The 72,089-nt window shown below is 38.6% G+C and overlaps 2 protein-coding genes across 2 annotated transcripts in view; both read left to right on the top strand.

The window, feature by feature from the left end:
* Positions 1 to 17,099: 17,099 nt before the first annotated feature.
* CNOT2 (CCR4-NOT transcription complex subunit 2) lies at positions 17,100 to 52,323 on the top strand. The gene is made up of 14 exons (XM_057377701.1): positions 17,100 to 17,222; positions 28,236 to 28,302; positions 31,625 to 31,772; positions 32,360 to 32,542; positions 34,961 to 35,040; positions 36,202 to 36,327; positions 38,782 to 38,906; positions 40,392 to 40,512; positions 40,624 to 40,780; positions 42,534 to 42,595; positions 42,694 to 42,743; positions 43,533 to 43,633; positions 44,216 to 44,360; positions 51,182 to 52,323. Exons 1-14 carry the CDS (start codon positions 17,112 to 17,114, stop codon positions 51,266 to 51,268), a joined length of 1,563 nt encoding a protein of 520 aa, XP_057233684.1. The 5' UTR covers positions 17,100 to 17,111; the 3' UTR covers positions 51,269 to 52,323.
* A 6,006-nt stretch (positions 52,324 to 58,329) lies between these two features.
* The window catches only part of KCNMB4 (potassium calcium-activated channel subfamily M regulatory beta subunit 4), a 17,088-nt gene continuing 3,328 nt past the window's right edge, over positions 58,330 to 72,089 (top strand). Inside the window, exons 1-2 of the mRNA XM_057377726.1 lie at positions 58,330 to 58,722; positions 67,884 to 68,011. Of these exons, the coding sequence (XP_057233709.1) occupies positions 58,384 to 58,722; positions 67,884 to 68,011 (467 nt within the window). The 5' untranslated portion in view covers positions 58,330 to 58,383. The remainder of the gene's footprint in view (positions 58,723 to 67,883; positions 68,012 to 72,089) is intronic.

Genomic DNA, 72,089 nt, shown 5'->3' on the forward strand with positions numbered 1-72,089 from the left:
TTTTTCCCTTCTGATGTCATGTATTGTTTGTTATGCTCARTTAGAATTTAGTTTGAGGATTTAAATGTGAATGTGAACTTTCTCCTATGGGCTCCTAGCTCATGTCCCAGAATCCCAAATGGTTGGGAAAAAGTTATGCTTGGCACAGGCTGGTTTCTTGTTCCTCAGGGTAATTTATCAGTGTGCTGCTTTTGCATCCAAGATAGTCTCCAGATTGTTTTGGCTTTCCTAGAGCAAGGCTGGGTGGGTAGTTTGCCGTTAAGACTGTGGCTTTTCACCAGTAGTTTCTGAGAATGRTTTTTGTGGCAACGTGTGTTTCTCTTCAGTCTCCCATGTAGTGCTTGAAAGAAGCTGTGATCTGAGCCTGTAGTGTGGAATTGCAGTTCCCTGTGCAGGTGAGAGCCGGTGTTCAGAGTGCAGCAATGTAACARCTGTAGTTCCAGATATCCTTGGTATCAGGATGACAAAACTTGTCCTGACTTAAYTGCTGTGTTAAGGAAGGCAGATGAGTTCTTGTTCATGGATTTATGTATTCTGAGCCAAGCAATAGGATCCCTTCTTAAAGCCATAAATGCTGAAAACACATGCAGGTACCAGGGTAGGAGGAGTAAAGACTGGTATAACTTCAGAACCCCTAGGGATATGATTCGGGAGTGGCAGTGCATCTGTGCTTATTTAAATTTGGACTAGATCTAATACTTCATGAAGCAGTACCAGACAGACCTGTTTTGAAGTACTGGGTCTGCAGATAAAAGGTCATTCATTTATTGAAAATAATCTTCAGCTTTGTTCTTTTTGAAGTATTAAAATGGGTTTGTCTTGTAAAAGAATCCTTTGGTTTTGCACTTCTGTATCTAAGTCACTTCTGTATCTATGTTGTCTCTCCTTTTCAGTCTCTAGCACTTTTGGTACCAAGGAATTTTGCAGAAGCCTCTCATGGCAAGACTGTACTTTATATGTCTTGCTTCCTTTAGAAGTTGGTGTTTTAGAACAGAACTTAGAACTGAATGATGCTTTTGTGAGAATGTTTTCAGATGTGAATTTTTGTTTGTATTAAATCCTTGCAAACAGAGTTGTTGATTTGATCAAGAATGAAGCAGTTGTATTTCAGAGCCCCCGATTCAGAAAATATGTCTGTCCCTATTAACATATGTGAGAAGAGGGAGCAAACTCTAAAGCTCTACTTTAATATGAAGTACAAGCACTTCATATAGTACAAGTACTATAAAATTTAGTAGTCTTTACAGAAAGGGACTGGAGAATTGCTATATAGAACCTTTGCTCTTGAAAAGAAGGAATTCTGAAACATCAATACAGAGTAGATCATGTAAGTATTGGAAATCACAAAGTTCCCAGAGGGACTCCTGTCCTCCTAACTAGGCTAAGCCACAGCATTTCTTCATGGTTTGTTGGATTACTATAAATAATTCATATTTGAAATAATATGTCCTCTGAAATTTTTCAACATTTTAAGAAAGAAGTCTGTTAAACTGGAAAACAGTAACAAAAGGAAAATATAGAACTAAACAAGGATGCCCTTTCTGTACAGACATTAGAAAACCTAAAGGTTTTCATTTTAATCTTTTATCAATTAATCTAACCAYAGATTCACAGGAAGCCTATAAAAACAAATAAACAAGGAGATTCAGAGAATATTTGTGAAGTGCACAGAGCCATCATATACTCAAAGTCTTTGTGGAATTAATTCTACATAATGTGGAATTATGAAACATGATTATACATTAATTCTATAATGTGAAAGGACTCGTAAGTCCTTTAGAAAAGAAAATGTACAGCTCCTTAATTTTATCTGCTTAACTAGGGTTATGCATGCACCAAGTAGCTTTTAAGCTAAAGTTTAGCAAATTTATCTTTATTAGCAAAAAAAAAAAAAAAATGCTCCAGATCATGAATCTTTTTTCTGTATGTTCTTTGTGGCTTGCTGACAGATTATTCTCCTTTAGTATTGTTTTTGAACCATGGATTAACTGACATTGGTCAATATTTTGTTCTTTTCAATTGAAATTTTAGACTGGGGGTTAATGTTTGACATTAGGTGAGAAGCATGAAGGTAACTATAGTTATGATCTTTTAGTACTCATGGGTACTTAGGGTTTGTTGTCATTCTTGCACAGTGAAAGGACAATTGCGCAAATAAAGAAAACCATACACAGGTGTTTCATGCTGACTGGTACCCTGTGCAGGGGAAGTGAGGTGATGTATGCGGTTAATCCCTCAGCTGTGTTCTTGCTCCTGTCCCACAGGTGTCTGTACGTGCTGTACGGATAGTAAGACAAGGTATGTAGCAAATCCTGTATGAACTTCAGTATAACCTACCAGAAGTAAATTGGTGGTACCTCAGTTGCTACTTGTGTTTGCAGGTTGTCAGCAGCCACTGTGGAACGGGTATGGTGGAAAAATGTGGGATAGCAATTTCATTGGTCTCCCTAGTTCAATTTTGCCACTATACATGTTCAGTTACTTACTGTACGTGTTGAATAGTGTTTTCCATCATACAGGAATTCATTCTTTTGATAAAATGTGCTTGAATAACAGACTGCTTGCTTTGATCTTCAGATACAGTTTCTTGGCTGTTAAGATACTGTAAATTGGGCCTGTGGCTATTACATTGTCCCACCTGCTGCAGCATAGTGTAACCACTGCTGTAACCACCCCGAGTAGCTGGACCAAGAAYCCAGCTGGCTGAAAACTTAAGGAGTGGGACTGTGACAGTAGGCTTCACTGCTGTGAAACATTATGCCTTGTGAAAATTCTGTTCAGTGATGATTCACAATGTAGTGAATCTCTCATTTTAAAACAAAAATTTAGAAAAATGTTCCTATTCAAACCCTTAGTATAAGAATCATATTTTAATGTAAGAATTGTCCACTGAATGTGTAGATTTCTCTCTGTCACTTCAATATCCAAAAAGCTTGCTTACCATTAAAATTTTGTGGTTGCAGCCTGTAGTGGATTATGGTTATGTTTGTATTCCACCCTCCCTGTAACTGATTTACTGTCACTTTTAAACTAATTTTAAAGTGTGCTAAACAACTTTCTTATTCTCAAATAATGTTTGAAACTTAAGTAAACTGTATTCTACCAGCTATCTATAATATATCTGGTTTTCCTTCTTCTGCTTTCAAAGCTTTCRTTAAGTATTTAGTTTATTGAGTAATTTAGACCTTTCTTTGCAGTTGCTGAAAAAAATTCACGTCATTGGATGAGAAGTAGTGGATCCTCCTTTCCAGGAATCTCGTATTGGAGGCTGATGGTTTATGTGCAATAGAATTTGCTTGACAATTGTTTAAATTCAGGTTTTTTAAAAGAGTAACTTGTTTGTGACTGATTTTTTCTGTGTTTCACTTAGATATGGGTGATATATTCTTGTCGAGGTTTTTTTCTGTTCATAAGCAAAAAGCTTTTGATGTATGATACCTATCTAGTCACTATGAAATACGCATTTTTGGCTCTTCTGTAATACTTGTATGCATTAATACATTCATATGTACATTATTGCTGTTTCTGGACTAGTTTGAAGGTAAATTCTGGTCAGAGCTAGGAAGCCATACTTTTTTTGTGCATGACTAGGTTTTGGGAGTTTTAAACTGTATGGTGCTTTTTCTGTAGGCTGTTTATGTGTGGTGCTTCTGAGAGCATTATTCTTCATTGCAATAAACCTTTGGGTAAGTTCCCTTTTAAAAAGGGGGAAAAGGTTAGCAAAAGCTGCAAGGAATATGTTTAACAGTGCAGTAAAAAAGCTTATGGCACCACAGAGATGCATAAACAATTTTTTAAGAAAATGACAGTAGTGAAGGAGATCAAACAAAGTATTTGTAAATGCTTTTGACATCTGCAGTTTTTGAGAGCTAGTTACTATACAGTCACTTAAAGAGAGCTGTAGTATCTGGGCGTTTTTTTGTCTAAATTAAGAATAGCTATAAATTTATGCAGCATGTAGCTGCTTTCAGTTATCCAGTATATAGGTCCTTGATGAAATGTATCACCCTCCATATTCTTAACAGCCTGATGCTAAGAGAAATATTCATGACTTTAGAGTATTCATCTACATTTTGAAAATATGGTAAAGAAATTAGTCTTTATCTTTCCTAGACAAGATTTAATTCTGGAATTACATTTCTTTTTAAAAGTAGAACTTTTAAAGTTCTGTTTCAAAATTGTGCAGGCTGAGGGAGGGTAGGGAAGGGATTGTATCACTCAAGAAGCCAGAACTTGTTTCAGGACTTGGCTGACCCTGAGAATACCAAATAATTTGGCATCAAATTTTGGTGTATTGATTTAAATCTCCTCTGTTTTCCCCATCTGTAATATTGGTAAAATGTGTTGAGACTAAAATTCATATGAGTGTTTTGCTATTGCAGGTTTAGATGAATGCAAAGTACTGCTGCTGGTCTGAGTAACTTCTGAATCTTGTGAAATCAGAAGTAGGAACTATGACTAAAGTGTATACATTAGCTGAAGATTGAGTAGTCCCAATTTCAGTAAAAGTACTCTTTTCTTTTTTCAATGAGACCAGAATAACAGGAAGAAATTCCCAGTTGCTTGTTTTACCAGACGCTTGAGGCAGTAAATATTGCTGTCCTGTTTYCAAACTCTACATACAACTGTTTTCTGTATGAGATGGAGGGGACCATCCCACATCTGGGGCTTGGGCCAGGTCTCAGCAACATTTGCAATCTGAGCTTAGACTGCCAGTTTTAGGTAGCTCTGTTTTAAAGTGTTGTGGCGTAAAGTCTGTCTCTTCCAAGAAGAGTTAGTTTTAATTTAAAACCTGGTGTATTATTTCAGTTTCTGATATTTGAACAAAGTTTACAGTATGTATTAAGGCGAAGTTTTTTACAATATGGGAATCTGACTGAAGACCATGTGCATCAATGAGAGGGTGCATAGCTAGTCTAATTCATTTTTTGACAATCTTAATGGAGAACAGAGTGATTGAAGAGATTTAAATGAGGCATGTGGAAGATCAGTACAGTAGAAAGGCATGATAGGTTAATTTACCACTTAATTTTACTGGTTGATTGCATTTGTAGTAGCATGGTAGGGAGCTCAGTCTGTAGTTTATCTTTACCAGTGTGGAGTATATCACTTCAAACTTAAATGAGGAAAAATAAGGAGGAGTTGCAGTTTAGAATTTTAAAGTCTTAAATAATTCTGGTACTTTCCCATTAGATTTTCCAAAAAAAACTCAGCAATTTATTTTTAAGACTGGTTTTGTCCGTGTACTTTAGGTATGATGTAAAAACATTCAAAGTTGTTTTGTCATACTTTATGTCTGAACCCGGTACAGCTGTAATCACAACATAGCCTGGCTGTATAGTCAGAAGGTTACAAGAAATAGGCCCTGGAATATTTAGGAAGCACCTTAACACTTTAATTAAAAAAAAACCCAAACAGAACAGTAAATAAATAACCAAAGGATAGAAGTCTGTAATTTTGACTTGGATTTTTGCATTTTCCCTGAAGAGTCATAGACTCATACATATGTTTTAGGAGGACACTCGAAAAAGCCATACATGAATTTAACCTGTCTCTGCTCCTGGGGAATGTTTCTGTTTTTGCAGACCATAACATTAGTCTGAAGAAGKTGAGTCACTGAGAGCCAAGTATGCTGCCCAGAAATTGTGGCAGGTCATAAATACTTCTTTTCCTTTAAGGATTCAATATATTAAACATACTTAAAGTTTTGAATTTTCCAGTTATATTTTAAGGTAAGACAAGATATTTGATGTACTGTGTGTGCAGAATAAATTTTTTAGCCAGAATATTCTCAGCTATTTCTGTCTTTAGAATACCTTTGTGAGAAAAAAAAACCAACCAAACCAAAGGGAAATCTATATTTCTTAAAATTCAGCTTAAATTAAAAATCATGGTATTATCTGTTTCTTGTTGGTGCTTCAAACAAATGGTTAGCAGCTTACATTAAATACTATATGTTTGAATGTACTGATAGAAGATAAAAGTAGCTGTTMTCTTATCAAAGATTTATGTATCCTGTGCTCCTTGTACAAAAAGCTTCCCCAAAAACATGAACAACATATCTTTCCCTACCTCCCACCCTGGAGCAGAAATGGGTCTTGTACTTATTTATTTAATATTAAAAAACTCCATCAGAGTAATGAAAAAAAAAAAGTAGTCTGTTGTTACCCTGCTAATCATTCTGTATATCCCACTGTACAGTGCTTAACTTCAGCAAATGTCCAGGAAACCAGGACTTATTTAAAATACAATGTTTTAGATTAACCATACATGAAAGTTTTGACTATGCAGGAAGAAATAGGTGGCAGTGCAGCTGTCTTAAAAAGTTAGTGGAATTGGTGCTGTGCAATTTTTGTGGGGGAAAAAAAAAGATAACTGCAGTATTCCTGGAAAGAGGAGCCTGTTCAAAATCATCATGGAGATGTCCCAGCTGGAGCAATGGTTGCCCTTTCAGCTGAAGTACAGATGCAGAAATCTAGCCTCCTGGCTGAAAGTCTCAGCTGAAAGCAAATTAAAAAGTCAAAGGAGCCCTATTCTTTTATTTTTAATCTTTTATTCTTCTCATACAATAAAAGAGATTTGACATGATGAAAACACCTAAATCCTGTGATCATGAAACAAAATTGAATTAACACTTCAAAATTTGTTTTTTCCATTTAGTTTACCAGCTTTTATCTCCCTCTATGATATATAGTGCAAAAGTTTTTAAATGATAAATGAACCAACAAAAGACTGGCCAGTGAACAGGTGCAGGCTGCCTAACAGACACTGTGACATACATCATCTAGTAATACTTAATATTTTACAGAAATACAGATCTAGAAAGCTTATCAGTGGACATTTTTGGTTTCAAATTCAGGTGTGTAGGAAGTGTTAAATATTCCTTGACCAGTGTGTAAGGTAATGGCTCTACAGAGATAGCTGGAGGGCCTTAGCAGATGAAACTGTGTCAGCTGGGCTTAGATGTGATGTAAGGGACCACAACAAGATTAAGAGAAAGGTATAAAAAACACTCTCCCAACGAYAGAGCATGCATGTGGTCACTGACAAGCCTATCAATGCTGTCCTTGCAGTCATCTCCCCTTGCCTGTGAGGCCCAGCTGACCTTCATGTTTCCGATTCGTCTGCTTCCATCCCCGTGCTACCACCTCCTGCCCTGACAGTGTCCTTGATGCATGCTGTTTTCAGTTTTGCATCCCCTAGAGGGATACAGCCTCCCTAAACTCTGAGAGTATTGTTTCCTCTTTTCCTCACCACCAGCTTTCCTAGTAAAAAATTCTGATTTGGCAGATTATGATTTCAGTGTAAATGTTTACATGTTACTCCACCAGGGGTTTTCTTTGTTTTGATAGCTTGTCAGAGGACTCATCAATATAAAAGGTTTCTGAGGTGGTCCTTATAATGAAACCTTTATATCTTGTGTTTGATATGGGCAGAGGTTCACTGCTTCAGACGTCAGACCATAGTGCTGGCTCGGACTAGATCAGGACCTGGTTTGTTTTCCAGTTTAAGCTGTGTTGGTCCATTTGTGCATTGTCTGAGTTGTCTGTTGTTCATGGGAAAAATTGTTGAGCAGCTGGGAGTGATACCAAACATCAGAGGTGGCAAAGCTGATATCAAAGCTGTAACACTTGATAGAGACAAAAAGCTTTAGCACTGCAGCTCTCTTAATTGTGAAGCTGGAGTCTGAACTACTTAATCTTACTAGGTTAACTTCTGTTCTAATCGCTAAAGAAAATGTCTTTTTTGAATAGGTGACGACTATTGAATACCAGTGATGAATGAAAAGTCTTACAAGTGTTTTTCTTCTCCCAGAACTCTTCTCTGGTTTTTATCAAAAGTCATGCTCTATTTGTTTTTTTAGGCATATTTGACCTGTCTAAGGATTCAGTGAATTAAGATGGTAGAATTCCAAACATGGCTTATGGACTGTCTGATTATCACTTAACCTGCTTGGCTCTCTTCATAGAAGTGCATTTATGTCCCTTAAGAATCTTTTCACTGCTTCATGCCCATACACATGTCGTGAAACATATACTGAACAACTGCCCTGTTTTGGTGTCTTATGGCAGAGGGGGAGTACTACTCGAAGAGAGGACCAGTACTCTAAAGTCAGAGCGGCAGGTCCCTCTTTTCTATTGCGAGTAGAAACTACAAAGTTTTTCAGACTCAAGCTTCTTATGCCATCTATCTGCTTTGCCTCATCTTGGCACCCCTCTTCAAGTTTTCAGCTGAAATACTTGCAACAATAAGTTCTAGGACGTATTCATTGAGGAAAGAGTTTTTTGAGTAGGAAGGGCAAGTTTATCAATTTGCTCTGAGGATTGCAATGTCTAAGAAGATTCCAAATTCTGACTTATTTCTCTGGGGCGTGGAGGGAATGGTAGGATTTTGTTATTTCTGAAGAATTTAATGCAGTAGGGATTTCCTATCTCTTAAAGCTGGGCTTTACAATTGCATATGTTYTCTTAAGGAATTCTTTGGAGGGAATCTGAGAATTTCTAGAATTTCTAGAATTTCTAATTGGGTAAGGTGTCTTTATTTTATGAAAAGAACATTCCACAAGGCAACAAAAAAAGCAAGCCCAAGTATGAACTGTGACATAAAATTCAAATAGATGAACTTGCTGAATAAGAGGTTATCTTATTCCAATTGTTATAAAAGGGTAATTTATGAAAAACAGCAAAACTTGTGTCAACCTGAAACACTCTAAAGCACCTCATATGGGAAGTTCATATGGGAAACTGCAATGTTTTTGAATTACGGAATCAGTTTTTAGTTTAAACTGCAAGCAGTTTTCAGGCAATATGTTTCTGAATTACCTAATGATACTTGCCAGTTTTTTCTTACGACTAAGGTGCAAAACACAGGTTGAGAAAAWCTCACAAAATAAACTTTTGAGGAGCCAGGGAAAGTGCCACTGTAGTAGTAAATTTATTATGAGATTATTTGAAGACATTTCATTTATCTTTCTGGAATGGAATTTTGAGGAGTTTTGCTTACTTATTTACAAACTTTATAGTTGAATTTCTCCTTTCTAAGACTGATCCATTTCTACATTAACCAAGTACCAGTTTTCATAGAGAGAGTTTATTTTTGTTGTAATATCAGACAAGCAGTCATTGTTTCCAATGGAAAAAAATTCCTAAACCATGTCCTTGAGAGAATATACAGCTATGTTTTTTACAGTATGTGCGTGGGTATGTAGTTGTGTGTAGTAGTCAGGACTAGTGACTTCATTACCGTGTCTACAAGGTAGACACTCTCCTCCTCAGGTCATATCCCTGACTAAGGTGAAGTGTATGTGGCATCTTGGTTTCTCCCTGAGCTGCTCTGGATGGAGTGTGAGTTTGTTTGCCCTTACCTCTTTTGCAAATTTCTTGCTGCCTTTCTTGTATTTGAAAAGTCTTGTGTGTGTTTGGATTTTGTTGAATGGTCTGTCAGAAGATTATTTTCTGAATGAGTACAACTCATTGGTCAGACCCATAAAAGTCATCCAGCTTAATGAAAAGTCTTATCCCAACTGCTGGTGGTTTTTAATATATTCCAAGTGTTGTGCTTGTAATTAGTAGGAGAACCTTCAGGACTTTGCTGCAGGATGGGCATGGTGTCAACCACATTATGTGATGAAATGGAGTTTCTTGTAATCATAATTTTCAAGATCGGCTTTAATAATTCCACTGTTGCTTTATTCATATTTTAATGTAGGATAGTTTTTCTTACTCCTTCTGTGCTGTTCTATTTCAGGAGTGTTTGAAAATGTGTATTTCATAAGAGTTAAAGATGGTTAAAAACAGTTAGCTATCTTGTTCAGGAGAATTTCTGTGTYGTTTTTGATGTTAGGGTCTGCAGAGACCCTAAAAATCTCTGTTTGCATGCAGCAGAGAGTCACAGTTTAGTATAGATTTTGGAAGCAATATTATACTTTATTGAATGCTTGTAAAATTTTACCCTGTAGATGATGGTTGTTGAGAATATGAGTGCAGGTTTGTCTAAAATCATAATTATATGTCTGTTATTTCCTTGATGCTCAAAATTTTTGAGTGGAGTTCCTTCATAGAAATTTCTGTGCATCTTGTCTGTCATAGTTTCATTTTGAAAGGAAAGACTATGCAATGTTTTAAGGAGATCAGTTACATCTTCAATTACTTGGAGACTTGACCTGAATAAGTCTGAGATTGCTATTATTTTCTACAGTGCTGCATGAATGTGGAAAATAATCAATTTATGTATCATATAACACAAGTACCTTGAGCTTATTCTAAAGGCTATCCAAATTTAAAGTTTTTTGACAGATTTGTCTCTCATATTGTGGTGGTCTTTCAGTCTTCCGTGTTTCTGAGACTGAAACTGGAAGACTTACATAACTTAAAAGAATATGAAGCCAGTTGTTGAAGATCACAGAATCATTAGGGTTGGAAGGGGCTTCTGGAAATTGTCTAGTGCAACTCYCTGCCGATGAAGGGTCACCTAGAGCAGGTCACACAGAAACAAAAGATGAACAAAACACCTATTACACTATAGTATTCTTACAGTGGGCGTTAAACTGTGGCAATATTAAGCTAATCAAGGAAAATAACCTTTTGACAAAGAGAAATATAGTGAAATATAGTGAAATATCGTGAAATATTCCATTTGCCATGATGATGTTCCTTCGGTACTACAAAGTTGTTTAAAGGACTATCAGCATAATTATATAGTGTACTGGTAAAGGTTATAATTCGCCTTGGAGAAGGGGACTGACTGTGATTGTGAAATGAAATGAAAGAACAAAGGATCTCAACTTCTACTTTCGTTTTGTCTTTGCTGTAGAAAATAAAATGTCTATTTGTACCAGTGTACTTTTGATGATGGGTTTTTTTAGTAGCTGTAACTTATCACTGAAGGGTTGAGGTTTGAAAGATTTTTTGCATTTAGCAACTTGGTAATATATATTCTATCATCTATCAGTTCCACTTTGGGCTAAATAGGAATTATCTTTGACACTGAGAAATAGGACCATAAACAGTAGTAGTTTTTACTATAAATAGAATTTATGCTTTCTGACCAACTGATGGAATTCCACATTCTGTATTTTGACTTAAATTGCAGGCTGATTTGGTAAGTCACTAGATTTTTGGTAGGCATTTTCAGAGATGCTCATTAAGGTTCACTTTTGCAGATACTTCGGATGTGCAAATATGTTATGTGAAAACACTGATTTGTGACAGAAAACAGATAGAGCAGATTATTGCCTTTGCTTATTAAGACCTAGAGAGCAACTCAGAAGCAAGATGAGTAGAAGGTCTGTGACATCAGACTGAGATTACAACTTCTTACTGCTTCCATGTAATGATAGCCTGCATGTTGACAAACTGGAGAGGCAGGAAAGGGAAGATATTGCTAGAATTCCTAATTTTTTTTTTTAACTTGTATTACTGTGTAGAGTTTTCAGCTCTGATGATGATGAATTTAATCACTTGTTTGATGTTGGTTTTCCTACTCTAGGGAAAATTAAAAGTATTGTTCTGCAAGATTTTATAGTATCGTCTTAGCATTGATTTGGCTATGTTATTGGCGTGAGTGAGCTCTCCTTGGGCATTACCTATAGTAATATGGCAAACCAAACATATAACTCGTTTTCATTTTTTAATAGTATAGTTTGCTTCAGGCTATTAAACTAACATATTGATATACAATCATAGTTCCACTCTGTAAGTAAATTTTAAAGAATTTCTTGCAGCTTAAGACCAATTTTTTAATAGTTTTTCCTTTAAAATTCTGCTTCAGTAAGGTATTTTTAGTTATTGGTGACATTATTTTGTGTGCTGAAGTACGCTGATTGCAATTATAGATATTTAAATAATTTTTAAATAAGTATTGATTGTTTTTTGTGATGTTCTCCGCTGAAGGATAAAGGTCAATGACCACAGCAAACTGGTTATTAGATCCTACAAGTTTGTAACGTTTGTATACTGCTTCTAGTTTCTCTGTAGTGGTTGTTGGGAAAAGTTCCACAGAAGAATTTAAATGTCTTACTAGGTTTCTGACTGCATTTGTTTGTTTCTCTTCCAGTTCAGCCTGCTCTATGATTCTATGTTTAAGACTCACARCTTCATAGAACAGGCTGGACTGGAAGGGATCTTAAAGATCATCTGGTTCCAAACCCCTGCCATGGCAGATACCTTCCATGAGATCAGGTTGCTCACAGCCCCACCCAGCCTGAAAACTCTGGGCATTGATGGGGCATCCTCAGCTTCTCCGAGCAGCCTGTGGCAGTACCTCATCACCCTCACGCTAAGGATTTTTTTTTAATGTTCTAAACCTGCTCTCTCACTTTAAAGCCATTCCCTCTTGTCCTGTGACTACATGATCCATATTTCGTGTAGGCTCCCTTCAGGTAGTGGAAAGCCACAACTAWCCCTAAACCTTCCCTTTCCCAGGCTGAACAATCCAATTCTCTCAGCTTTTCCTCATAGAAGAGGTGTTCCATCCCCATAATCATCTTGGTGGCTCTTCTGTGGATTCCTTCCATCAAGTCAATGACCATCCTGGGCTGAGGACCACAGAGGTGGATGCAGCATTCCAGGAGGGGTCTTACCAGAGCAGAGCAGAGGGGCAGAATCCCCTCCCTTGCCCTGCTGGCCATGCTGCTTTGGATACCCAAGATCCAGTTGGCTTTCTGGTCTCTGGGTGAGCATTGCTGGCACATGTCCAGCCTCTCATTCATCACACCCAAGTCCTTCTCGGCAGGGTTAGTCTCAATCTGTTCATCTCCCAGCCTGCATTGATACCAAGGGTCACCCTGACCCAGATGCAGCTTATGCTTTAAAAGRAGCACATGTGTTCACTTGATCAGAAATGGATGTGTTTTGTGGCCATGTGGCTGGTTCTTTTAACTCCATCCTAGTATGTAGTTCCTTCTCTTTCTTTCCTCTGTCACCATGAATATTTTCTAATAATAATTTGCATGGGCCTACCAGTGGAAGTTGTAAGTACTTTTGCAATATTATGCTAAAGGATGAATTGACATTAGTGCACCGTTTTTGCATTTTTAATGAATGGTTACCCTGCCAGTGTGTCTTGTGCAACAGAGAACTGAGTTCCCACAGTAGAACAGGAAGAGTAGTAAAAGGATTGGGAGAGGGATCTGTATTGTATGACATTAGTCTGAGAGAAAAGAATTGTTTGCTTAATAAAATTGCCATGTAGTTGGCATACCACTTCAGTGATGTTGTGTTGGTGTGTGTTGTGTGTGTGTGTATGTATGAGTGAAGAACTTAAATACAAGAGATGATTTCGCCTTTCCTTACCTCGCCAGTCTTAGACGCTGTACCTGAAGGTACAAAACCTCAGATCACTGTTTCTTTCCAAAGGGTTTAAAACTGTATTTGTAAGTGCTACATGAATTGTGCTGTATTTACTTTCGTAACTGATTTGACCATGATCTGTCAATCTGTGCAAAGGGAGCTGTAGTCCATGTATGMGGTTTCCTGGTGGCTTCTTGTCCTAGGAAATAAGCAACTGAGTTCCATCTGCCGATCTGCCTGCATTTGGCRCAGACCCAGTTATTCTCACACCTTCTCTTGAAGAGTACCACAACAGTGTTCTCCAATATCTGTGCATATGCTAGTAGCATGAGTGACTAATGAGTATGTTAGTGAACACTGGAAGTTAACTTGGATCAGAAGGTGCCTGCTGCTAACCTGGCAACGATATGACACTGTTATTGAATAAACCTGCTGTAATRTGCATGGGGTTAAGTGCTCTGATTCAGAAGTCTGCCAGCTGTTTACTGTCACTGGTGAGTGCTGGGAAGTAGATAAACCAGCTGCCAGTTTTAGCTTCAGAATGAGCAAGAGGTAAGTAAAGTGGCTACAGCAGATGTAGTCAAGCTTAGGTCTCAGATGCCAGTTCCTGCTCTTTCTGTTAGTGGTTTTTAGCTACTTGCCTCATGTTATGGTGCTGTTAGTTTTGTGACAGGGCTGGATAGTGGTGTGAGTTGTGTCACCRTGTTTCTGTGTTGTGATCTGTTCTGTGGTTCACCCTAAGAGCAGTTGACTGTTCTTTCTAGTGGAGTGGAATCCTGTTAGGGTTGCAGGCAGTTGTCAGAATGCTCTTCTCTAGTGCTTAGGCCATTTCCCTCACGGGCRTGTGGACAGCTTGAACACGGCGTGCAACAGCTTCACTTGGCAGTGTTGAACAGCACAAAATCACTTACAGACATGCTGCTATGAGGAAGTGTCAGTCTCTGCAAAAAGTTTTTGAAAGTCTTCAGGGTAGTTGGACGCAGTAATGCAGCTGGGTAGCAGACAGGCTTCCTCAGCCTTCCACTACAGCTGCAGCCTTGCAATACACTGTTCTCTGGAGTTWATCAGCACAGTTCTGTTAGGTGTGATGTAGAAATATGGAATTCCAATAAAAATATCAGTGTTTATCTAATTATTAAAAGTTGTCTTCATTTCTTAATAACCATGCTCTTGTCAGACTCTGTATTAATATAATTGCACTTACTCTGTTTTCAGTGCATAGTCTTGGTTAGTTTTTTGGGTCACTATCATATATGCTTATCAGTATTTAAAACAATCTTTTTGAAAAATTGAATTTAGTGGACAATTTTAAATATCTTTCAGCTTTTCAGTAGAACAACTTTATATTTGGACATGTTAACTTTCTTGCAGCAACTATAGACATATTTTGAGATCTCTGACCCACTAACTCAGAAATCTTTACGATGAATGTGTTGCCAACCACATTTAAACATTAGCAGAAATAAGATCAAAATCTGCAGGGTCAAAGACAGAACGGTTCTATCACCTTATACAGCTCCTGTATTGTAGCTCAGGGTTAAGTGTTGCCAACCACATTTAAACATTTGCAGAAATAAGATCAAAATCTGCAGGGTCAAAGACAGAACGGTTCTATCACCTTATACAGCTCCTGTATTGTAGCTCAGGGTTAAGTGTTACCTTAGTACAGTACCATGTATGCTTCAGTGACTTGCTTTCCATCACAATTCACATGATGTATCACAGGAGGTTGTGTGGCAAAAATAAAACAACAAACCCTTTTCTTATCCCAGGTATTGTTGAAGGAGCACCAAAGAATTCTAAGAATTCTTTGGGACCTGTGAGAAGCTGCCTTTCTCCTTCTCAAGAGCAGTAGTTGGATGAGGCTTCAACTTCTTGTCAGTGCTGAAGATAGCTTCACCAAAGCATTTCACTGTCCTTTTTACTGCAGTTAAAGGCAACTGCTCATCTCTCTTTTTTACTCAGGCAGAGTAAAGGACAAGATAATCCCCTTAGCCTGTTAAATGCTCCATCCCATCTGGTAGGTGATAATTGCATTGTAAGGGGATTAACACAGTGGGATATGCTTACACTGTAATGAAAGCTTCACTGTAAGTGTGAAAGTCAGCTGAATGCATTCTAGCACTTTGTGACCTTACATTTTCACATATTTTGTAAAAACATAAAATACAAGTGGAAAAGGTATGCAGTACCTTTACATGCCATCCTTCATATGTTTGTAACAGATTCTATATTTGTTCTGGAATATCAGTAGTCTGAATACCTGCAATCCCCTTGTAGGAGTAGTGGAATAGACTTTTGTTTAGTCAAATGTTTTGGAACCATTCGGTGAATATAGCTGTATTAAATGGATCCCAGGTGTTGAATACTTTTACTGAAGAGTATTATGACTTTGAAATCATGGTGTTTATTTGTTAGCCGTATAGGAACACCCATGTCATTTAAACACTGCCTAGAAATCTTCMTTAGTAAAGATGAAATTTGAATAACCCACACTGTGTGGAATATCACAGTGATTTTGTATCAGCAGGGATTTCTGTCAAGAGGATTTCTGGCCAAAAGTAACTCTTCTTGCAGCCAACCAAAATAARTATTTTGAACTTTAAGTTTCAAGCATGAGCCTAAGGTAGTGCAAAGTGACTCTTCAAAAAATGTTAAAAATTCTATGTTTTTAAAGTTTATCTAATCCTGTAGTGAAAATAGTAAATCATAAGGTTCAGAGCATTTCATTAGCTAACTGTACCTTAGCTTCCTTATCTTTCAAGATGACAAAAATCCTTGTAAAGGTAAGTTATGTAGGGCAGTAGCTCAGGATTGATYATCATCCTGTTGGTTACCCTCTCTCCAGTAACCCCATATGTACAAGACAGCTGCTCTGTGCTGAACCCAGTGTGCCGCTTCTCTGGTTTGAACATTAACCTGTTAGGTTAAAACAGGGCTTGGTTATCCCACACTGTGCTGGGATACAGTTTCATAGTCAGATGATTAAATCAAAGTCAGGTATATAAATATGCACTGTGTGCACTAGATGCTTTAGTGACATTGTATGACCTTGCTGCAGGATTAAATTTTCTAATGAATTAAGGTTCTGTGACCAGCTGTGTGATTTGCTGTTTCTTAAGTTTCCATTTCCTGTCTTAGTGGCTCTGTGTGTGTCCTTCTGGGAGTAAGGTTAAAATAAAATCTAGTGGATTTTATGGGTATCTGCAGTAACTTTGCCAGTCTGTGATAAGATTCTTGAGTGTGGTTAAGCTTAACCTTCTCTTACTTAAACATGGATCTGAGTGGGGCCAAGTAGAAAGCTGGTTTTCCGGGTTCTGGTGATGAGACATGGAAGTGATTTCAGATTTTTTTTTTTCTTCTCTTTTATTTTTGTTACTTCTTTTAATGTGGCTAAGCTCTAAAGGATTTTCCTTAATGATTTCCTTTTAGGTTGAAAATGTCTACCTGAGCGTAGGAAAACCAGGGGGGTTTGCTCTTTTGTTTTCTGATATGTAGTTTTAAATAAGCTTGGGGGTAAGGTTATGGAACTCAAAAAATAATCAACATAAAAACACCCTTCCAGAAAATGAAACGTGTCCCCTCTCCCCACCTCAGTTGTTTCTGGAATATGAGCTTATGTCACATGGAAATCGCTTTTGAAGGAACCATTATATTGGCAATATACAGAAAGTATTTTTGAGAGGAATTTTCAGATATTTAGAAACAAGGTTTTTTAACAATCCTTACATACATGTATTTAAAATAYATACCAAGTTTGTAGCAAACTAAATCATGTATGGTATATAATAAAGTTTTCTTCTTATTTAGGTGACAAACAGCATGTTTGGTGCTTCAAGGAAGAAGTTTGTAGAGGGGGTTGATGGTGACTACCATGATGAGAACATGTACTACAGCCAATCATCGATGTTTCCGCATCGGTCAGAAAAAGACGTAAGTTGAATAAGCTAATTTTTTCTCCTTTCAGTACCAAGATACATTTCACATAGCTGAAACTATGTGAGGAAGGGCTTCATTTAGATTTAAGCTGTACATAACTGTTTCCAGTGGCAAGTGCTTTAATTTTAGTGAATTTATGCATGTAAACTTCAGCCATATACTTGCAAGTTTGGGGKTTTTTTTTATCCTGAAGAATTGTATTTGTAATTTAAATTGAGTTATTGATTATATCTTGTGCTTACATCCCATTCCACATGGTTTTTGTTATAGTTTTGCATTTTGCATCTTCAGTCATTTTTAATTTCTGAAAATGAATTGTGCAGTATGTTTTCTGAAGTACTGCAAGGTGGGTATTCTCCTGTTTGTAACGCCACAAAGTTATGAAACTAGTAAATCCTAAACATTTTTTTTTCCTTGGTAATGATAATTGTGTGTTAAAACTTCATTGGCATTATTGAAGCTCTGCTGCTTCTTACCAAAGCTAAATAAATTAGGCAGTAAAATATTTACTTGTGTATGGAGTGGAAATACATGGAGGACTTGAAAGCGTGACTTGAGGTTCATGTCAGCTGAAGGGCAGTAATATCTTCATGTGGCAGGCTTGCATTTAATATATATGGGCAACATATTGTTTCTAATTGAGAAAGAAACTATACTCCTTCAGACTTTCAAAAAGGTGCAAACATTTCAAGTCTGCCACCAAGACAGTCCAGAAATACAGTTAATAGCAGTCATGAACATAGTCTTGATAGACCTTGACTCTGTATCAACATAGGCATTTCCTACAGTCTCTTTACTGAATTTTAGTTCTGATTTTCAAAGAGAAGAAAATGGGTTTAGAGAGTAGAATTTTCAAACAAAATGAAACAAAAGAAAAAGTGTAAATGCAGCTTTCCAATTCAGTTTCATAAATTAATTTGGAAGGAAGTTTCAGGTGAGCCAGCAAATGATTAAAATGCAGCACTGTTTAAAGAAAACTAAATGGGCTTCTCTTTTCTCTTTATGTTGATTACATGTGTGCATGTACCACAGATGCACATAGGCACAATGGAATATTTATGAAGTTGAATATGCATCCTTTCTGTGGTCACCGAGAGGTGCAGCTAGCACTCTGAAAAACAATAGACACTATTTTCCCAAAGTGGTTTTTGTACATTAAACCCCTGTTTTTAGATTTGATGCACTGAAGGTATAAAATCATTATGGTGTAGTAAGAAAGGTAAAGTGAGATAAATGCTATGCTGCACAGTGTACACAGTGAAAGCCAATGACTTGGCACATTGTTGACACAGTGAATGAGCATTTTAGTTTCCTATTCTTTCTGTAGGCAGAATTGCAGAAGTGAATCTTACAATGGCACTCCAAGAGAAGGAAGGTGGGTGTTCTAGACATGAGGAGTGACAAAAGAGCAATTTTGAAAGCTTGTGGGAGARGTGGCCTAAATGGGTCGTAGAAGCCTGCTGTAGTTGGCAGAAGAGTGATGTCATTCCAAAAGGAAATAGAAGAATGGAAATGCAACACTTGTAAAAAATTTATGTACAAATAATCTTTTAAGGTTCCTCTTGCCCCTGTAGGTTCACTATTGACTGTTACAACTTTCTGAGTTTATGCTTACAAAATTTTCTACTGTTACATGCTATTGCATGTAATTTTTTGTAACTTTATCAAAACAAATTTATGGTGATAATACTGAGTGTTCACCTTTGATCACTCATGTGTAGCTAAATGTGTATTCTGTATTACATGTTCCATTTGCTGTTTCATTTGGCTGACAGTAGATAAGAAAGGTTGGATAGGTTATTACATTCTCTTAGTTTCCAACTTCTTTTGTAGCTTTGAAAACCTTTTACTGTTGAAAATAACCATGTTTTCAAATAGTCTTTCAACTAGAATTCTGCTAAAAATGTTGTATATGAGAGTACAATAAATATGATTTAATATTTTATTACAATATTATTGTAATAAATATTTATTACAATAAATAAATGATTTTTTTGTTTGGATTACAGTATTGACAGGCTAAAATAAACTTGCTCAGAATTTTCTCCAAGTAAGCTAATAAAGACTAATGTTGAAAACCTAGATTCAGTTTTATGAACACCTGGGGGGAAAATTCCAGCATTCTAGATCTTGAAGCACTTTGTCTTTATATCTACTATGGGAATAAAATAAAGGTAGAAGAAATACTGGGGAAAGCAGTAAATTGCTCCTACATTATCTAAAGTAGGTGCAGTTTTACTGTAATTTAAATTATTTCTTTTTTTTTCATTTTCACTTCATATCTACTGAAAGCAGATAAAATTTAATGTTGCAAGGTTTTGCAACTGACCTGTAAGAAATTAGTTAAGTGTTGGTATTTTTTTCTCTCCATGTATATGTACATATAAATGCAGAGTCCTTCATTTATGATTCTTTTATCTAGAGTTCTTCAAACGGAAATAGAATGGTTTTGATGTAAGCCTCCTTAAATACTGTTCTTCAGGAACAGATAAAGCTTGTTTAGGATTTACTCTTATACTGGRTATGACTAGGCCTTTCTGTTTTTCACTTCATTGAAGTTTTACTGATTCTGATCTTGAAATTACTGCTTTCCAAGGAACTGTTGCWGTTGTTATGTATACTACAAGGAGTGAAACATAGGGAATGGTGAAATCCTCTTAAAATTTGGAGTAAAGACTGCTACTGCAGGGATATTTGTAAAAACTTCTAAACTTTTTTTCACTTTATTTTTACAGCAAAGTGAAGCCAAGTCCTGTCTTAAACCTCAAAGACTTTCTACACGGGGAAAGAACTAGCAGCAAATAATACTGGACATAATACTTTTATTTCAGCCTCAGTATAGCTAAGAGCTAAAAGTTTTCTTTTAAATTACCTGGTTTTTCACTAGAGAAAGCARTTCTAGATAAACAGGACTAATACGGTAATTGAAATGGAAAAGTTGCCTGACTACTCACATGCACAACTGCTTCCAAGATCATATGGATACTGATTGGATAAGTTATTTTAGGCCCACAATTATGTTTCCTTAGATGAGATTACATCTTGCTCAAGCCATTTTATGCTTATTTTTTACTAAGCAGGGTGCTTTGCCTTGAATAATCATGCTTCCTGAGCTAACTAGGGAAGTGGAACAATATATGTATGAATGCTCTGTCTGAATTTCTCTGCATTTGGTCAGTGCATGATAACCAGGTCAGTAATCCTTTGGCAAAGAAATTAGGTGTTTTATAGTACTTTCAGAACACAGAACAGATTAAGAAAATGGTTTTAACTTTTAGCTGGAAGCAGGTGGGATCCTTGTAATATAAATTGTCAAGATGATGCACTGTGCACCCAGAAAATAATTGCAGAGGTTATTTGTGGCCATTTTAGCAACTTGAGCTGTCCGTGCACTCAGCAAAATAATTTTCAGGACATTTCATGGATACCTGTATTTCTATTTGGATAGAGTAGACAGTGGTAGAAATTGGTAACTCAAGGCCCTCATGTACTTCTGTARCTACAGTCATCAAATAAACAAAACAAGGATGCAGATGACCTTAGAGAAAAGATTGGGCCCATTCAGTCTGAATTTCTTTGATTTCTCCTGTATGAGAATGTAGGAAGTGCTCCGCAAGGTTTGACCTATCTAGCCCAATTCAGTGAAGATGTGTACATGAGAATAGAAGATGACAGCACCTTCTGCTGTTCTGAACTGTGGTCATAAATCTGACAGTAGACAGACATGCATTTTTATGAAGATCAGCCCAATCAGGAAAGTTATGAGATTTTTTCAGTTAATGTTTTTTTCAAAGCTTGGCCCAGTCCTTTGCTGTTCATTTTCTTTCCCAGTTGCTCAACAGATTCCCAGTTGTTCAACAGGTAGTAAAATGCTTGCCGTAAGGTAGTGGTAATACTTCTGATCTGTACGTTTAATTGTGGCAGGTGAGATCTAGCCTGAAGATTAGATTTGTCTCATTTCATCTGTTTATCTAGCTCCCTAGCACAAGAAAGTCCTCAGATTTGGATACTGAGTACAGCAAAATGAGTTGTTGATTCTGGGAGCCTGCTTTTCAGAGGTTTCTTCGTCCTGAGCTGAAGCATGCCTRTGATGGATCAAATTCAGTGGCTCCTCTGGCATGAGACAGCTGCATGAACACAGATGTCAGTGGTGATGGTACAACAAAGGGTGGCCGAAGGCCTTTTTTACTGTGATTCTATTAAACTGGTTTATAGAACCTTTACTGTGTTTTAYACTTGACCTTACAAAGAGATGGTACTTTTACAAGAGAAAAAACACTGGAAGCTTAGCTTGCCATTGTGATTGAGATCCAGAATATTTCTAAGTTTTTTAAACTAACYATGTAAGAGTTTAGTCAGTCTTCTGGAGATAGCTCTGTCTTTAAGACTGCTGAACCTCATTGTTCCAGATGAATTGTTGATTTTTTAATGCCATTAATTTAGGACTCTGAGGAACCCTATGGTATCTTGTTTCCTAAGGTATCTATCTTGCCTTAGCCATAATTTTACTTCAGATGCTTCATGAGCATATGGAGTTTTATGCATTTAAGAATTCCCACTAAAGCTTCTTGTGTCAGGAGCAGTTGTTGCACTCACACTTAGGCTGGTTGTCTGAGTAAAGATACTGTGCATTAACCTAACTTGTCTGAGTAGTTTTGATTCATTTGTGGAGGGAGAAAAAAGTTTATTTTGAGAAATAAATAGGTTACCGTCTTTAATTATAAATAGCAAATGAATATTTTCATGTGCATTACTTTGCACATAAACCTTCTTATAAGTTTGACTGAATAGTGAGCACGTTTGCCCTGCCTGTTTTGTGAAACACATGGCTTAGGCTTCACTCTTTGAAGTGTGAGTTACAAAGCAACAGAGATGCTTTTCACCTTCCAGAAGAGTGATTAACCATTCCTTGCATGTATTACTGCGTACATGATAGGGTTTTTTTAAAAATAAAACCCAACCAATCTACAAAAGAAGAAAAAAATGACCCAAAGCAAAACAAAAAAACAAAAAAAAACAAAAAACCAAGTGGAAACAAACACGCTTTAAGTATGTGAAAATTGCAATGCCATTGATGAAAATAGTTGGATGGACTTGCTGGGTATGAGATTAGTAACTATTTTAGGAACTTTGTGTTTTAATGCATTTCCCTTTCAGASCCTGTTATCATTCTGCCTATAGTGTGCTTTTTCATGAGGAAGTTATACAGTATGCTCAAAGAACAAAAAGTTTCAAATACAGAATGCACTTCTACTGTGTTTTCTATAAATTTGCACCTGAATGGGTTTACCAAATAATACATCATACACTAATTTTGCTTAGAGACAAATGTGTTTTTATACTATTTCACATAGTATGCAAGTATGTATCTGACAACTATATATCTGAATATAAGGTAGTTCGCATCCCTTTACAATTTGTAATTACGTTACAAGGAAATTAGTTTTGCTGTGGATGACTAGTATAATTTTCATTATGATTGAATTTGTATTTAGACTTTTTATAGAATAATTAAATGGTGGTAGGTGTTCTATACTTCTGTGTGTTTCATCTCCACTTCATCTAGCAGATTTATTTTACTGCATCTCCACTTCACAATGTATAATAATTTTTGTATGTCAGCTTTAGCTTTTGAAGTGATGCGTTGAACTAGATAAATTCCATGCATAAAATCATCTCCCTTTTCTAGAAGGGGAAAATTATGGTTTTGTACCCAATAACTCATTCATTGAACATGCTGTTTTGTAATATTGATGGTTTATGAGCTCAGGGGCGGGCATTTTGTTTGGTTTTTGGTTTTTTGTATGCAGCTAATTATTTAGTTGAAATAAAATATATGCTTTTTTGTCCTACTTCTTAATTGCTTTGGCATTTTTATAGCATMTTTCAGCATGCTTTCAGTAGTCATTTGGTCCATTGATAAACTGTAATATCAAATAATGTCTTTACACAGGGAGAATTTGGTTTTGGAATTTCACTTGGGTAGCCATGTTAACCTCACAGTGATAATGTCATTGTCATTCAAAAGCAACATCTTGCCTCTAACATCTTGCCTCTAGGACCATCAACAGTGTGGTGCTACCTCCTTGTGCTTCCCAGGTGTTGGCAGATCACAATGAACCAGAAATTATGAAATAGGAAAGACTGAATAAAATTTCATTTATTTTTCAGTATTGTATTTGAGTTAATATTTCACAAATTATTTCCATCAGTAATAATTTTTACTGGCAGGTAATAACCTGTATTTATGCATGTATATAAGGTTTTAATTTATTTATCATACTGAGATTTGGAAATACTTTCTTGTTACATGGGAATTTTGTGARTGCTGTATTAAAGAGGAGGACTGGTAACACTACTAAAACCCCATCAATCTAGAAAAATATGTATTTTTATCTGTTATTTTTTTACTTGTTTTATTACCTTTTTGTATGTMAGTGTAACACTTTCTTCTTTTCAGGCTGTGGGTCAGCTGTTGTTACTAAATAGTGCAGCACAGATGGCAGATACTAGAAATAAAGTAGTGTAAATACAAAAYGATGCTGATGTTTGCATTTGTGAGAAACCCATCATTTATCAGGCCAGAACTTGCTTATTCTAACACATTTTGCTTCTAGGAGTTGACTTCATAGTGCAAGATCAATATATTTTAGCTACAGCTTACCTCATGTTTARGGAAGTAGCGTTGGGCTATAACTGCATAATGTAGCAGCTTTCACAGAATTGCTTTACAGAGTTTTCTTGGTGCCACCCTGCCGAGGTGTGCTATCATGGCAGTGATGGTGSCAGGCACTGTCCTCAGGCCGAGCTGGAGCTTTGCTTGGAAGAGGCAGGATGCTGCAGTGCATGGGGAGGCAGGAACCTGTTCAGCCAGCTGTGCCCCTGGACCTGCCTCCCACCACCTCCCTCTGCCTTCAGGAAGGCTGCAGCCTATGTTCTCCTCTCTCCCTAAGAGGCTTGTAAAGTGCAGCGGTTTTTTTGCACAGTTCTGGCAACTTTAAGCATTTCCTGATGCTGTTTTCTTCAAGATTTTTTCAAGACTCTGAAATAAACTTGCTGCAGTAAACTGATCGAGAGAAATGTAATCAGTTACAGTAAAGTCTCATTCAGCACTAGGGATAGGAAATTGTCTGATAGCCCCTAACAACTTATTGATTCTTTGTGTGGATCAGTCCAGAAAAGCTGGGCCATCTACTTGGATCATCCACTGGTTTGAGTTTAGATGCAGAATTTTCTATGATCAAAATTGCACTATCACTGTTTGAGACTCTTGAGTAAAATGGTGTCCATGTTTTTCAGCCTGCCAATACTGAATGTTGGTCTTTCCTCTATGCTGGTAGAGTAACGTGCACTTTCCACGTTACACAAAGTCTTTTTTACTCACTTGTCTCATTGGAGAGGCAAGTCTTAGGCCTCTGCTGTCTCCTAATAACAACATGGGGAAAGGTAATTGAAAAAAAAGTCTGCCTAGTTTGGTGATACAGCATTGTAATAGAAGCAGAAATCCCGTGCTGKGTTTTGTGGCTGTTAACCACTGGTAAATTGATGTAGGTTATTACAGCTATAATTCTGAACATTTTTCCCTTAAGATTSTGACATAATTGGGTAAAGCTTAATAGGTCTTAACAACTGGAAGAGGCTTTAGTCACCTTAAGGCTTAGTCTGCTTTGGTTTTTATTAAGGTTCCGACCTTTGGCTGCTGTAGACTAGAAGAAATTCAAGTGACTTCCGTGACAATTGCAAGTTGTTACATTTTCTGTGTCATGTAGCGAGTAGCCCAGTCCGATGAAATAATGATTGCAAAATGCYAGGAGGAATGTTTTTAGTACTACTAATACCATTCATCTTGAAGCTTAACTTTGGTAGACCAAGTTTGAGTAGACTAAAATAATGACTCAGTGGCCTAGAATGCAAATCAAAGTTCTGGTAGTGTAGGTCAAGATTTTGCTAAATTTCATTTTTGTTGTTGGTCTAAATTGTATGGAAATAATGGGAAAACAAGACAGTTTTAAATTGCTCCTTACTTAGATATGACAGAAAGTGGTGTTTAATAGAGATAAGTGTAGGAATAAGTGAGATACCCATAGAGTGTATTTTTCGCCATGAGATTTGAGAAAGGCTGTATTTAATCTGCCTGGAACGGATCCCCTGGATTTTTTATTGATTTCTTCTTGAGACTTGTTGTCTTTGATGTTCTAAGTATGTTATGACATAAAGTTACCAGACTTACTGAATTTAATGCTTGGCCTTTATTACAGTTTTCTATAAAGAATTCTCTACAAGTGGTTTTGCAATTAACTTTTCACRTGAAAGTAAGTGGCACAATAGATGTGATCTACTTTGTGATGTTTCAAAAGAAAATCATCTTTCTAATATGCAGTGTTCAATAAATATTATTTGCTACTGCTTTTAACTGAATTTAAAAAATTGAGTAATACTCATTGTACAAAAGGTGGGATTCTTTTTTCTCCCTTTAAAGTAATGTAGTGCCTCTTAGGGATATTCTAATTATGTTTTTTTTTTACTCCAAATTAATATTATAAATAAAAGATTTTTATGCTGAGGTCTGTACCATCTTCTGCTTGTTATATCTCATGCCATCACAGCTGTTTTTTAATTCCCTGAGCAGCTGTGCTTATGGGATATTCTTTTATGGCTGAACTGTTTTGCTTATCTGTCCCAAAGCTGGTCGTACTTTTTGCCTGATGTGTCTGGTTTGTGGTTTTTATTTTTGAACTTGTGTCTTTATCATTGTCTCAGAAGGGGTGTTACAGTTTTCTGCCTCTCATTTTTTCCCATAGAATTTGTCACACCTTGCAGCATTCCAGTTTGTCCAACTTGAAAGMTGTTTCCTTAACCTCACCGTGTTACTTGGTCTTTCCTTTCTTAAAAAACTATTGTGTCAGCTTGTTTATTTTAGGGGGGGAGTGTGCTTTTGAAATCTTGTCTCCCAAGTGTCCCCACTTCAGAATGCTTTGGTTCATGTTGCGGAGCAATATTAGTGTGAGTGAAATTTATTCCTTCTGAAGGAAAACAGGTTGGAAGAGATGCTCCAGCAGTGCGCCAGACATGGGCTACTTACTAATGGCCTACTTACTAGTTCATGGCATCAAGTGTTTTAGTTAGGAATGCATACAATAGCTGTTAAGCCCCCAGAACCAACTTTTTTTACAAATGTACTTCCTTCTGGCTGCATCACTTGCTGATGCAGATACAGCCTATGAACCTGGTTATATGAATGCTGAGTGGAAGCCACTGGTCATTGTTTAAAGTGGGTTTTTGTTCATAATGAGTTCTTCACTAAGAAAGAAGAGCTTCTCTTGCTATTTCAAACCTCTTGTGTACGCTGCTGTGGATGTTTGTTCCTGTAGTTGCTTACTATCAAATATATTTGTTCTTAATATGTGTGAGTATAATGTATGTTGCGGTAATATTTCTCATATATTTTCTGATGTTCTACACTAATTGCCTGCTCCAATTTCTTTCTTCATGCCTTCTGTATATATTCAAAAAATCATAAATAGTTTGTGACTTACAGATATGAATGCTGCTTTTGATACTTAGTGACTTACCCTGCATGTCTTCTTTCTTATTTCTACCATCTGGATTTGGCTCCAGTATAGACAACTAGCAGATTCAGTTTATAAGGTTTGTTTGAATTTTACATCTGTCTAGATGATATCAACAAATCAATTTGAAGTTTATCACAGTAGAAGTTATTTTGATTTTAATTCTTTACTCTCAAGTAGAAAAAGCTTAAAATTACCTTATGTCTAAGAATCCAGACATTCCTTTCCTTGAAACCAACTTAAACTTCAGTCCAAGTCCAGACGAATTCACTAAACAAGCAGCCATTTGTTACTAAGTACCAGTAGCATGTTCTTTGTGGATGGATGTATGGATTAGATCAGCTGTTAACTCTTCTTGCTCCAAGAGGACAATCAGCAGTACCTAATGTTGGTGAACAGCTAATCATAAAGGGTCCAGGGATGGATGTTTCCAGTTTTTAACTTCTCTTAAGACTGCAAAGGTGTTTTTTTCCAAGTGTTAGGCATATGTCCTGTCTCTCAAACTTATTAATTCTTTACATTTCTTCAGTGGTATGGAGAACAGTTTATTCTTTTCCTCTTAGAACAATTACAGAAAATATGGTATCATGTGGTGCCTCCATTGGTAGCCTTCTTTCTAGGGTATGCAAAGCCAAATATCCATCTTTCTTCATAGAGGGGGATCGGTGATTTTATTTTTGTTTGTTTGGTTTTTTTTTGSTTTGTTGCGGGCTTTTTTTGTTTGTTTTTTTTTTCTTTTTTTGGGGGGAGGGGGGTTGTATTGTTGGGGTGTTTTTTTTAGATCATACTCTTCCCAAGAGTTTCTGTGGTTTTTCACATTTCTGGTGTGGTGTCTGAAAGTTGATAAAGAAAGGTTTAATAGAGATACTTGTTAATACATTATTTCTCTTAAAATGGGAATGATAGGGCAGGAAATACTGCTTCTGACATTTGTAGGTCCTGTTCCTTAGGGCAGTATATTAGAATTTTGTCATTGGACTCTTGCCTGAAATTCATATCTGTTTGCTGCTACCTATCCACTGATATAATAAATGATAATACAAAACTTTCACTTGTTGAGCAGGAATTGATCTGGTTGTATGAGGCATGTTTTGCAGAGGAAGAAGACCTCTGATTTAAGTACTAGAGTAYTGTTTTTGTAATGACGAGTTTTCTAGCTGCAAGGATAGAAAACCTGAAAGCTTTTAGATATTCTCTATTCTTTGTTGCAAGTAAAAATCTGCGTTTATGCAAGTAAAGTCATAAATTCTTACTGATATGTAATACACTCCTACAGGTATTATTGTGCAGATATTTTGAAGAGTTTCTAAAATTTTTCATTACTTGAACAAGTACTCAGTTGTTTTGGTTTTCGTGGCATAACATAGTGTGTCAACTTGCACAGCAAGATAGCACAATGTCTTTTTGTCTTTAATAACCTTCTATTCTTATATTTTAGATGCTGGCATCACCATCAACATCAGGTCAGCTGTCTCAGTTTGGGGCAAGTTTATACGGGCAACAAAGTAAGAATTCTTTTTATTAATTATGTGTTTATTTTATGCTAAATATGTTACAGTTTGACGCTCTGGAATATACAGATGGCTTTGTTTTCTGGTGATTGTAAAAAAGACAGTACATCTCCTATGTGCAATTATTTTAAGATCCATTTTTGCTTTGCTTAGTATGCATTTTTGCAGTGTTTAGTGTGCAGAATGTCATATATTGACACTGTAAACTGCTAAATATCCAAATACAACCATACTGTAAAAAACGTCTGTGACRTAACAGACTCTCTGAAGGAAAACTTAATGGAAAAAAGCTAGGCCAAAATGAGCCTAGTTCAGAAAAATGTATAAGGAATTGAAGGAAATTGTACGTTAAATATAACTGCTATTTCATGCTCTACAGGAGCACATTGAATTCATGCTTGGCAACTTGCATTTGGCAAAGACCTATGCCATTAAGATTATTGCTCTCTTCATCACTGTTTTTTTCTTTCTGGTACCCTGAATATTTCATATATCTGTCAGTCATATGGACACTGTTGCAATAGAAGAGCTATAGAGCAACAGTCAGGTGTAGTGCTAATTTAAGGACCACCTAACTTTGCATTAAGAACTAAACCTCCTTATAACTGAGAGCGCATTCAGTGACTCAGAATATCAAAGTTAGATACAGTTCCACAGGTAAAACTTGTGAGCATCACCTCTCCTTTGTCACTCTATGTTTCTGAATGTTTTCTGCTGTCTTGCTAAGTGCATCTGAATCAAATTCCAAGAAAAAGTGTTTTCAGAGTCCTTTAAAGAGTCTGGACATTTTTATCTGGACGAACTAAAAGCTTTGTTGGCTAGATGCATGGCCTTCCCAACTTATTTCCACTTTCTTCAAATAGTTTAAAAAATACATTGTATTTCGGGGTTTTTTTTTTGTTGTGGGTTTTTTTTGTGGTGTTTTTTTGTAAGTTTTTTCCCTGTCTCAGTGGCTGTTAATGTCTGAGCCTGTAATATAAACTGCCTTTGATTATACTACTGAGATTTATATGASCAGCTTCTAGCCAGTCTGAGAGTCTTGTTTGGCTCCTGTGTTTTAGGTGCTGATTCTGGCACTATTGAACCTTTCAGACTTATCAGAGTACAGACACCAAAATAGTTTATTCATTCTGTTTGTCACAGTTATATGTTTTTTTTTTTTTTTTAAGGTCAACTTTTTTCATCAACTTGCTTTTTCATTCAGTTGGTTGCTGTGTCTAGGATGTAATCTCTCTAACAAGGAGACATACATACCTAAAACGTTGAAAATAAATAATAACAGGTGGCGGGTTCTACTAGATCTTGAGGAAAAAGGGGCAAGAAACTTCTGTGTTGAAGTCATGGTTATGATTAAAATACTGTTTAGGAAAAACAAAGCTGATAATGCCTATGCACTTTCAGTGATTGGTAGCTGTCAGTCATTAAGCGAGATGTCATGTTACAGCATTAATGTAAACTTGACCAGTAGGAAGGAAATCGGCCATGTCAGTCAGCCTCGAACATAGCCCACATAGATCTCAATTAGAAAGGTGGAAAAAGAAAGTGTAAGAGAAAAGGGTTTGGGGATTTTTTTTCTTGTCACATTAAATATTTCAACTGCCCCTTCTTGCCAGGAATATGTTTCTACTTCACTGTAACAACCCTAATCATTAAAAATTCTAGTTTAAAGAAAGCCCACAAGAAGAAATAATCATCAATGTAAAACTAGTTTTACTAAAAGAGATTCTTACACAAAATTAGCTTGAATATCCTAATTGTGGTTTTTTTGGTGTGCTTTGTCTAGTTTGGAAGTGTATGTATTTTTTCTGTACTATTTTATTTTTAAAATCCCATGTAATTGTTAATCAGCGTGAAATATTATTTCTAATTAATATTTATGCTCATTGAAATTATTCTGATGCAGCAAATTGCCAAAATATTTATGGTGAGTGCTTCGATATAATCAACTTTAAATGAATGTTAGGATGCTTGTTATAGCAAGTCACACAACCTCTTAATCTGAACATGTAGAGATAAATCTGGGTGTTTGGAACACTGAGTTTTCTTGCATACTCCCTAGATTGCAAATTGTAGGGTAGGACACAGACCTCAGTTTCTACAGTGTGAAAACTGAATGGGAGATTTCTGCAGACCTTGTCCATGGTAATAATGTGACCATATGCTATGTCTGTTATTTGCATTCTTAGTATTTAACCATGGTATATTCAGCTCTTCTGCAGGAGTKTTCTACCATGGGAGAGTGCTAATCCATCATAATTTTCTTTTGTTTGGTCTGCAAGATAAGGTTTTGAGTTCTGTCAGTGTACCTCTGCAGCCTTATGCCAAAGCAACAGGAACTGTGACAGCTATCCTATTTTATGTGCTAAATTTGTTATTATTGCCATGTTGCACTAAATGACTTTTTCTTGTCTTTGAACATAATTCTGAAGCTTCATAAACACAGAAAAGTGATGGGAGAACGATGAAAAACTTCATAAAGTTTTTGGACATTTTGAAACAAGGCAGTAACCTCTTATTTTCTGCTGTTCTCAATTGAAGTAATTTATTTTTTTACCTCACTGAAGTGTTTSCTTTATTCTGTCACACACAATTGTTTGTGTAGAAAATACCTCTGATTACATTGTTAAAACCCTTCTGTATGTTTTTAAATGCTAATTTAATGCTACTTACAGGGCAGTTAAAATTCTGCTTGCTTTCTTTTCTCATGAGGTTGATCACRGACACTAAAGTACTGTTGCCATAAGAAGCAACTTAAACTGCAAAAAGAAAATTTGCCTCAGATGTTACTTTTGTTGTCTTAAAAACAATGTTTTTGGTAATTAAATATCAATCACTTCCTTTTTTATCAAATATTTGCTTAATTTTTAGCAAGACAAATCAGCATTCTAAATACTGGCCAAATATGTGCTTATTTATTTGAAAGTAATTAGCATATTTCTTGAGTGCAGTTATTGAGTTTCCCAAAATGCTGTCTTCTTTTGAGGTGATTCGTAGATTTTCATGTTCTGATAAAAAAACCCTCAAAATTCAGCCCTTTATCTACAGTATATGTCTCAAAGGAAACAAAACTTTGTTAGTGAATTCAAATACAGAAATCCCTTAAAGAACCTTTCCAAAGTTACACAAAAATGGGGCTAAATTTGATAATTGAGTTTCTACTATTCAAACAAGGACTTAGTGTTTACACTGCACTTTCCTTCAGTCTTTACACTTTTTTGTACGTTGTCAGMATAAATTGTTTCCATCTACACTTGATGGAGAAGACCTTGTTCCTGATTGCTCTGTATGTCCACCCCTCTGAATTTTTTTTCAATAGGTGCACTAGGCCTTCCAATGAGGGGAATGAGCAACAATACCCCTCAGTTAAATCGCAGCTTATCACAAGGCACTCAGTTACCGAGCCACGTAACGCCAACAACAGGGGTACCAACAATGTCACTTCACACGCCTCCATCTCCGAGCAGGTATTTATCGATAGCCGATATTTCTGCGATTGTGTCTTTCTGCAGAGCTCTTGTTAAATGTTCTGCATATTATGCCTCATACTTTACAGTCTGATTAAGTAAAAAAGAAAAGTAGTTCTGTGGACCACTGCCTATGTTAGGGAAATAATACCATAAAAAAGTAAGGATTTACTGTAAGACAGTATTTTATTTTTGTATGTAAAGGACAGATTGCTGGCAAATTCTGCTTCAGAAYGTAAGAGGTTGTTATTTCATTGTACAGTTAAAATTTTGTATTATATCATACATCGTATAAGAATATAAAGGTAGTATGTCTGAAATGCTCATTAAAAAAGAGCTGTAACACCTTTTCATATGTATAATACTTAAGTATGACAAAGGAGTTGACTACTATGTAAAGGGTCATCTGGTATTTCTGAAGAAATCCAGAACTGCATTAATTACAGAGAGTAATCCAAGCGCGCTGTTTGGTCGCTAAGCACAAATTAAGTTGCAACAACTCGGAGTCCATCCTGCATTAGTAATCTAAATGAGTAGCCAAATACTGTTGTACAGATTCATCTCTGTGGATGTTTTTTCTTTTTCAGGGGGATATTGCCTATGAATCCTAGGAATATGATGAACCACTCCCAGGTTGGTCAGGGCATTGGAATTCCCAGCAGGACAAACAGCATGAGCAGTTCAGGGTTAGGCAGCCCCAACAGAAGCTCTCCAAGCATAATATGTATGCCAAAGCAGCAACCCTCTCGACAACCTTTTACTGTGAACAGGTAAGGCTCTTTAATTGTACCATCCCTGTACAGCCRTAGACATGCTGCTCTGGAAATAATTACATTAGAATAAATCTTGAAAGCTGCTTCATGTGCTCTTGTCTGGGCATTAAACCTTGAAACTCCTTGTAATATTCTCATAAACTCTTTGAGGCCTTTAAGCTGAATTCTGTTTCTGACTTTCAAATTTCTTCTGCATCTGCTTTAAAATATATGATGTTTCTCARATATTCCCATGTTTATTTTTGATACATATCTTGAATTATCAGCATATGCATCTGTTTTAAAACTGTTCATCTATGACTTTGGGAAGAGGTAAGACARAATTTAAAAACACAATAGTTATTCTGGAAGAATAGTAAAACTGAGTCAGACACACACTAAGGACCTAGTATTTTTCTGGTTTAAATTCTGGAATGATACAGAAAGCAGTGGTTTGCCATTCGTTTAAGGATTGAGTGCTCATTTGGGTGCCAAAAGTTTCTCAATTGCTTTTTCTCTTTTTCTAGCTCTGGGCAGGTTATTAACAACGTAAATCATTAGGCTCTAACTGTTGTAACGGTGATGTGTTTATGCTTCATTCATACTGATAGATGTAATCAGTACTGTCTTAGTTCTAATAATTTAACGTGTAGTCACAGCTTAGCATGGCTGACTGCTTTTGAGGCTTGATTCTATTACCTCATGATCTCTGTGMTCCCAGTTTAGTCCTTTTTCTCTTTTTGGGCCCTTCATTAGAGGAGTGACACTTGGAGCACAAACAAGCTCATGGTGGTCAGATGCCACCTCTAACCCAATCTAGTATTTTACAGAATGGGTAAAGGAAGGTGGAAACTAATGTCACAGTTTTCTGAATCTTAATCAGGTTGTTTCCTTTTGTAGTTTCACACTGAYGTATCTGTATAGATACTTTTCTCAATCACAGCAAATAGGGATCTGGTAATAGTAGTTTGTGGTCTTGAAGTATGAAAAGACTTTGTASTATCTTGCCTGACTATGCAGAATTTGTCTTTTCTGTCTTTTATGGTAACAAGTAGAGATGATAATTTTAAATTATAATATCATATTTTACAGTTTCTTTGAAATTTGAGATCACAAATTTCAAATTCTCACAAATGTCAATTCACAAAAGGATGAAATAGTAATGTACTTAAAAACTATTTGTAGAGGACAATGATACTGGATATTGATACATATATACAAAGTACTTGCTTAAATATCATTCAACTGTAAGGTAGATAATGAAATCCCTGTGTGTAGAGCATTTGAATGAAAATGCTCATCTTTTACAGTTCCCATTTCTCACTTTCAAGAAGCTACGAGTTTCACAAATTGGAAAGGAAATATCTTTGAAACAATGACAGGCTCTTATTCCACAGTTTATTGGCTTATGGAAGTATAGTAGTAGTACATATCCAATGGCTAATTGATATGTTTAACAAAATTTTGAAATTACTCTTGAGAAAAAAAATTATGGCATTTGTTTGTCAGGTGGATGAATTATGTGACTTTTAAGAAGGTTTTCTGAAGAGTTGCCAGGTTGGAACGATGGAAGGTTCTAGGTTAGGTTTTTGAATAGAAAGCATTTGAAGGTATTTCAGATTAGAGTTAAATGCTTCAGACTTGTAACTGTATAAAAAGTTCACATAGGTAMAATATCCACTAGGGAAGCATTTAATATATTATTTATGACATTTCCAAAATATCAGCCTTCATCCTGTTACAGGGGAAAAAGGGATGTTATGATTTCCCACAGGGTAGACATTCAGAATTTCACTCAGCTGGGGGCCTACCTTTGGGCTTCTCAACATCTCTGGCTCTCACAGGATGAAGCAGATTATTTATGAAGGTGTCTGTGCAACCACAGTAGTCTTATATGATATTTAGATGTTTTCAAACATTTTTGCTGAACTATGAAACTTTAGCTTGTGTCCTTGTGTGACAGAGACCATCCCTCTGCTCAGAGTAATGCCACGTGTACATGGTGATGATTGCACACTGTAACTGTTCAGTTTATAAATGAGTCATGACAAACTTGGTCGTTTTCATGATCCAGCTTCCCACCTGCCAATGAATGGATTACAGTCTGACTTTTAACTACTGCATTTACTGCTTATTAATTTCTCTATATGAAATTATTGAGTAATGATCATGTTTGTCATAACTTGATTTTTGACAGATGTCTTAAGAGCAAAGGCTATTAAAAAACTGAGCGATTTTGAAGTCATTTCAGTTGATTGAGCAGTGCCTGTTGCCCCTGCTCAGTGTTTTCAGAAAATAATTAAAAACCGAGTTCAGGCTGATGTGGGTTGCTTAGGCTTGAAATAATTTAAWTTTTTTTCCCCTCTTAATGACTTCCACTGGAAATTACAAAGTGTGTATATCTTTTTGTCTGACTTCCTGGATTTTTTTTCACAGTATGTCTGGATTTGGGATGAACAGAAATCAGGCATTTGGAATGAATAACTCCTTATCAAGTAACATTTTTAATGGAACGGGTGAGTTTACTGTTTAATTTTGATCTTAAACTACAGTAGGGAGTTTTTTTTTACTAAGTCTGATTAAAAATACGTTGTTCTGTTGGAGTGCAACTTTCTAATAATTTTCTGTTAYTCCATAGAAATGCTATTCCAAGAACAGTGCTAGGAAACTGGTACTGCTTCACAGCAGTGGATTTTAATATATTTGAAGACTAAGCGAAAGTAGTTCCATAGTGTACTTGCTGTACATCACATGGCTGTAGATTATACCTAGTTGCTTATAAATGCAAAACAGCTTATGAAATTGAAAAGGATATCAGAGAAGAAAAGATTTATCTATTTTCTATGAAAAAATTAGCTACGCAAAACCAGTGGGAAAGTTGGTGTTTTTTTTTTTTTAATCTCAAACTCCTTTTGAACATCTGGTTTATCATGTGATCCTTTCAGTCAATTGCTTAAGTTGTGATTTTTCTCTGGGAATTACTTTTTTGCCTGAATTTGATGAACTAGAGAGGGGAAAATATCCTTGTGCATAAATGGTTTAGGTTCATGTGTGCTGATGTTCCTGTATGTGGCTGCATATATGAAGCAACTTGAGGTGCTGGTGATGTCACAAGAGTGGAAGGGTTTGGCCATTCCCTAGGACATTGTGACATTTTTACAGAACTGAAGCTCTGGCCTCACCTGTGTAGCATTTTCTGCTGCAAATCAAAAAGTGTTCCCATGTAGCTTGCACTGCACTGGCTTTTCAGCTGCTTCAGCTTTGTCTTACCAAGGACAAAAGAGCTCTCTGATGCTGCTGCTAATATGGGTTATTCTCTCAAATTTCTTCTTGATAGCTCTTCAAATTTAAAACAGATTTAAAACAAATTTAAATACCTAATCTATAAATACCTAGAACTAATTTTGCCTGTATTTTACCTGTACAGTCTTTAATTCAAGAGAGATAGACTTTACTAAATGCTGTTGACTAGCTGTTGTTTAAAAGCAAACTTCAAATATCCTGATGCTCCTTAGGCTAGTTTTTTTTTAACTCAAGACTTTAGTTATTTGTAATAATTATAGAATAAGAATAAAAGATAAACTTGAAAGAAAATACATCCTACATTTGCCTTATACATAATGAAGTCTTTTGAGTACAATAAATAAGGGATTTAAAAATACCTGTTTTTATTGTAGATGGAAGTGAAAATGTGACAGGACTGGACCTCTCAGATTTTCCAGCACTAGCAGACAGAAACAGAAGGGAAGGAAGTGGCAATCCAACTCCATTAATAAACCCTTTAGCTGGAAGGGCACCCTATGGTAAGACCATACTTCCGGAAGCTCTTTCAATTAAATGAAATTTGCTTGATTCACCTTTTGCTTTTCATAGGACAATAGACAGTCTTTTCAAAAAAGCAGATGTGTGACCTGCTGACTCATTTAAAAAAATGAATAATCAATAAGTATTATTGGAGACTCGCTTTCATAAGTGTTAGAACTCATCTGCATTAGTTTCATTGTTAATAGAGATTGTTGGGGGTTTTGGTCTGTATGGTATGATTACTCTGAGGCTGCTCACTCTAGAAATTTCTTGTATAAATTGCATGTATACAAGAGCTGTTGATAGCTGAGTAGCAAATTACAGGAATAGTATTGGATTAGTAGAGCTGTTACTGTGTAAGAAAAGTAAACTTTTGCTGTTTACTGATAGTATTTGCTGTTGTACTGTTCATTGTCATCCTTACCAGATTTCAAAAAATAACCTGTAAGCATCAATTGTTATCAGTCAAGATTCCAAGTATATGTCATATAACTCTTGCTGAACAGGTTAAAAAATAATAAAAGGAAAAGCCTTTAGGTGGATACAAATCTTATTATTTGGGTCTTGAAAACATTGAGGTAAGCTTAGTGTGAAGCACAAAACTTTCTTTTTGTTACTGTTATGGTAGATCTTGTCACGAATGTTGCATCAGCTGGTTTGAAAAGTTGCTCTTACAGCCTTAAGTTATTTTTGTGATACTTGTCAAATTTTGAGCCAAAAATAACATGGTGTTTTCTAATATATAAAGCTAGTGTTTTTTCAGAGAKAGGTCCAACTTCATTTTGACATACTATATACTGTATTATCAAGAGAAAGTAGGCTCATGGATTTGGCATAATCAGGGCCTGCTGCATAAGATAGCTGTGAGAAAAAACTAAACCAGTTAAACTGAAGTGTTAAACACAGGAAAATAGGGACTTGCCCAGATAAAGACACTCAGAACCCACAGCAGGACTGAGTGGAGACTTACTACAGCTAGAGTATCTATAGATAGTCTCTAGATAGACAGTCTATCATAGAATGGCTTGGGTTGGAAGGAATTTAAAGACCATCTAGTTCCAACTCTGAAAGAGAAGATAGTGTGTGAAAAATTGATCGAAGATAGGCTGGTGATTCACACAGATGTACTTCCAGCATGGATCTTGAGTTTCAATATTAAACAGCACTGCAGCATAAAAAAATCTGTAATTGCTCTCGTGCTTACACCATTTCGCCATTCTGGTGCTAGCACAGCTGTTTGCGTGACTGCATGGTGAACCACAAAATAAAGTTATCTGAAAAGCTACCTTTGAGCATCCTTAATGCAAGGGATGGTAGAAACAATCAAAATCTTCCAGCACAAAAAATGGAGCGCACTTTTGGTTGTGGACAAAAAAGAGAAGGTTTGAGACAGAGCAGAGACCTACTTTCCTCATGCTTAGTTATTCAGGAAAATTATACTTCAAGTAGATGTCAGAATCTAAATAAGAACATGCATTAAAGTTAATTCATTATCAATTTTATTCATCCAGTGGAAGAAATTGTAGTAACTGGATGAAAATGCTGAGCAGCAGAAACAAGATTAACTCAGTGTTGGTTTTTTTCCTAAATAAAAGAACTTTGATCTCTAATTTCAGAATACTAAGGAAAGTCATACGTTGTCATCTACTGAACCATTTTAGTCCTATCCATCTACTAAGAATCTTTGATAAATAGGACCTAGACTTCCCTCTATCTTCTGTTCCTCTAGTGCAGTGTTCTTTGCAACTGAATCACTGTATTACTTCTCTGTGTCTCAGCAAAGTCTAGTTGCCCTTGGGTGTGTGATGCAGTGGCTTGTTTGGTTTGGTTTGGTTTTAAYTGGCATTAAAAGAAAGTTCTTGTTCAGTAGTCAGATTCTGGGTTCCAATGTGACTGGCCTGCTTTTTTTAAAATTAGGGTCAGAGCACTGAGAGTTGCAAACTAAATGCTTTCAGTTTTCATACTGAAGGTAGCAGTTGTTTTTAGGTCACAAGCAAGTATTTCATTGTTGACATGCTCTGCTGCAAGTTAACTGGTTGYCCTTTGAGAATACATGTTTCTGAAGAGTGTATGCAAAAATGCTTCATGCAATTAGGGGATGGAGGAAAAACATATACTCTTAACAGCAGTACATCCTTCAGCAGTGGATTTACCTAAATACAGCTTTAATAATGCCTGTAAAGATTGTTTGATTATTTAGATGTGCAAAATAGGTGCACTGGATATGTCTATGGATTTAACCCAGAGTGTGTCTCAGCTCACACTTAAATAAGAAGTTTCAGTGTAATATGTGTGTATATTTTGAATGACTATGCCGTGTTTTGCTTTACCTGTCCAAGTCATCATTATACAGCTTGTSCGTAGTGAAAATGGATAGTAAACAAGATCAGCAGAAGAAGATTTTTTTATTTTGCAGTCATTTAATGTTGTTCCTGCTTTCATTTTTATGATAGTTGGAATGGTAACAAAACCAGCAAGTGAGCAGTCCCAGGACTTTTCAATACACAATGAAGATTTTCCAGCATTACCAGGCTCTAGCTACAAAGATCCAACATCAAGTAATGATGACAATAAATCTGTAAGTAAACCTTAAAGCTTCTGTTATTTTCACTGTTCATGCTTCTTTTGATGATTATATTTTAAAATGGTCAGTGAATATATTTGTAGTAAGAGATTTTTAGATTTACCCCTCTAAATCAATGGTTTTGTATAAGCAGCATTTGCAGTGTAACTATGCAAATGGAATTTCTCGAGAAGTTTTTTGGTGCAAAGTCACCTTGCTTGGACGTGTCAAAACTTACTTTTGAGAACTGGTAATATTTTTTTAAGTTTGCAATTTCTATTTTTTTTCTATCAATTGCAGATCATTTTTTGCTGCTGATGCCTCTCATCAGTAGTAGTAATCTACACATTACAATATTTTTCTTCAGAGTTGTCAAATCCTTTAAAAATTAGGTGGTACAATATTGCTTCAAGATAAAATTCTTAATGGAGATGTGGAATCAGGGAACAAGCTCTCTTAATAGAGAACATTGATGGCTATACTGCAGGCTAGTGAGGTACATGATATCTTAAGTTTTGGTATAATTATTGTTCATTAGATATATAGCTTAGATCATAAGATGGTGGACTTTTCTTCATTATTTACTCTGAAAGACCTATGATTAAAAAATGCTGCTTTATTGCAAATGAAAGATGAATAAAACRTGGATAGCAAAGGACAGTTTCTGAGAGTATTTGACAAAAGGTTCTCATTTTTGATTGTTTTATTACTTCTGACTGCAAGAAAATGTATTAATGACAGTGGCATAAATACTGTTGAATAAGTAGTAGACATGACTACCACCTTGGTAAGAACTAAAAAATGCAGCTGTTTGAAAAAAAGGGACATGAAGAAGTCTGGCCCCAAATGTTGTGGGCAGTTTTATCACAAAGGAAAATGTTCTGATACAGTTAGTATTCAGTGCAGTAAGGAGAGAGAGACAGTAAATGTGATTAATTATATTACTATAGACTTGTAAAGAAAAATAAAGAGTGAGAAATTACGTATGGCAAATATATTTTGTCAGTATTCGGTTCCTGGAGCATAGTCTGTTTTCTTGCCAGACGTAGTCTGACATAGTGTTTATATCAGACATAGTGTTTACATCTCTTTCCTGATAGTTGCAAATTGTTGGTTGCACCTGAAATTGGCTTGAGTATTAYCTGTTACTGTGTCATGGAGTGTTGTATAGGAGCAAGACTGTGGGGAAAATCTAYGATGTGGTGAATCCAGAAGAACCTCTCATCACAGGCACTTAGCATATCCACTGTATGCCAACTTCAGTGTAAATTAATTTATTCTTTTAGACTTTAGACTTTTAGCCTGTTAATAGTATGACAGGTTTACTTTGGAAAGTGGTAAATATGGTTTATCAGCAGAACTTGAGAGGTTCAGCTTGATGCCTTTTATTGGARTGGCTTGATGTACTGGTTTAGAGTGCTTGACTGAAAGATATGGTCAATAAKTGTTACCATTTTGGTTTGTTTTCACCATACCAACTCTACAAATTATTTTTAATAGAATTTGAGTACATCAGGCAAAACATCATCCAGCACAGATGGGCCCAAGTTTCCTGGAGATAAAAGTTCAACTACGCAAAACAACAACCAGCAGAAAAAAGGGATCCAGGTGTTACCTGATGGTATGTGTCATTCCGCTTTTTCTGCTTTGAAAGTTTTGACAGTCATTTAAATCACCTTGTTGATTCCTCCATTTCTTAAAAGGAGAAAATTAATTTGTTTTTCTTGCCCAGGTCGGGTTACCAACATTCCTCAAGGGATGGTGACGGACCAGTTTGGAATGATTGGCTTGTTAACATTCATCAGGGCAGCAGAGACAGATCCAGGAATGGTACATCTTGCATTAGGAAGTGATTTAACAACACTAGGTCTCAATCTCAACTCTCCTGAGTAAGTTTCTGGTTTTTAATCCTGTCTTCAGTTTTAGTTTTATTATGCTATTCATTTAGCTCACTTGACTATCAAACCCACAAGCTATTTTGCCAAATAAATTTGAAAATGTAATGACAGTTAAAATAAAATTTTCATAACTAAGAKAATTGTGCTTCAGGGCAAGCTGTCAGTAAACCTAGTGGCTTTGCTTATTCTCCTAACTTCTTTAGGACTTTCTTCAAGGAATAGACATTATATTGTTTATAAATGTGATGTATGCATTACTTTTCAAATAATGGTATTCCTTGGGGATATCTACACTTAACTCAGCAATTTGGGGATAAATTCGATTTATGTTAGTGTAATGATGAACAGAGCACCTGTAGTGTTATGGTGCAGTGAAGATTAGTTTCAGTGAGTGTAGTTTTATAGTTAACTTCAGTCAGTTCACCTAAGTGAATTAGTTCAGCCATCTAAGTTTACTGTAGAGGCAGTGGGGAAAAAAGTCGTTAACGTGCACTGATGGTTAGAAACGTGCTTAAGACCGGTGAGATTAATAACCAACCAACCAACCCAGGGTGCCTCTTTTTTTCCACTAGTTACAGAAGGAGCTCAGGTCATTTGGGACAAAACTTCTAGGTGACTGTAATTGGGAGAAAAAAATTAAATTCTGGTGCTCTGACTTTCAGCTAAGAATCTCACACCTTTTGTTTCAGCACAGATTTCTTTAGTGTTAGTCTTAGAGTARTATATGTATTTTAAGGTTTACACAAACCATATTAAATAAACAAAGACTAGACAGCATACACACGTACAGTTTCCATCTTCCATAAATCTTTATGGAGCTGCATATAATCAGGGAAGCTTGATGAGTATGGATATCAAGCATAGGAAAAATGGCTCCTTATTATTCTGCTTTTTAGCAGTTACGCTGTAAATAACTGTATTTTTAGTATTTAATTTCTGTGTATAATGTATTTAGATTCTTGGGTGGAGAGGATGGGCTTAGCATTCAGTGCAGAGAGTTCCTGTATTATAAAGCTGGTTTTACTTTATGCTGCAGAAAAGCTATGCAAACAGTCCATGTAGTCCTTAGTGTCTGGCCTGCCATCTTTCCTTACGTTAAATGTTCTTTGTTTGCTCTCTGATTGTTGTTTGGAAAACTTAAAATGTGTCACATATGAAACAGCAAATATTTCTACCCTGTGTGATAGTTTGGTTGATAAAAATACCTGTCTGACATGAAAACTTAGTGCAAKAAATGCTTCTTCAGAAACAAAATTTTAGAATTCAGTATATAGCACTAGTGGTTTTAATTAACCCTTCTAACTCCTGTTTTGAAGAAGGGTAAAATCTTTACTGGTTAGTTTTAAAAAGCAACCTTTCTTTCCCTTTTAAATCACAGGCTAATAAATCAGAACCTGCCAGGCTTTTGGTGACTGTTTTTGGTTAAATTGAAGCCYTTCATAACATTGGATAGCTGAAAAAGTTTGGGACCTCTATCACCTAAGTTGAAGGAAAGTTAGATTTGAAAGGAAGTCTTGACCCTGTAGTTTCCCGTGGTAGTTTAAACGCAACCTTGCTCTGCATATTAAAAAGAAAATGAATAAATGTAACTGCTTTAGGAAAGTTTCCTTTTTTCTTCTCACCTCAGCTAGGGATTTGGTTGTGTGATACAGCTTTTAAGTTTGTGAAGTTGGTGATGTAGGGGKTTTTTTGATTGGTTGGGGGGTTCATTTTTATAAATGTATGCTTTTCTTTTTTTCTTCAGAAATCTTTATCCCAAATTTGCATCCCCCTGGGCATCATCACCTTGTCGACCTCAAGACATAGGTAAGAGAGAAATAACTATCAAAGTTCAATATTAATATTTGCAAATTATATTCATTTACATATCTTAATAGTTGCATCAATTCCGATTCTTTTTTTAGACTTCCATGTTCCATCTGAATACTTAACTAACATTCACATTAGGGATAAGGTGAGTACATGTGTGTGTGCATTTTTTGTTAATTTATTACCAGTAAGTTTCTATATTTTCTTTCAGATAGGTAATGTTCAAAAGCAGTGCATTTTGTGCATGTCCTCAGTCTTTCTAGGAACAGTGGTGTGTTAACAGGCTGATTGGACTCATCAAACATCCATTATATCTTACAAAAAGAGAATGGGCATGCCAAAGAATAGCTAAAAAGCACAGTGTGTTTTTAAGAGTTTGCCCTTCATGTGAAGATGGAGTTTTTTTGCTCTAATTCAAATGCCAGATTAAATGGAGGTATTTCTTGCCCAGATAAGCCCAGAATTGTGTTCTCAATTATCTGTTGCATTCCATATCTACATGAAAAGGGATTTTTTGAGATATATTTTCTTTAAGCTGTTGTAGCGATCACTGGAAAATAGCATAAGAAATGTTAGTAATGTTACTTAATAGGACATGAAGGGAGCAAATAGAAGCCGAAGTTGTTATGTTGAGTTTTTTTCAAATAAAATAAGTAGATAAGGATACACAGATACAGGGAGAAAAGTCTTGCTGATTTGTTACATCTATATTTTCCTGTTGGATCCTTTAACTTGGAAAGGTTAACTGAAAGTGAAGAAAAATTGATTGTTTTAGTAATTATTACTCTTCTTGTATTAGAATATTATTTTCAACACACTTAGAATGGAAGAATGAGGTTCTGGATGTATCCTTGTGTTATTTAAGTGGGGTAGTGTGTTTTAAAACATTTATCTGTTGTGATTTTTCATCCTCATTTTCTTCAATCTTTTGCAGCTGGCTGCAATAAAACTTGGCCGATATGGAGAAGATCTCCTGTTTTATCTCTATTACATGAATGGAGGAGATGTATTACAGCTATTAGCAGCAGTAGAGCTGTACGTTCAAACTATTTTGTCAGTCTTACATGAGTTAATCTATTGCAATAATGAAATAGCAGATGTTAAAAAAAAACAAACAGCAGAACACCCCAACAAGTTAGACATTGAAAGCAAGAAGTTTAGTCAATCTTGAACTGTAAATCTTTTTTCAAAAATACCTCCTCCAACCTTGGTGTCATTTTGTATGGGGATTTTCTACATTCATAGAGTGGAAATCGAAAACCTGTCTCACCTATTTTGCATTATGAAGCACTGTGAAAACATGGCAGGTGCCAGTCATTATTGAATGTGTAACTTTCCTATCTTCAACAAAAGAAAAACCAGTAAATACTCATTAAAAGAGTTAGTTGTTTGAACCTACCAGACTTGAGGTTTCTAATGTGTTTTAGTTTGAGGTGCAATAACTGTATGGAAGAGGTATGAAATCACAGGTTTAACTATATTATAAAAGTTTTGTTTCGGATTTGAATGCATTGAATGCATGTGCAGTTCTCRTGGAAACCTTTAAAATCAGTTTATTAAATCAAGTTCTGATAACTAACACTGAAAATTATTTTTCCTTTCTATTACAAATGAAAGATTTAACCGGGATTGGAGGTACCACAAAGAAGAACGAGTATGGATCACCAGGGCACCCGGCATGGAACCAACAATGAAAACCAATACGTACGAGAGGGGAACATATTACTTCTTTGACTGTCTTAACTGGAGGAAAGTAGCTAAGGTATTGCTTTTCCATTGTGTAAATGTTTTAAATCTGTTAGCCATRTATTTTTACAAGGACAAAAGTAAAACACAACTTTCTGCACAAAAATCTCAACGTTTTTAAACAATTATTTAGGTTCATTACCTTAATTTCTGATGTCTGAGAGAATTAAGGTTGTYTGGAGCACTGACTTGCTTGTGAAAAATAAGGAGCTGTTTCTCTCATTTCCAGTTCTCTTTGGAGAAAGAAGAACATAAAACTTCTGTTAGGAGTTCTGTTAAAATTGAAAGCTCTTTCCACAGTGTGAAGTTACAGAATGGAAAGCATTATTTGGTGTTTCAGAGGTTGTACTTGCAAATATTTTGTTGCTTTGCTTTAGAAAATTTAATAGGAGGCTACCACRCCTCATTTTGGAATTAAAAACGGATGTGGGATGGGTGCAGGGAATGCTTTTTTAGTTTTTTGGGTACAGTCTCTCCGTAACCATACTTAGGAATTCCATTGCTGTTTTGTTTGCAGAGCTCCTTGCAATAAATAACTTCTTCTGAGGAGAAGGCATATTTCCGTGATGCTTGTTTTATATATTGTAGACCAAGAGGCATTAAAAAATCAGAAAGCTATAGCTTTTTCCCTTCCCAGCTGTCATAATCTGTTTGTCCCATTCTCTCCATTAATACTGTCAATAATGTTCTGTGTCAGACTGTCTGTAGATACTGTATCACACTCTTGCTTTTCTCTAAAAAAYATCGAACAGACCAAACCAGATTAACCTTGAAGCCTTGAACTCAACAGATGTGATTCCAGCATGTTGGAACTGTATTTTGTGATTCCACATGCTTAGGTATTTCATAGATTCAGAAATCTTTTTACCTGCAGCCCAACTTACGAATCATTTGCTGAAAAGATATTTCATTTCTGTGGGCAAATTGCATCTATACACTTGGAGATTATGAAACATCGCACAAAATAGTTACATACCTTTTAATGTATTTTTAAACATGTGTATTAAAGAGGATAAAGTTGTGTCCTCCTCTGTCCATGTTGAAGTTTGCATCTAGACATTAATAGATACATGGTGTTTGTATCTCTTCCCCCGTCTCCACCCAGTAATTTTGCCTAGTTTGTCCAAGCTCCCCTCAGAAATCAACATTTCAGTTGCTCTGAAGGATATGGGAGATTCTTTAATCCAATTGCACGTGTGACTCCTTGCCTCTACTGCCTTTCTGCTGCCACTGGAAAACCCATGATCTGTGATCGACAGTTTTAATGGCGGCAAACCCATTAAAACTACTTGCATGGTTTTTCATAAGTACAAGGTAATTCCAAAACTCCTAAGCAAAAGCACCACTTGTCTAAAAATCCCAAACAAAAGGAAAGGTTTGTTTCTACTTGAATTATTCATTTGCTGCATGGTATRTTTCCTTAGGTTCCCCAGGATGCTGTTTAAAGCTATTTTATTCTTGCTAAGTTCATCAGAGGGGAAGTAATTACCTTTTGAAAGTGTAGATTTCTTTTCTGGAGTCAACTGAATGTGTTCCATTTATTTATGAGCAAGAAGAGACACATGTAGTTTCATATATCAATGGAATTGTGGTTTTAGTTTGTGTGGACGCACAGCATTTTCTTTTGCTAGGAGGAAGTTGTGCCCATTGTATAAGGATAGTAATCTTCTCAGTCTCCTTTTTCTACCTGTGGTAAATGTATGCAGCTGCTATTTGATGCTTTAACATTACTTTTTAAGACAGAATTTGTCTCTATTTGGAATCCTGTGTGCTATTCTGAAACCTCAGTGCTTGAGTGATGCATCCTTCTGTTAAGCATTCTGGAGAGATAGGAATCACTATTGTTCTCTGAATGTTTTTTCCCAAGATATATATAGATTCTCCTCTTTTTATTTGCACACTGAGAGTAATTCCCCCAACACTGAGAAGCAATTGATAGCTTGTAAGGAGAGGGATAGTATTTTCTAAAATTTTTCACTTGCAGTGGTATTTTAACAAGGAATGTGATTATTTTGTTTCTTCCCCCCAATCTCCATAAGAATCAATATATCTTTTATTCTAGGCTTGCATATTTCTTAATGCAAAAAGTTGAACTGGGATTTTTTTTAAACATTTATTTAACTGAGCAGGCAAATTGAGCATTGATCACAGGAAGCTAGAGAATGATTTTGGGGAATATGGAGATTTTTGTTGCATGGAAAAGGAATTGCATGCTAGAAATAATTCTTTGACATTTCCACCTTTGATAAATAAATAAAAACTTAGATGTCTGTCATGTGTGTAGCATTCCATGTAGATAATGTTGTTGCTTCTGGTATTAATTTCTGGAACTGACATTTCCTTTGTGGAATATAGAGTCACCCTAACAAGAACAGCAATATTTGATAACTCTATGTTGCTTTGAATGCAGAAGTATAGCCAAGTATTTTTTTTCTAACAAATGCAGAAGTAATTAATAAATATTTCAGGAAATTAGACCTATAAGGAGCTGAGGAAAAAAAAATCTGATAAATTGCAGTCTCTTATTAAAACTGCTAAATTATTAGTGAACGCTGAGAATATCAGTTCCTCAGAAGACCACAATAATAATTGCTGCTTAACAGTTTCACTAGTCGTTTTTGAAGCAGTCAGGAATACTTGCTCATAAATTACTGTCTCTTATATATGCATATTCAATTACTTTTCAAGGTGCTTTATGAATTTGGTAGTGTAGATGCTCAAATACAGGGCAGCGGATACTCTAATGTGTTGTGCTTTGCAGACATCGGGTATTTTGCGTTATAAGCTTACGTATTTATTGTCCCTACTCTAAATTATACTGCAGTATGATATACTGCTGCAGTGAATTACAACAGTTTACTTTAGATAACGCGACTAAATCTTCAGTCTTTCATTTGTAAAAACATAAACCAGTTGTGATTTAGTAGATTTAGTGTTCCAGATCAGTTTTCATTAAAAGATGGCTGAACAACTTCTTTCAAGAAAAATCAAATAATAAATTTATCTTTTTTATTAAACTGTAGGCTCTATTTTATATTCCTAGTAGATAATAGACTGAAGAAGGAAATGCAGCAAAATAGCTGAGTAATGAGACTTCGTAAACTGGTAGGAAATAAAATTGAATTGATTCTATTTTGACACATGGTAATAAATAGCAAAAAAAATATGAATGACAAACTTCAACTTTACCTTAAACGCAAGCTAAAATGCAGAAAAATTCTGATTGCAGAGATGTTTGTCATATGGTTTTTCATCCTAGGGCATGTGGAAAGTATGTTGAGGTTAAAGATGCTTTGATTTTTTTTCACTGAGGTTTTGGCTGTAGTTTGCTGCTGTGGAGGAGACATGAGAGAGGAAGGGAAGTAGATCTGACACCAGTAGTGCTTTTTACAGTTGCACATTTACTGAAATCCTGATTTGAGTTGTCTGAAGTAAGCTGTCTGGAATGTCTCCTTTTTAATTTTCACTTAGGAGAATTAATTCATTCAAGTACAAGATTATAAAACCTTTTTACATTGATGTCATAGTTAGAAAACTATGGGAGAGAAAGTAAAATTCATGGGAGAGAAAGTAAAATTTCAAAGTGTTTATTTGCTTGTCATGGTTGCTGGCTAGATTAGCTTATTCTCCATCCTTTCAAGATTAATGCTAATTGAAATAGTTTCATAATTACTAGAAGGTTAAATTTATTATTCTGATAGAGATGTGCCATAGTATTTCAGCTCAGCCCCTGGCCTAAAGTTGAGTCTTTGCATTCATCTTTAAGTCAGTATAAATGCTACTGTTAAGTTCCATTTGGAATTTTTAAGCTAGCCATGGGATTTCTGCCCTCTGCTCTGGTGGATTTACACAATCCAGAATATTTTTGTCCTCAGGATACTACCTATTTTACTAATTTTCTTGTTCAGTTTTACCCTATAAAGCTATGGATCATCCTAGGTAATCCACTTTTGTCTTAAGTATCCTTGTTTGTTCCTTTTTGTGCATGTATGGACTGATGTAACTTTACTATCCAAGCAAGTTTTCAGGATGACATGAGAAGTGATCCTTTTCTTTGCATAGAACAATTTATTTAGTGTCAAATGTGTGCTGTAAGTTGCACACACATTCAGTATTCATTATTTCTGGTTAATAAAAGGCAGTTTTGTTTTAATAATTACCTCCATGTGAAAAGAAAGCAATYTAACAAATTTATCAATAGATAAATGAAAATTTTTAACATTTTATTTACGTTCATTTATATTAAATAATGCCACTACTGGTGTTTATGTCCTAAACCACAGTGGTGAAAGCAAAAACATAAAGTATACCTGTAATGTAAATATTTTGCTATATGTAATAAATATTCATCTTTTAGCTTCCAGAAATCCTTGATCAATGAATTGGGTTTTTTTGTATTATTGTCAGATAAAACTTCAGGTGTTCTTATACACTACTGAGTATTACATTTGAAGTTTGSTGACATTGGGCTGCAAATCAAGAAGACTGTTATAAGCCTGTTTATTKTAGCAGTCAATGATAGTTTGAAGTATGAAGTCACTTCTAGAGAAAACTTGATAGAGAAATGTACTCCTTCTGAATGAGGGACTTCCAATCTGTGGTACACAAAGGATTGCTCGGCCTCCTGATCATTTATCATTTACTCCAGACACCTTGTTTGCAGCTCTCACTGCCAATAGAGGCTTGCAACAACCTTAAGTTTGGAAACCTCATTTTTAGATACTGATACTTTCTGGTTTCTGGTACTTATTGCATGTTACCAGTTTCATTAGCAGTTTTCAATGGGCAATTTTCTATTTTGAAGACATTTCAGAGCTTGTGGAAGTTCAGTTAACTGAATGAAGCTGACCATAGATTGATAGCAATCTGCAGCCCCTTCCATAATAACGTGCAAGACAGAAACTTTAACAGCCATGAGAGGCAGCGGAAGCTTGAGTGGTATCTTTTCTATTATAAAATTACTTCAAAATTACTGGATATCATGCACTCATAGAATGGTTTGGTTTGGAAGAGACCTTAAAGATCATATAGTTCAACACCCCTGCCATCGGTAGGAGCACCTTACACTAGACCAGGTTGCTCAAAGCCCCATCCAACCTGATCTTAAACACTTCTGGGGATGGGGCAGCCACAACTTCTCTGGGCAGCCTGTTCCAGTGGCTCACCACCCTTACAGWAAAGAATTTATTTCTGAAATCCAATCTAGATCTATCCTTCTTCGTCTTAAAGCCATTTGCCCTTGTGCTGTTACTACATGCCTTGCAAAAAGTCCCCTCTCCACCTTTCCTGTAGGCCCCCTAAGATCCACCCAACCTAATCTAGTCTTTGACACCAGAGTATGTGCATGGATTTGTACCCCTTGATCTTGCTTCTTACCCAAGGAGGGAGCAGCATCTCTTCAGCCTTAGCATTTGCATGTATCTGCACAAAAAGATAACAAACRCCAATTGGCAGGCAGTTTTTATTAGGAATGCCAAAAGCAATTCACTTGCTTATAGTATGACCTGGAAAAGCTCAAACAAACAAACACACCACCTAAATAAAGAAACAAACAACCAAACAAAAAAAAATCCTTGGTTGTATTAGAGAGCAGGGAACTAGAAATGAAGCAGATGTGCAACATTTTAGTGCAGATGGCTGTAACTTCAYATAGATTTTGCTAAGGTTTTCCAGTTTTAAGGACAGTATTATCAAGGGAATACAGAATGTTTCACATCTTCTGCTAGTTCATTTCCTTACCATGCCGAATGTTTTTTCTATGCCACGTGGATCTTGTTTTGCCTTGAATGATGAGAGATCTGAGAGTTGAATTTCCTAGATTTTATTTCAGTTTTTTATTTTATTTTTATTCGCATCTCTGTGTGAAAATAGTGGGCTAAGTTTGTTTTGCAGATACAGATGATATTCTGCTGACATTCTCCACTGAGTTAGGCAAAATCAATTAACTGTGCATGATCAAGGTAGTTGTTGAATTAGCAAGAAGTACTCTTAAAGAAAAGTTCTGAAATTTGTGCTTACCCTGTTTCTTGAATGAAGATAGAATAGGGATTAGACACAGTTAAACTGCTGAAAGAGTCTGAAAAATATAAGATTTCAGGTTTGGTGGATCTGGGGCTTAAGTATGAGTATGAAATGAGATGGAATATTTTGGTAAATTTTGGCTTCAATGTGTCTCAGTGCTGTAACRTTTTAGGTAATGTTCCCAAAGAGGAAACCTGTCTAGTTTAACTTATCTTTTCACAGAAATATTTAGGTTTGTAAAGACCTCTAAGATCAAATCGAGCCTTTGATCCACCACCATGTCAAATAGACCTTAGCCCTCAGTCCAGTTGTTTCTTGAACACCTCCCTGATGTTCAACCCACCCCKCCCCTGGTGCATCTTGAAGCTATTTGGTCTGGTAGTATGACACCAAAATACTCCCAAACTTTAGTTCATCCAAAATAAACCTCTGTACTCCTGACATACTGAAAGACAGCTTTTGTTTGTAATTCAGCTCATGCTGTGATTGTGTATTTGTGTTTCATGTATGTGCATATATAACATTGTATGGGATTATGACAAGGGTTCTGAGGGTCATGTAGCATTCGAAAGAACAGGAGAACCTACGTGTTGCAGGTGTAACAGTTTAGGATTGTTGTAATTTACTACTTTTTTCTCCTTAAAATATGGAATTCAAGATAGCAAAGTGATGTGGTTTTGCCTTAGGTTTAAGTTAGTACTTGATCTCCACTGTGTTTGTGCTTTTCAAATATGGCTGGTTGACAAAGTCTTGACAGGTTATATTGATCTGTTGTTTTGTTTGGTTTTGTCTTTGTTTTGTTTTGTTTAACTGTAGGAGTTCCACCTGGAATACGACAAATTAGAAGAAAGGCCTCATCTGCCATCAACCTTCAACTACAACCCTGCTCAGCAAGCCTTCTAAAGACTTCCCTTTTCTTGGGGTATGGCTGTCTCAGCACAATACTCAACATAACTGCAGAACTGATGTGGCTCAGGCATCCTGGTTTTAATTCCTTGAGGATCTGGCAATTGGCTCATGCGAAGGGTCACCATTTGAGGTCCTGCCTTACTAATTATGTGCTGCCCAACAACTAAATTTGTAATTGTTTTTCTTTAGTTTAAGCAGGGTCTGAATTTTTGTTTTTATTTTCTTTTTTGCCAGCAGACAAGCTTGGGTCTGTAAAGACAAGCAAGTACACTGACAAAAGTTTACCACTTAGTTTTCCAAAATGTAAAAACAAAAAAAAAGAAAAAAGACAAAAAATTAGACAACAAAATTTGCATTGTTCATTGTAGCACTATTGGTAATAAAAAATGTTTGTGCATTTTTATGTGAAGATCCTTCTCGTATTTCATTTGGAAAGATGAGCAAGGTTTGCTTCCTTCATTTTACTTCCCCTTCTGTTTTTGAAAGGCAGTTTTCGCCAAGCTTAATGCAAGAATATCTGACTGTTTAGAAGAAAGATATTGCCACAGTCTCTGGTTAGTTTCCAGAGTTGTGTATTACTGAGCTTCATCTTTCCAGAATGAGCAAAACACTGTCCAGTCTTTGTTACGATTTTGTAATAAATGTGTACATTTTTTTTAAATTTTTGGACATCACATGAATAAAGGTATGTATGTACGAATGTGTATATATTATATATATGACATCTATTTTGGAAAATGTTTGCCCTGCTGTACCTCATTTTTAGGAGGTGTGCATGGATGCAATATATGAAAACGGGACATTCTGGAACTGCTGGTCAGGGGACTACTTTGTCGCCCTGTGCACTAAAGGGCCAGATTTTCAGCAGCCAAGGACATCCATACCCAAGTGAATGTGATGGGACTTAAAGAAGTGAACTGAGACAATTCACTCTGGCTGTTTGAACAGCAGCGTTTCATAGGAAGAGAAAAAAAAAAAAGATCAATCTTGTATTTTCTGACCACATAAAGGCTTCTTCTCTTTGTAATAAAGTAGAAAAGCTCTCCTCACTGCAGTGTTGACTTTGATTTGAGATTGTGAAATTATTTCTTCAACAATGAAAAATGGAAAAAAAAATTGAAGTATTAAAACTATCGAGCTGTACAGTGGTTAAGACACTTGAAGAGTCTTTTTGCTGCTGACAAGTAAATTTATGAGTTTCATATTGTTTTCCATGGTAAAATTTCCACAGCCAAAAAGTTTKGTTAACCTTGGTTTCAGATCTCCTCTCTATAATAGAAAATATTTTTTAGAAAGATGGGTGGGTAACATGTCAAATGATAGAAAGGTGCTTCAAGAGTATGTCACTTGGGAGAAGCTTGCGTTAGAACTGATCACAGTTTAGTTCCATGTTGATGTTTTCCCACTTAAAACAGAAATTAATTTCATTTGGTGATTGCTACTACTTGAACTTCCAGATGCAAATAAAGGTGAATATACACTGGTTCTGAAAACTGTAACTATTCTGAGCACAGAAGAAAATCCAGAACTGTTGGGATGGTTTTCTTCTTCCAGACATGATTGCCACTTCTCACTGAGTTGCCTCTGGTGATGCAGATCRTTGAAAAATACCTGAAATTACCAAAGCAGGAAAATGCGTGTTAGTGAATCCTGGGATCTTGTTTTTACGTTTTGACCCATTTTTCTGTGTAGTGCAAAAGCAGCTTGTTTGCATGTACKGAATTGTGCTTGGATATTGGACCATTAGTGGCCTTGCTATGGTTCTGTATCAGGTGTATGGTGAATTTTAAATTCTGAACTTTTTCTAATATCATCTATTTTAACATGGTAGACATAAAAATATAAGCCTGTTCATTATATTTTTTCTATTATTAAAGCAAAGTTTTTCCAGCTTGTAAGAAGAGGATGATTATAATCCATATGATGGCTAACACGGCTGAAAAAGATGGTGGCTTTTTCTTAAACCAAAGCATATTCAAACATATCAGAACATAAATTTATAAATTTTCAAAAGGCTAATTTTCCAAAAGCATCTTTTTTCCCTCCACAGTTAACATTACATTTTTTACTGTCAGAGGTTTGCTATGACCTTTGCTTTTTTTTGCCTTTTTTTTTTTTTTCTGATAAGGGTTCATGGAAGTGATACTTGCCTCTTCATAGCAAGTGTAATTATTTTTTACTATGTACATGAAAGTTAACAACATTGATAAAGGGAGCAAGATAAGTTACATTAAAATACCTAGAGCACTTGTAAAACCGATTAAGCTTGAAATTGGGAACCTAAGTTCTCCCAAAACACACTCGATACAGTTGTTTTCAACTGCAGTCTTTCAAAAATGTGAGCTGCTTGATTTTGGGAAACTTCTCACCTGTGAGCGAAGAACTGATGCATTGCTCCTTCCAGGTGGAGGAACAGTCTGGCTCTGATTTGGCTACAAAATAAGTATRTATGGACACTTTAAAATTTTAATCTGACTTAATTTCGTATTGCCCTCTGGGTGAAGCAGGAGAAACATTTAAACAGAAAACAAGGTGTAAGGTTGGAACCACTTTTTAACTGATACTGTAATTGAAAAATTGAAAAAAAGAACATCCTCTTTACTGAAAGGAAGGAAACCTCAGCCCTCATTTATACACTCATGTGGCTAATGGGTGACTGAATTGATCTGGAGATTTTCAAACCGATAATTATGGTCTGAGGCTTATTTAATGTGTTTTTACATTCCACTAACACTGTGAATAGGGAGATACTAGAACRCTGTTTTAAAAATACCTTTATTTGAGGTGGGTATTTTCCCCCATAACTATAGTTTTGTACAACAGTATGCAAGGTAAGTTCTGAGTAGAAAATCCAATCTTCTTGGAAACAAGTAGAAGTATTCCTATTTCTGGCCTGTCCAACATGCTCATAGTCATTGCTTCCTATTGCATATTTTTTATAAACCTTTACTGAGTAGTTAGCTCTGCTTTCTCTGTGAATTTCTCTGCAAACGGACTACCTTCAACTTCGAGGRTTAACATGAATTTCACTGGTTTGATTACTCCTACTATTGGAGAACACGCTTGTTACTTTAACGGTTGTTACTCAAACCACCCTGCTTGTGGAAAAATCAAGGGTACCAGAAAGACATGGAAGMGGGGGTTAAGGATGCTCTGCTGGGGTGTTTTAAAAATGAACAAACAAGGTAACCAGGCCTCAGTCTGCTCCACCTTAGTGTCTGCTGCTACAAATATGTAAGCACATGAGAACCTTCATGGGCTTGATTAATCTAATTGAAGATCCAAGTAATCCAGGGAAGCCTGCAAATACTCACATGGATAAAAATATTTTTCATGTGACTGATCTTCAGTGAGGTGTCGACTAACCTGTTTTGGGACTCATGACTGACCACACCACTCCCTCACATTCATACACTACAAAGATGTATAATCATATCACTTGGCTGCATGTCATGTCTGAAATTYTCTCTGTCCCCAAGCCAGTACTTGTGCTTGTCTGTTTCCATTTTACAATTTCCATGAAAAAAAAAATATGGAGCATGTACCCAAATAACAATTTGTGTGTTTTAGTCAAATGCAAGATTTTTTGCAGAGTCATGAGGGACTCTTTCTGTTGACCATGAAGATACCAACAGTCTTTGGCATGAGCAGGGCAGTGCTGGGCAACAGATGTCTGTGGGACCATCAGCTTGGTCCTGAACGGCTCATAGGTGGCCCTGGTTGTGGAAGAAGGCTGTCCATCTTCTAAATTATACTGTTTAAAGTCACTAGTTGGCTAAAAGAAACTTGCCCCCCCCCAATTCCTGGTAACTTCCAATTGAAAATACTTCCATAGCAGGATATTGAATGAAACAGAAAATTTGATTGTTCTGTTACACTCAAGAAAAGCTTCTAAATGCACAGCTGCCATCCTAAGCATGAGGTAGCTAGACAGTGCATAAGGTTTAAGATGCTAAATATAAAAATTGCTTCTGTTAAAGCAAAATTTCTGAGTGTACTTAGTTTTCAAGTAGCTTGTAATTGAGTTCCTCCAGATTTGCCACTGCCCAGAATTTATGCTAGTAGAAGATGAAATCTGATAATGCAGTTTGGACTAAGCAGTTAGTCTGGACTAACARCTGATGCTTTTATTTTCGTATATAGTAAGTGAATTAAAAAGTTTTTGTTTCTGTATGATAAGCATGCATGCTCTCATTTCCATAAATCTGAAAGCTTCCAGTACATTAAAAACACAGGAGGAAATCCAGCTGGATAACATTTTTAAATTTTGGCTTTAATCGTTATAGCAGCTTTACCACTTAAAGTTAGAGGTAAACTTTTATTTTTGAAAGAARTGTTAAAGCACGTTGAACAATAGTTTTGACTATTACTGGTTCAACCCACTTCAGGATTAGCAGTGCTAACCAAGTTTCTGAATTAYTTCTCTAGGCTTCAGTTTATCATTTGCATTTCATGTTATCTTCTTGGTATTAATGAGTCAATATATGTGGGTATATGTCAGGTATTTGCTGCTGAAACTACCAAAGTAATTTTCTGTAAAATCTCTTCTTTGAACTCCCTCTGGTTTAGCAAAGTGAAGCCAGTTCTCATGATCGGCTGTAAACAGTCATGAAGAGTAAAAGGCAGTCAGGTGTCCCAGAGCTGCTCTGGTGCAGACATTGAACCTCTGTGGAAACCCTTTGGCATTCTCTAAGCTCTTACACTGGACTAAAGGGGTGGTTTGGTTGTTCCCCAGTGATCTCTCTTCCCTTGGAAGGCCAGTTTACTTCCTGGTGGACATCACCGTATTGGTTTCAAAAAGGCATTCYGTTGTTATATAAACATTTGCTTTTGGACAAGGCAGTTCGTCACTGGCACCTTCCTGCAGGAGGTGCAGTGAGCATCCCAAGGACCATTGATAGTTCATGGAAATGGGGACGTGTGAGCCCAGTCCCGATGAGTGGCCTGGGTGGGGGTGGAGGCAGAGCTGCTCTGTGAGCTGCACAACTTCCAGGTGCCTGACCAAGGCAGGGGCGTTCGGTACTGGCCAAACCAGGTGAGTCATCTGGCAGCTGGCCACCGGAAAGGCTGTCCCTTGGTTGTGGGGCAAGGAAGGGCCCAAAAAAAGCAGGCAGCAGCCTTTTTTCTTGCTGCTGAGATTTTCGTACAGACACTGAACTTCGCATGCCGGCTTTCTCAGCCCTGGCAGCTCSTTGTGCAGCCTGTGGTTCTGGACCCAACATTGCAGCTCCTGCCTTCAACAGGTGACAGCTAAGCTCAAATCCTCACAAGAAATCCACAGGACCCAGCTTTGCTACATTTATCAGGCATTGGTGATCATTTTTTACTTCCAGTTGATCCAAATAGACTTTGAGTCTTGACTGAGTCATTTGAGCAGAAGTTTAAAATCTGAGATCCTCTGGTGAATGCTAAGGACCCTTCCCAGTTCAAATACAGCTTCAGCATCCCCTCGAGCTGCGGATGATGTAGGGATTGGATGCACACAGCAGGACTAACTCGAGGTTGCTCTGTCACCCAATGAGCTGGTGCCTTAATTTTCGTCTGACACCATCTTACATRCAAGGGATTGCAGGGAGTTGAACCAAGCATAGAAGGCCAGCKGTTCAGGAGGTAAGACAGAAGCTGCAGCCCATCTACACTGAGGAAGTAGAGCTGGAGTTTCCCTTCGCGAGGTAAGTGACAAATCAACCAGATTATATTTTTATTTTTTATATTATAAAAGCTCTATGCAACAAGCCCCCACCGTTATAGACTGCTGTCACCGCAAGTGCTGGCAGCAGAGCCTGATGGTGGGAACAGAAGAACAGAGCTAAGGACTAAGCAAGATGGGCTCAGTTTCTACTATAAACACCTATGGCAGGTTTAAGTAAAAAACATAATCCCAGCCTCAGAGCTGGTATACTTTTTCAGAARCCCTTTGGTATCAGGGCAGGCTACTGCAAAGCAGCTGGCTCCAGAGCAGTGTGGTAGTGCAGCGGTGCAAGCAAGGACAGTACATCCATCTATATTCATGGCACAGTGTAGACTCTTAATAGCCTTCCTGCCAAACCTTGCTCAATAATAGTCCATTTGGAGAACCTATGGATCAACCTCATTTATAAAAGTTCGACGCTGCACTCTGCAGTGGGAAAGTGATTGAAAAAGTAAAGTGCTATTCCTCAAACTTTTTCTGTGTTTCTGCACCTTGTCTGCTGTGTCATCAAGTTCATCTATCAGTTCTGAAGCTCACATTTTATTCTACCTAATTACCTATGATAAAGACTACAGAATACAAATGTAAGTATTGCTTACAGTACTTTGGCACCAAAGAGCTTGTATTGCCACAGTGGGAAATGCTGGGTRAAAACCAAACTTTATTTGCAAACTTTATTTGATTTTCTTGAATCAACTGCTTTTCTTGCAAACCTGTTTGGAAGAGAACATTTCCTAGGGTGAACTTTCAAACGTCAATATCTTCCTATTCAAGCAATTCCTGTGGGATAGCTTTCATCTTTTTTATCTGTATCTCTATTGATGCTGGATTTAGGGCTGGGCAGAACACTTAACCCCTGTACCCCAAAAAGTCAGGTTAATGTTTGGCCAATTCCCATTATGTCCCTTCTCAATTAATAAGGTGAAAACAGAAGCTGATTCCTCACTTGTAGGTATTTAATTTCAGATCAGTTTCTTCATCTATGCAAAGAGACCTTGCAGACTTTGTTGCCTGGGGCTGCTAAACAGGACTTTACGCAGGCTCTCCAGGACTTAACTAAACCAGTGGTGAGATGTTGCCTTAGAGGGGGGTCGCAATGCACCCAAAGGACCCCACCCACCCTCTTCAATTGTACATTGCATGATGGTACCCAGGATTAATCCGGACTAGCCCTCCCCACAGCAAATCTCCAGGGTCAGATAATCCCGTTGCAAGCTGTCCCTTTCCACCCCCGGAGGCCCTGAATTAGGTCAAACGGGATTAAATTTGCATTTTATTTATTTATCTAATTTTTTTTCGTGCCGGTTACACGCACACTCAGCCTCGGAGGAGGCGGGGAGGGAGGCGGGGAGCGGCGGGAGCTTTACCCGATGGCAGTGGCTGATGCCCGGCGGCGGATGCCAGCGGCAGCCGGGCGATGGCGAGGAGCCGGGCGGCTTACGAGTACACGGAGGCGGAGGACAAGAGCATGCGGCTGGGCTTCCTCCTCATCGCCGCCGGCTTGCTTTCCCTCCTGGGTCTGGGTTGTTGCTGGCTTCGCCCGGCGCTGCAGGAGCGGGGCGGCGGCGGCTCCGCCAACTGCACGGTGCTGGCGGTGCGGCAGCTGGGGGAGCGCTTCTCCTGCACCTTCTCCTGCGGGGCCGCCTGCCGCGGCACCGCCCGCTACCCCTGCCTGCAGGTCCTGGTCCGCACCTCCCGCTCCTCCGCGCCCGCCCTGCTCCATGAGGACGAGCGGCAGCTGCGCACCAACCCCAAGGTGAGACCCGCGAACGCCCTCGTCTCCCCAAACGCGGGGCGGTGGTCCCGCCGCGGCGCTGGGCACCTTTTCACCGCCCCTGGCGCCCGCCCCCTATTCGGTGTGGGGTTTCTCTTTTGGGAGGTCGGGGGTGGTATGTGAAGTCGGGGAGCATCCTTCCAAAATGCCGCTCTGCTTGTTGCTCAGCAAAAAGTAGTGTCCCTCCGTAGTGTGTACCGGTAAACTTGCTATAACTGTATATCTATATTTATATGTTGTGTTCGTATATATATATCTATATGTATAGCATGTTAGGGAGCGTTTAGGAGTGGTGGAGCACGGAAAGGCTCCCCAGGGAAGTGGTCACGGCACCAAAGCTGACAGATTTGAGGAAGCGTTCGCTCTCAGACACATGGCGTGACTGCTRGGGCTTGTCCTGGCCAGGAGTTGGACTTGATGGCTGTGGGTGCCTTCCATTTCGGGGTATTTTGTGATTCTATATAGCGTAGCGTAACATACTCTAGAAGTGTAATGTATGGTATCCCATGTAATGTATTACACCATATACTGTACTCTAGTATGATACCACACAAACACACACACTCACACACACCCTTCTTCCCGACCAGCCCCACTCCCAGTCTGTCCCGCCCTTCGTCCGGAGCGCATCCCGCGGGCGGCAGCGCAGGGAGAGCACCGATGATCCGCTGCCGTTCCCTGCCCGCCCCGCCCGAGCCCCGGGACACCGGTGGGAGACGAGGAGAAACTCCCGGTGCCGGCGGGGAGGTCGGTCTGCTCGGGCGGTGCCGGGCGCCGCTGCGCTGCGTGTCCCGGAGGGTCGGGCGCTTCCTAGCGCCGCTCSCCAAAGCGCACCGAGAAATGGTAGCGGAGCCGCGGCTGGCGGGGCGCTGGAGAAGGGACTGCACCCAAACAGAAGTTTCCTCGTGCTGTTTCGATTCTTAAACTCCATCACCTACATGGAAAAGGACCAAATGAAGAAGTTGTGAAAATTGCATCTTTCAGTGAACTGGGATAGTCTGAAGGCAATGTGTGACTTGTGCTTTCTCTTTCTTTAAAGGCAGTTATTCTGCCTTCTCCTTTTTATGCTGGGTAAAGGTGGCCTTGACAGCACACATCTGGGTGGAGGAGATTTTACTAAGTAGCATGCAGAAGAAAAAGAATGTGTCAGAATCCTCTGACCCCTGAAAGAACTTGAAATTGGAAGTGTAATGGAGAAGGAAATTGCAGCTCATTGATCAAGATGTAGATGTGGCATAGTGCGAAGGGTCACGCTAAGCAGGGGTCTGCTTGCAGGGTCAGGAGGCAAGCTCGGGTGTCCAGTTGGGATGTGCAGYCCCACATCTCCTCAATCGCACTTGCACTGATGTGCTCTGTCCCTTGGAAGGCAGATTAAGTTTCAAGTTCAGGGTGCAATGGTTGCTTTTTTTCCCCTTGGCAGCTTGGAAGGGTGGTTGAGGCAAAATCTGTAAAATAGCAGGATGGTAAATCTGACAGGATTTGGATTAAATTATTGGCACCACTCAGAAGTGATGAGCAATGAGGCTGCAGTGCTGGATGGTGGCTGATCGCAAAGCAGATGAAATGTTGGCCTGTGAAGGAGCTTTGGAAACCTTTCCCTGGGAGTGCTGCTGCCCTGTGGAGAGGGCTGTGATGACAGAKCTGTGCCAGGAGCCCCACAGCTGTCCGAGCTCCAGGACTTCTCTAAACATCTCTCCATTTTCAGGTGGGCAGGGGGAGTTGGTTAAACACAGGACAGAAGCCACCCTTTTGACATGGGGCGAAGATGACGTGGCTCTGTAGAGGGTGCTGTGTGGCTCTCCCTGAGCACAGCCCTATAACCCCATTGTGGCCATCTCCAGCAAGGATGGGAGATGGGAGATGGGAGTGGGAGATGGGAGGTAGGTGCTGAGCCTTGCCACCAGAATGCCTGGGCTCAGCAGCTCTGGCAGCATCCGCAGTTTCAGCAGCAGCTTTCAAATTGGATGGCGACCGTAATACCTTTCTGAGTAGTCCAAGTGTTTTGTTTTGTTTTTACTTCTTGATCCTATTTTCTTCTGCCTTTCTGGAAATGTGGTGGAAAGAGAAGGATTGCACCAGCCCAGGGGCTGAATTGCAGTTGTAGAGAGGCACCCTGAGTTTCACAATGCCTGCAAATGTCACTCAGAAAACTCTTTTTATTTAACAGTTAGTTTTATGTTAACTATGAATAAGAAAACACGGCTCTGTGTTGGCCGTGTGTGGTACTTTACTGCTTTTACAAGTTAATCTGTTTTCTTTACCTTCCACTTTGCATCTCTAGGTGTGGGCTGTTTACCCTGGGATAATGATTGCTGAGGATTAAATCTGATTTACCAGATGAGACCAAGCAGAAAGGATGCAATTTTTTGATGTAACTGCATTCTCTGGYAGTAATTGAACTTACCTAAGTGGAAACCTATGTACAAAAAAAATGTGCTCTCATTTTTCCCTACCTTAAGAAGCTTATGAAAAAAAAATACAAAATAATAAGCAAATAGGTCTCATCAGGAAAACATACCTTTATAAGGGACTGAAGTTTGTATCTATTGCTTTGTTTTTCCATTTTTTCCCCCTGTTCAATGTCTGTGGAGCCAAACAGTTATACTGTCGTTTAATTTTTGCTTTAAAGTCTCACTGTCTTTAAAAGATTTCAGGGTTTTATGCTGAAATACTTTAGTTAGAGTAACAGAGTAGGAATCTGCTGGATTTAATGCTCGGGATCCAGTATGTATTTATGAACAAGCACTTAGGGAGCTGTTTAACTCTTCCTGTTCCCATCACCTTTTTGCACTATGCTTCCTAGTGTTCATGCACTCAGACAACAGGCAATGTGCTAATCAGTTCCAACTACCTAGAAGAGGAAAAAAGACAAATTTTGTTTGGAACAGTCTTTAAATTTGACATTTTGTTTAACCACTTCTCTTTGCAGGGTAGCAATTTTTCCCTGTAAATCAATAATGTGGAAAAGGCTTAGTTCAGGCTCCTTACAACAGTACTAAATCAGCTGGCAGCTTCACTACCCCCAAAAATCCCTGTGTATTTGACTAAAAATCTTCTCATTTCTGTAGTAGAGTGGGCTGACATATAAACATATCACAGCTATGAATCTGTCTGTTCTAGTAAAGAAAAGCCTTTTCTTTATGCAGGAAAACCATTTTTTTTGCCTTTTCTTGCCTTCTAATATAATCACATCATTGTACAGCCCAGGATTCATTTTAGCTCTTAAAAGATTATATAGCTGGGTCAGAGTTAATCCAGGAATGTATATATAAAGCACCGGACACGATTACATTTTTGTTCAGTCTGAGTGATTTGCGGATTTCTTCTTTTTTTTCCTTTTTTTTTTTTTTTTTTTTTTTTTTTTTTTGATTGCTGTCTCAGAGGAAGAAATTTCATTGGAGTGACAGTAGCCTTTCTTCAGCTGCCCTGATAGCAATAATAATCTCTGAGATAAGGCTTAAGCGGGATTAATTCCAAAGTCAATTTGTCGCTATCACTCTCTGGCCATCGAGTATATCGGTGGGGCATGCAGCCAGCGCAGGGACCAGGCCATGAATTTGGCTGGGGACAATGACAAGGGGGTATGTCAGTGGCCAGAAAGGGCTGTGAGGGCAAATGATGCAGATGCTGCCTAGCACTTCCTCTGGAAGCAGCCCCAGAGCCACAGATAAACCCTGCTCCCCACTTGTGTCACCTGAGGCACCGCTCCCTGCCTGAGTGGGGCTGTGGGTTCGGTCACTCCCCGTGGGTTGTGCTGTTGATGATCGTCTGCACTGACAGATGCAGGTGAAAACCAGACATGGTGCTCAGCTCCAATTCCCTCAGCACAGTCAGCTGGGCTGGGGCAAGTTTTGTACCAGTGGAGCAAGCCCACCTGCTCGTGTCCTGCCCAGTGGGGTGGCTTTGGCAGCGCTTCCTCCCCTCCGTGCCGTAGAGGTGACCCAGCAGCGCACGGAGACACTCATACACGGAGTTAGGACAAGATCATACATTGCTTGGTGTGCTGGGTTGACCCTGGCTGGACTTGAAGCCCCCACCCAAGCTGCTGTACCACTCCCCACTCAGGGGAGAGAAAATATAACAAAAGGCTGTGGTTTGAGGTAAGGACAGGGAGAGATCACTCAACCTTTATCRTCACAAGAAAAATGGACTTGACTCAGGGAAATTAATTTGCTTTATTGCCAGTTAAATCAGAGAAGGGTACTGCATAAATAAAATCAAATCTAAATCCTTCCCCTACCCATCCCTTCTTTCTGAGCTTAACTTCACTCACAACTTTCTTTACCTCTTCCTTCCCACTGGCACAGAGGGACAGGGAATGTGGGCTGTGGTCAGTTCATCACACACTGTCATCCTTCTTCACACTCTTACCCTGCTCCAGTGTGGGGTCCCTCCCACAGGAGATAGATAGACTTCGGGAACTTCTCCAAAGTGAGTCCTTTCCATAGGCTGTAGTTCCTTATGAAATACTCCAGTGTAGGTCCTACACAGTGTCACAAGTCATGCCACAAAATCCACTCCAGCATGGGCTCCTCTTTCCACAGGATCACAGGTCCTGCCAGGACCCTACTCCAGTGTGGGCTTCCCTCAGTCACAGCCTCCTTTGGGCATCCCTTTGCTGTGGTGTGGGGATCTCCATGGGCTGCAGGTGGATCTCTGCTCCACGGTGGGCTGCAGGGGCACAGCCTGTCTCCCCATGGTGTGTGWCACAGGCTGCTGGGGAATCTGCTGCTGTGGACAAAGCACCTCCTTCCCCTCCTTCCTCACTGACCTTGGTGTCTGCAGAGTTACTTCTCTGATATTCTCAGATACTCCTCTCTCCTGGCTACTGTTGTGCAGCAGTATTTCTCCTTCTTAAATATCCCAAAGGCGATCCCAAAGGCTCTAGCACTGTCTTTGATTGGGGTCCAATAATGGGTCTGCCTGGGAGCCATCTGGCATTGGCTCTGCCAGACATGGGGGAAGCTTCTGGCAGCTTCTCACAGSAGCCACCCAGCTACCAAAACCTTGCCATGCAAACCCAACGCACTTGGAGATCAGGAGCTGGAAATTGTCATCTTTGGGGGTTGTACTTCTGCAATGGTATTTACCTGCAGCTTCCTTCCACTCCATTGCACCACAAAGCTTCTCCAACTGGGCAGTGTGTGATGTGGGGCTTTACCACACCGAGCAAATGGGACATGCTCTGTCCCACAGTTCACCAGCAGCCAGGGGATGGTCCTTGACATATCACCTGGAGACTGAGTTCAAAATCTTGCTCCTGAATRACTTTGGTTTGTCTTCTGCTGGGCTGACTTGCTTCTGCTTTGGGCCCTGATGTCTTTGTATTTGACATTTTCTTGGATTTGCCTTGTAGTCTATGAAGTCTGTCTTTATTTTTTTTTATTGGAAAAGCAACTGAATTAGGCAAGAATTAATGTCAGAAGAGCATGAAATGCAACCTGGAACTTAAACCACAGTCAAGAGTTCATGGGTCTGCTCTTTCTCTGTGATACAAAAGAATATCTGCTCTCATGAAGTGTTCAGAAGGACCAGGAATCTTCCCAGCCATCTGCAGAGACACTGAAGGGGGAGCATCCAGCAGCAAACACAGATAAAAATCCTGCAAAATCTTGGTGTCAAGATATATTTACTGTTCACTCACATTTTTACTGGTGTCGTAGCTTTCTTTCATCATTTGTTTATGTTTTGATGCCAGTGTTTCATGCCACGTCTTGTGAGGGAGGACTGCAGAATTAACATTTCAGAAAATGACTGTTGCCAAAGTGGAAGTTATTTCACATTCATCCATCAACTCACAGCAGCAAAACTTGTGAGCTTACGATTCCGTTTTACCTGCCTGCTGTCTGCTTTGGAGGGTGATAGAGCTGGTCTAGCAAAATGCCCTAGAAATGTGCTTGGGAGATTGAGTGAGGAGAGATCCACCCCCTGTGTGCATCAGAAACGGACAAAATTGTCACCCACATTGGGGTGGGGCAGACTGTGCTGGCRCCCTGGGGAGGTAAACAAGCCCCAGGATTTGTGCAGCAGCTGAAATGTTCACATTGGAATTGAACCTTGGGCATCCTCTGTGGCTCAAGGTCTTTGTCACATTGAATTCACGTTTCAGGGTGGCCCCTGGGATTCATATTTGTACAGGGACCACTCCTCTCTTCAAGATGGTTAATCCTCAACAGGCTGAAGCTGTGAGGTCACATCAATTTACCCTGGGTGTCTCCTTTATCTTTTCCACGTGAAGATAGAGGAAGAGGTAAGAATGTTTTCATCCTGGTTTCTGCCAGCTGGGATTACTTGTGCAGAGAACAGTGTGAAGTTTGAGTTATGGAAAGCATTCACGGTTGTGCCCAACTTCCAGCTGTCCCTCCTGTAGGAACTGGCAATGTTCCCATACCCTGTCTTGCTTTGGTGTGGGAAAATACAGAAACGCTGCCCAGAGAAACTGTCTGTGGGTGCTTTTACATCTTCCAAACCAAGAAAAATCCCTGCCCTGAAAAACTTATTTTTTATTATCTTCATATTGAGCTAACAGCATGGGGACTTAGGGGAAAAAAATGTGAAGTRCTCTGTGATGAAATGTCCTGGGAGAGTGTTAAAACTTGATACTTTTCTGTTCAGATGGCTGTTTCTAAGCGCGAAACTCAGGATGGGGCTAAAAAAAAGTTCACCAGGTTATGAACGTTGTGAAGGATTCAAGTAATATTTTGTGGGGGTGGAAGGTCTCTGAAAAATCCAGGGAAAGTTTAGCCGGGAGTGGTGGAGTGGTTGCACTTTCACAGCAGAGGACAGCAGTATGCTCAGCCAGGAGGAAGAAACATTTCAGAGGACAGAGGAAATATGTACAGGAGCTGGTAACACAATAGGAGTTTTGAGACAATAAATAAATTCAGGCAAAATAGTATATTGGTACTTAGCTGTTTTGCCTGGTTCTGCATTTTGTGTGCTGGCTCAGTAGAGCCTGGACTGTGCTCTTTCTAGAGCCCCCAAAAGCTGGGGGCTATCTCTGTGCTGGGGGCTTGGGAAGAGCAGGGTGGTGATTGCAATCCGATGGAGGGAATGAGCGCACGACTGGTGGGATATAGAGCTGTTTGCAAAGCAGGAAATGCTTCATAAAGAAAAACAATGGAGTAGAAATGTTGGAAGTGCTGGACCCTGGGCCAAACAGGGAGAGGGGACCAGCTGGGGTGGCACATGTGCTGGTGCTGTCAGGGGGAGAGCAGAGCCAGCCGTGCTCTCAGGTGTATCTGTGCCAAATACGCTGACTCTGCCCAGCTGGGGCACAGATGTGCTTATGCACAGGGAGCGTGGAGAAAAAGAGGGGTGTTGGATGCTTCCAAAGCAGACAACCAAACCCGAAACACTGCTGATCACGGAATATTATCTGAGATGGCAATAACTGTATGTGGTCAATCCTGCATTCTGGTTTCTGCAGTAGAGTGGTGCCACTCGTTTCTGTCCTTCATCATCAGCAGTGGGACAATCCTTGTTTAGGGTTGTGTGAACAGGGAACTGAAGGGAGTYCTGTGCCATGGCAACACCAGACAAGAGTCCATGTGAAAATGGGGACTCTTGCATATGGAAAAGGCAGGTTTCAATTTGGAAGCAACAAGGAAGACTTTGCAGATTCTTTTGGTCTGAAGCACGCAAGGCACTGGCAGGAATTGCAGGTGCTGACAGAAGTGGTCAGATTTTACGTGATCAAGAAAATAAAACCCTGGGATTTCTCCCTTCCTCTCAGAAKAGCAGATCTTCAAGCTGTTGTGTGGGGGACATGGACCTGTGGTCTGTACATCTTGGCTACACTGTGCAGCTGCGGGCAAGGTGAAACTCACGCTGTGAAAGCTCACCAGAAGGAGAGGGAGCACTCACTGGGCACCTGAGGCACCCTGACCTTTATTCTCATGCTGGACAGGGTGTCACTCTGCTTGCTGTTGCTGCCTTCAGGACACTGTGKAGAAATTGATGTTGTGATCATATGTGGGCACCCTCTAGGGCACACCCTTCACCTCCTGCTTCCTCATCCTACCTAAGCAGAAGGTTTTTTATCTACCATCCCAGTCACACTTCTTCCCATTTGCAGCTCCCATTTTTAAAGGAATTAAAATTCTGTGTGTGCGCCTGGAACCTTGGCATCCATACATCCTGCAGGGTRAAAAGCCTTTGTGTTATGAGAGGATCAGTTCAGCTGTGTCACTCAGTGTGGTTCAACATCTCCTGCCATGATCTCCTGTGCGGATGCCTGGTAAAAACAGGAGGGGCTGTGCTTGGGTGCTGAACTCTGACAGTGCTGGTGCTTGATGCAGTGGACTATTTGTTTGACTGCCTGTGGTTGGGAGGTAAGGGTGCTGTGTCAAAGACTTGGAAAGAGCTGTGCGTGTGTGTGTGTGTATGTGTGTGTGTGTGTGTGTGTGTGTGTGTGTGACCCAAAGTGGAGCCTCTGAAAGCCCAGTGCCAAGGGCACCAAGGAGGGGGAGGAATTTCCCTTGATCTCTGGGCCTTGAAGCAGATGTCTGAGGGTGAGATATATCTGCAGATAGCTCAGCTGCATGCTCAACTCTCATTGACTTCTGTACAGCAGAAGCAGATGCTGAACCTTTCTGCTGAAGCAGAGCTGTGAACCTTTTTGCTTGTTTCCCTGCGTTGTAACAGTGGAAGAATACCTTCTTTTGTTAGTAGACATCAGCCAGTTATCCCATCATCTGGGAAAGCTTGATGGACTCTCTGGGTTATTGGTTAGCATGATACTTAACAAAACTTGTGATTATGTGCCTCACTGAAAATRGGAAGTTATTCAAATCCAATCCATGCAGTTGGATAGGAACACATCAAAATGAAACAATCATTTTCACACTCGTCATGCCAAACCCCAAGATGTTACAAGGCARTTGGTTTAAGAGTGGAACAATACATGACAAACCCTTTATTTTCTTTCAGAGTGCTGGAATATCCTTTTCCAGTACCTGCACAGAATAATTAGCAATTGAAGTGAAGTTCAGCTAATACTTTTTTTTTTTGTTTCTTTGGAACTTTTGTTTATTATTCTCTGTCTGTTTCAGTCACGCTGGTATCATGAGGATAATGCAGAGAAGTGATGCCCTGTGTTCTTGGGCACTGAAGTAACTTTGTTTTGCAATGTGTCTTGGCAGTGTTCATACATCCCTCCCTGTGCAAGAGATGATCAGGAGAACTCTGAGAACGTCACGTACAAGCAGAAATACTGGAAAGAGAAAGTGGGCTCTCAACCATTTACTTGCTATTTTAACCAGCACTTGAGGTGAGTAATCTCTGTTTGGTTAGGCAGGAGTGTTTATGCATCTGCTTGACAGATGTCCACTGGTTCTGTTTGGGTATATATATAAATATGCATGCATATGTATTTGCACACACAGACCCCTCCAGAGTGATGTGGTTTATCACACAGAGCTCAGCGCAGAGCTTTGCAAGACAGCCCTGTTGATGAAAAGCTACACGGAAAGAAAAGGAGAATTTTTACCACTTGAAGTAGAAATATAAAAATTGGAGGAAATTTTCCCCTAAAACATGCAATTTTTATAGCAAAAAGCGTCTTGCCTTTTAATGATCAGATGGCAGATTTCTGCTTGGATATTAATGCTCCATTCCTCCACAGRAAAGAAACTCTACTGTGTTCATGGAAGAAAAGGGAAAATCCATAAACACTACTAACAACTCAGGAATGAATTGTGTTCATTGAGGATTAGTGATTCAGTTATGTGYAATAAAGATGCACAGAACTGCCAGGTTTCATACATGCTTGCAGAGGAGAAAGTTGTAACCTAAAGCATCTCCCCTTCTGTTTCCGTTCTTACTTTTACTGCCAGCATTGATGTGACTACCACGTGTATCAGAGTGATGTGTGGTTTCCTTCCTTCACTAAACAGAAAGGGGAAGGAGTCCTTGTTCCTGTCTCTTTCTGATGGTGACATGCCAGGAAATAAAAGGTGATGTGGTAGCAGGAGCAGGTTAGTCCTATCCCATGAACACTGGGAAGTTAAATAGGTGAGGAATAGTTCAGCACTTGCAGGTGCAGCTCACGGCTCAGTGTGGGAGTGTTGGCACCAGATATTTGTTCAGAAAGACAAACAGATGCCAGCTTGTGGTAGGGAGCTGGAGCAGGTTGTTTGGTGCAGAAATACCTGACTCTCTGAGTATCCCAGGGGGCTTTAGGTTTGTCCTAGGCTGGCTACAATTGCTGTCTCCCTGGAGACACTGCAGACCTGGTYAGCATGCCCAGGGTGAGTTTGTTGTCCCAGGTTAACTCTTTGCAGAGGGACACCATGAAGGCTTTGATGCAAAAATTTCTCCTTTAGAGGGGAAAGAAACCTTTCTTCCAGCATGAAGAGGTTAAAACTTAGGGCACCCTGTGTGGAGACATCAGACCTGTTAGGGACCTTCTTGGGAGTCCTCTGGCCCACAAGGTGCCAGTGCTTGGATCTGCTAACCAAGAGCGGAGTTATGATTTTGCTTTTTCTGGGCAGGCAGGTGTTGCCKGTTCCTTGTGCTCCTGAGAGCTGGGACCTGCAGCAGCTACTGCCCAAGTGAGCAGGAGAGTCAGAAATATGGGTTTGTCTGCAGGAGAAGTCATGGCTGGGACACCTCTCAAGTGGTGTGGAAAAGATGATGGTGAAAGTTAACTTTTTCAGTGAGTGGAGAAGCAGGAGCCTTATATCTTACCCCAAAGTAAATGCCTGCTATAGGTCAGATGTCCAGAGATGTTTATTTCTCTCCTGTAAAGGAGCATAGTGTGGTAGGTGCCCAGAGCTGTCTGGGCTGGTTCTCACATCACACTTGGGTGAAACATAGCTTTTCTGAGGCTGCCTAGATATAAAGATGCCCTTTATGTAAGCTGGCACTGAGGAATTGTGCAGCCCTAAGGAAGGGCTTTTTTTCCTTAAAGATGCTGAATCCTATACTGCTGAAAATTCTTGCCAGCACAGCGAATGCCTTGAAACGGTGCCTTTTGCTGATCATACAACAATTCACACACAGAATAAGAGAGGCTCGCTGCCAGAGATGCTAGAAGATAGTCTAAGCCAAAATGTGTACACCATCTATTTTCTTCTGGAGATAGCAATGAGCTTCGGGAGATCAGTTCTGCTGACTGGGAATGTGCTTGCTTGGGTGTACTTTTAGAGCAATGATGACTAAGCAGCCGGTGAAGCAGTAAAAGGAAACCATAACAAACTGAGGGAAAAGTCTGTTCCCTTCAAACTGGAAGTGTGCATATTTTCTGACAGTATTTTTTCCACTTCCAGTGTGGATAAGCTAACTGTTCTTTGTCAGTCTGCATAAAACATACAGTAAATAGTTCCATAGAGAAYGTACTATTTGCAGTAATAATGCTCTTGCTTTTGAAATAGCAGAATAAAATTCTAGGTAAATATATGGGCGATGAATGAACATCATCTCCTCTTCATCGAATTTTCTTCAGCTTCATTGTCAGAATTGTTGCTGCATGCAGAGTGTACTGTTGGGTAACATCTCCTTTCAGTTTGGTGGTGCACACTTCAACAGGGTACTTTGAAAAGACAAAAAAAGGGATGTCATTCCTACAGTTCAAAGTTACACAGAAGGGATGAGAAGCAGACTTGGAAATTTCAAACAATTCTATTTACTGTAAATCGAACTGCCCAGCAAAACTAGCAGCCTGACATTTATCTTAGGGAGCCAAAGTGCAGCTTAGCTCGGAGCTCAGTGCTTCAGTGAAGAGTGAGGTTTTGCTTTGGCACTGTAGGCACTTACCTTTAGCATCCCACACTTCTCTGACAAGCTTTAGGACAAGGGGTTCGAGGTGCACAGGAGAGCTGCTTTTCTGGATCTCTGGTGAAGGTGCCTGTCTGTTGACATCATGATATCCCAGTCTGAAGGAAACCCTGCACAGCAGAAACCACCCCGCAGTGTTTCAGACCCCAAAATAAAGGACAAATTCAGATAAAGTAGTCAGGCTGTTAGCGAGGGTTTGAGAAGGCACTGAACACTGCTCTGGATCTCACATCGAGTGTCCCAGGGGTCTGTAGTCATAATCTCATGCAAACAAAGGCCACAGCTGCATGCTCTAAAGTGGGAGACCTGTAGGAACAGGCAGGATGGGGGAGATCCTATCACTTTATTTCTTCACATTTCAGGTCTCATTGACATCCACAACAAGAACAAAAAGAGAGAAACTAAGTTCATCATCAGCTCAGACCTCACTGTCTCATACCATGCAGAGACAGGCAGAGCAACATGTGTCACATCTTATCAGGGGCTGATTTACGTGGCATTATCACTTTTTAGCTCGGGGTTTGTCCTGTTCGCAAGAACGCTCTGTGTTTCCATTGCTGTGGCACAGCAGATGAGTCAGCTATGCTTTAACCTTCCCTGTGTCTGCTGCAGGATGCTGTGCACAAATTCATCAGAGATTTGAAGAGCAAACCCTGTCAAGTGATTAGCGACAGCCTGGGTGTTGTTGGGGTACGCTGCAGGGCTCCCATTTATCCCAGAATAATTACCAAGGGTGTAAGCCAAGGGTGTTCAGGTAGCGGGGCTGCTCATCCATAGATGCTGGAATTTAAATCTTGCTGTGCTCTGCTACTTCCCAGTTCTCTAAATTAACTCACTCCACCTGTGRAGCAGTGCTTGGGCCCGAGGGGAAAGGGCTCCCCTGTCAGTCAGACACGGTGCTGCCATCCAGCTGAGGGTCCTGCATCTTGCAGCAATAAGGGAAAAAATGACTGCTTGTCAGAGCCAAGGGATGTGGGCATCTGTGGGCAAAATAAGTGTGTTGCAAACATCTTTATATCCAGATTGTTTGAACACAAAAAAGTATTTGTACAAGCTGGCTTCCCTATCTCACGCCCCCACCTCTGTCAGTTTTTGTTGTGCAATGTGAGGTGCTCAGCATGGTTCATAAGTGATGACTGAAATGTTTGTGTACCTGCAACCTTTTGGTYCTGCATGACATTTTGGTAACCCCCACACTGCAGTTCTTCCCACGATGTTCAGTAATTGCTCTGAAGGCTCTGATGGAAGTCTGTGTTGCCTGGTGTCTGTTTGAACCACATGGCAGAGCCTAACAGGGATGTGTTGTATAATGCAACAAGTAATCCAGTTTGCCCTGCTCAGAGCTCCACAAAGGTCTAGCCCCCAGCTCAAAGTCCTGCTAAAAATAAGTCCTGGTCTCACCTTTTAGCAATGAAAATAAACTCCTTCCTCCTTGYCTGTTCAGTGAAAGAAAAGCTGTACTTTTAAGGTCAAGGTAGAAACTTCTTCAGGATTTTTTTTTTCCAGTTTGTTTGTTCTTTCACCCTGGGACTGCTGCTGGGCAGTGGTGGTGCTGCACAGTGGCTATCATT

The sequence above is a fragment of the Malurus melanocephalus genome, unplaced genomic scaffold (assembly GCF_030028575.1).
Source record: "Malurus melanocephalus ecotype Western Australia unplaced genomic scaffold, MMel_1.1 scaffold_10, whole genome shotgun sequence".
Classification (NCBI taxonomy): Eukaryota; Metazoa; Chordata; class Aves; order Passeriformes; family Maluridae; genus Malurus; species Malurus melanocephalus.

Excerpts from the sequence above, each read along its gene's own strand:
- CNOT2 (XM_057377701.1), top strand. The coding sequence starts at position 17,112 with ATGTTTGGTGCTTCAAGGAAGAAGTTTGTAGAGGGGGTTGATGGTGAC. Across the intron at positions 32,543-34,960 it reads CAACCTTTTACTGTGAACAG|TATGTCTGGATTTGGGATGA; the intron begins GTAAGGCTCTTT and ends TTTTTTTCACAG. Across the intron at positions 40,513-40,623 it reads GATCCAGGTGTTACCTGATG|GTCGGGTTACCAACATTCCT; the intron begins GTATGTGTCATT and ends TTTCTTGCCCAG.